The 58,709-nt window shown below is 36.0% G+C and overlaps 8 protein-coding genes and 1 long non-coding RNA gene across 13 annotated transcripts; 3 read left to right on the top strand and 6 right to left on the bottom strand.

The window, feature by feature from the left end:
* The first annotated feature begins 2,042 nt into the window (after nucleotides 1-2,042).
* Nucleotides 2,043-8,011, top strand: LOC113693169 (rRNA-processing protein utp23-like). 4 transcript variants are annotated; one of them, XM_072052961.1, is made up of 8 exons: nucleotides 2,043-2,322; nucleotides 3,649-3,839; nucleotides 3,947-3,982; nucleotides 5,307-5,387; nucleotides 5,596-5,716; nucleotides 6,316-6,612; nucleotides 6,756-6,824; nucleotides 7,581-8,011. In XM_072052961.1, the coding sequence occupies exons 2-8, from the start codon at nucleotides 3,649-3,651 to the stop codon at nucleotides 7,665-7,667; spliced, it is 882 nt and encodes a 293-aa protein (XP_071909062.1). In that variant the 5' UTR covers nucleotides 2,043-2,322; the 3' UTR covers nucleotides 7,668-8,011. The 4 variants fall into 4 exon arrangements, with proteins under 4 accessions (XP_071909062.1, XP_071909063.1, XP_071909061.1 ...); XM_072052962.1 differs by lacking the exon at nucleotides 7,581-8,011 and adding an exon at nucleotides 6,998-7,568 and having other exon boundaries at nucleotides 2,044-2,322; XM_072052960.1 differs by lacking the exon at nucleotides 7,581-8,011 and adding an exon at nucleotides 7,014-7,568 and having other exon boundaries at nucleotides 2,045-2,322.
* Nucleotides 8,012-10,868: 2,857 nt separating this feature from the next.
* Nucleotides 10,869-11,687, top strand: LOC140007983 (uncharacterized). Its single transcript, XR_011815403.1, has 2 exons — nucleotides 10,869-11,216; nucleotides 11,461-11,687. It is a non-coding gene; the product is annotated as an uncharacterized lncRNA (long non-coding RNA).
* Nucleotides 11,688-14,685: 2,998 nt separating this feature from the next.
* LOC113693672 (probable E3 ubiquitin-protein ligase XBOS32) lies at nucleotides 14,686-21,570 on the bottom strand. Of its 2 annotated transcripts, none has more exons than XM_027212267.2 (10): nucleotides 20,424-21,570; nucleotides 20,228-20,287; nucleotides 19,971-20,042; nucleotides 19,676-19,851; nucleotides 19,423-19,583; nucleotides 19,156-19,214; nucleotides 19,030-19,076; nucleotides 17,981-18,121; nucleotides 16,911-17,002; nucleotides 14,686-15,447 (listed from the first exon to the last, which is right to left on the bottom strand). In XM_027212267.2, exons 1-10 carry the CDS (start codon nucleotides 20,616-20,618, stop codon nucleotides 14,924-14,926), a joined length of 1,527 nt encoding a protein of 508 aa, XP_027068068.1. In that variant the 5' UTR covers nucleotides 20,619-21,570; the 3' UTR covers nucleotides 14,686-14,923. The 2 variants fall into 2 exon arrangements, with proteins under 2 accessions (XP_027068068.1, XP_071909060.1); XM_072052959.1 differs by having other exon boundaries at nucleotides 20,228-20,338; nucleotides 20,424-20,890.
* A 1,896-nt stretch (nucleotides 21,571-23,466) lies between these two features.
* On the bottom strand, nucleotides 23,467-24,057 carry LOC113691515 (uncharacterized). The gene has a single exon (XM_027209674.2). It carries the CDS (start codon nucleotides 23,933-23,935, stop codon nucleotides 23,600-23,602), a length of 336 nt encoding a protein of 111 aa, XP_027065475.1. The 5' UTR covers nucleotides 23,936-24,057; the 3' UTR covers nucleotides 23,467-23,599.
* Nucleotides 24,058-34,685: 10,628 nt separating this feature from the next.
* Nucleotides 34,686-36,785, top strand: LOC113692348 (RING-H2 finger protein ATL13). The gene is made up of 2 exons (XM_027210745.2): nucleotides 34,686-34,899; nucleotides 35,047-36,785. Exon 2 carries the CDS (start codon nucleotides 35,060-35,062, stop codon nucleotides 36,557-36,559), a length of 1,500 nt encoding a protein of 499 aa, XP_027066546.1. The 5' UTR covers nucleotides 34,686-34,899; nucleotides 35,047-35,059; the 3' UTR covers nucleotides 36,560-36,785.
* Nucleotides 36,786-40,734: 3,949 nt separating this feature from the next.
* On the bottom strand, nucleotides 40,735-42,881 carry LOC113691992 (cation/calcium exchanger 1-like). The gene has a single exon (XM_027210325.2). It carries the CDS (start codon nucleotides 42,675-42,677, stop codon nucleotides 40,881-40,883), a length of 1,797 nt encoding a protein of 598 aa, XP_027066126.1. The 5' UTR covers nucleotides 42,678-42,881; the 3' UTR covers nucleotides 40,735-40,880.
* A 4,644-nt stretch (nucleotides 42,882-47,525) lies between these two features.
* LOC140007982 (EG45-like domain containing protein) lies at nucleotides 47,526-48,580 on the bottom strand. Its single transcript, XM_072051628.1, has 3 exons — nucleotides 48,441-48,580; nucleotides 47,974-48,247; nucleotides 47,526-47,887 (listed from the first exon to the last, which is right to left on the bottom strand). The coding sequence occupies exons 1-3, from the start codon at nucleotides 48,544-48,546 to the stop codon at nucleotides 47,881-47,883; spliced, it is 387 nt and encodes a 128-aa protein (XP_071907729.1). The 5' UTR covers nucleotides 48,547-48,580; the 3' UTR covers nucleotides 47,526-47,880.
* A 3,493-nt stretch (nucleotides 48,581-52,073) lies between these two features.
* On the bottom strand, nucleotides 52,074-53,070 carry LOC113694317 (EG45-like domain containing protein). Its single transcript, XM_027213232.2, has 3 exons — nucleotides 52,882-53,070; nucleotides 52,344-52,617; nucleotides 52,074-52,244 (listed from the first exon to the last, which is right to left on the bottom strand). Exons 1-3 carry the CDS (start codon nucleotides 52,988-52,990, stop codon nucleotides 52,238-52,240), a joined length of 390 nt encoding a protein of 129 aa, XP_027069033.1. The 5' UTR covers nucleotides 52,991-53,070; the 3' UTR covers nucleotides 52,074-52,237.
* Nucleotides 53,071-54,031: 961 nt separating this feature from the next.
* LOC113692950 (uncharacterized) lies at nucleotides 54,032-54,860 on the bottom strand. Its single transcript, XM_027211549.1, has one exon. It carries the CDS (start codon nucleotides 54,845-54,847, stop codon nucleotides 54,032-54,034), a length of 816 nt encoding a protein of 271 aa, XP_027067350.1. The 5' UTR covers nucleotides 54,848-54,860.
* Nucleotides 54,861-58,709: the final 3,849 nt, after the last annotated feature.

Raw genomic sequence — 58,709 nt, 5'->3', positions numbered from 1 at the left:
ATTCGTTAAGTATTTTCCTCGACCAAACCTCCCAGACAAAAAGTCACAAAGAGCAAATACCCTCCCCCTTTGTTCTTCTTTCTTCTTTGGTCTTCCTGACGGTGGCGACCCATATCTATCTGTCCATAGATAGCAATATTTCTAGGTATCTTTATATATTTCTGTTAGTAGTGTTTATTAAATTTCCCATACTAGTTGCCTGCTTCAGGTTTCATGATTTTTCAAATTCATATTCCACTTTCCTTTTTTCCGGTCTTTCTTTTGTGGTAAATGAAGAATATTTTCATGTTGGTGGGTTGTTTAATGGTGTATACTTTCACTCAGCTTAATAGATGGGAAAATTCTTTAGCTGAATAATCATAATTAGTTGTGCTATTTAATTGCATCTGAATAGTTGTTAAACTAGGACAAAGTTTTAAGCTTTTTCGGTTCATCGGTTTTATTTTTTTCTTTTTTTTTATTCTGGCTCAAGTAGAGGTGAGCAAATTCGGTTCTTATCGAATTCATAACCGATTTCAAATTCAATTCGGTAATTTGAAATCGGATATTTGGTAATTTGGTACAAATTCGGTACGTACCAATTCACCGAATTCTAATATGGTATGAAATAGGTAATGAGATTATGAATTAGGTAATAACCGATTTCGCATTCAAATTCAGTAATTGAAATCGGGTACCGCATTATCGCATTCGAATTACCAAATTGGTATATAAAATTATATAATATATTAGTATTAGTATATACTACTAATGCTTTATTATATTATATAGGTAAATGCTATTAATAATAATTAGTATATGGTATTATCATCATATCATGTACTTATAATACTAATAATATATAATAATGTACAATATATTTATATTATTTTAGTATTTATTAATTGTTATATGACTACAATAATGCATAGTAATACATTACAATATAAGATAACTATAATACTTATTATTTTACACATGAGTAGCATGACTAGAATTAGATAATAATTAATACATATATGTATAATACTAAATATTAAACAATAAACATAATTAGTAATTAGAATTTAGATATTGGTAATTTGATACATCATTCATGTTTGAATTATTGAATATTTAAATGCGTAATTTATAATTTGCAAGTATTAGTGTACTCTAAATTTACATTACATATTCACTAATCTTAAGGCTTTAAGTATAGATAAGACAACTAAGCAGTGTAAGTGAATGTATATGAATTGCGAACCAATGTATTAGTGTATTGACTTTCACAATAACATATGTAAATAAATAAGTTTAATTTTGATTTGAAATAAATTATAAGTTTGTAACTAACATAACTTATCACTAATCATTGTAATTTGTAAGTTTGTAACTAATATTACTTATTATTAATTATTGTAAATTATAAATTCATAAATTATTACTAATCATTGTACAGTCTAAGGTTTATTCTAATTTAAATTAATCACTTTTTATGTGTTCCTTAAATCATAGACTAAGGATTGTAGGTATAAGTGATCAAATAAGTTAAAAGTTCATATTATCTATTTACTTATCTTAAGGTTTTAAGTATAGACAAAATAACTAAGCAGTGTAAGTAAATACATGTGAGTTGCAAATCAAGTAAATAAGTTTTATTTTGATTTGAAATAAATTATAAGTTTGTAACTAATGTAACTTATCATTAATCATTGATTCATTATAATTTGTAAGTTTGTAACTAATATTACTTATTATTAATCATTGTAAATTATAAATTCATTGTAACTACTAACTAAATTAGTTTAAATTAATCACTTTTTATGTGTTTCTTAAATCATATACCAAGGATTTTAGGTATAAGTGATCAAATAAATGCCAATTAAACCACAAAATGATTTGAACAGAAGTAATGTGTTCAATTATAAATAAATTTGGGGATCAAATCAGTAATAATTTTTAAATCATTGAGGAGCATAATGAATGCATTATAATTTAGGAGCCCCAATTTGTAAATTAAAAATTACAAAATCACTTCATTTGGGAAAAGTCGGATTTCATCTTCAGCCAATGAACATTGAAAAGTGAGAAAACAACCATTGCAAATTTGCAATATTGCATAGTGCCGTGACTGCCATCACCTAGGGCTTTCACAGCACTAACACTCCCAAGTCCCAAGTCCCAATTCCCAAATCGAAGCTGCTCTCTGCCTCTCCGGCCTCCGCCAGTCCGCCGCGCTCTACGTCTCCTGTCGGCTGTGTCCTGCCGTGCTGGTTCATCGCTGCCGAGTGTCGAAGACGAAGCACCAAGATCTCACTAGTTCATCGCTGGTTCATCACTGCTCATCTCTGGCTCACTTAGGTAAGTGCTCCTCTGTTTTTGGCTCTGTGTCTCTGGCATTAAAATGGGCCAAGATCGACTAGGAAATTTGTTATCCTGAATTGATAAGGGGACGAAATCTGAGCTTCCAATTGCAAACTCTAACTGTTGTAGTAGTTTAGATTAGGTGTGATATAACATAAGCTTTGTATTTTATACACAAGAAGCTCTCTCCAGTTGTGCAGCCTTTAAAAGTTAAGGCCTTGGGGAAAAATTCCACCTTTTACCCGTTAGAAAAATTAAAAAGGAAAAAACTTGTTAAAATGAAAATTTTACCTCCTTGTCCGTGGAGATTCTCAATCTCTGGTGCACATCTAGTGAAAGTACGGCTCCAGAAGTTGTACCTAGGATTCTGGATATGAATTTTCTGCAATGTGTAAAAGAGAAACATCTAATGGCTTGCGGGGGTTGGTAGTTGCTGAACTATAAAGATTGGTTTTATATATTCTCTTAATTTGCTTCAGGTTTTTTTTTTAAATAATAGATGAATTCGGTCTAAGAGAATTCATTACCGTTTTCGAATTTGAAATCGGGTACCGCATGAATTCGGTAATGCCCAATTCGAAATTGAAAACGGTTTAGATTTCTATAGGTGCAATAACCGAAAAAACCGAATTCAGTGCACCGATTTACCGCATTTGCACCGAATGCTCACCCCTAGGCTCAAGGATTGGTAGTTTTGTTTCTTAGTTGGATTTTTTTGACTTTGAATGGCAATGTACGTAATCCCTTTTGGGCATTGTGTGTTATGCTGTTGTATGTATGTCGATGGATTTAATTCAAGGGAACTAAGACTATTAGCTTAGATTTTGTGTTGGGTAACGTAAATAATGGACATTTTTGTTGTAGAAGTTTAACCTTGAAACACTTTAGATGAATGACTGGCTGCTAAGCAGTTTGAACTCTTCCTCGAGTCAGTCCAGTGAGTGCTGGAGGAAGTGGAATTAGATCCCACGATACACTAAAAGAAACAATGGAGGAATATTAGTTTTTCTTCTAACTCAAACTGCTGCCTGTCAAACACTATAAGAGATTTGCTTGCCATTTTTACTCTTGTTTCTGTGAGTCTTGATTCCACTGCAATGCCTCAACTCGAGTTCTATTGGATACTAATTAAATGGACATACAGGACATTTTCATAAGGAAATGCAGAAGTCAAGTGTTAGGATTTTACCTAACTTTTTTGGTGCATAAGAAAATATACTGCAAATCTTAAGTCAGAAAAATCACAATTTGGGATGGATTTCAATTTTCTTGTTTGTTATCAATGTTCTCATGTTGATTCATTATTTTTCTTCTTGTTGATAGATGAGAGTAAAGAAGCAGAAACGCCATCGAAAAGCTGTCAGATTCTATACAGCTTGCTGTGGTTTCAGGGAGCCTTTTAAAGTTCTGTGTGATGGAACTTTTGTGCACCACCTGCTTCTCAATAAGATCACTCCTGCTGATATTGCGTTGGCTAATGCTTTAGGTGGCCCAGTAAAGATTTTTACTACCAGGTCTAATGGCTTCCTTTTGCTGCACAAAATGTTTAGACAAAATCTTTCAGATGATTTGCATTGTTAGTTTTTAATTTTCTGGTAATACTTTCAAAACTGTGTTCCAGGCCATGGCTTCTTATGTATTTTTTCCCCCTATTAAGGTAAGCGGCTAAAAGAAATTGTAAGCTGAAGAAATTCACAAATTGTTTTCTTGTGAGTTTTGGTTGTAACTAAATTACATCAGAATAGATTATAGTTAGCGAGGGACCTGAAAGGAGATATCTTTAAAACCAAAAAAGGGCTGAGTTTTCATGTGAAATGTAGATGAGATAAAGAGACATGGAGAAGAAGAAAAGGAGAGAGTGAAAACTTCCTTTTGAAGTTTGTAACAACGTATTCTTTGGAGAGTCTAACTTTTGGTAATATGTAGATACCATAGACACTTATAGGATTTGTGCAAAAAACAGTTCTGGTATTAAAGCTGAGGCTTTGTGCTGAAATCTGATTATCAGACAAAATAGAAGTTTGCAGAGTAAAGAAGTACTCTTGATAGTGATGGTACAGAAACTTGAACTTATGGTGATAAAAATGCATCCTGCTGAAGGCAATCATTAGCTTATGGTTTCATTGTACTACTGTGTGAAAATGCATTTAAAGCATCCTTGACACTTGTGCTGTTGCATCTGTGACTTGGGCCATAATAACAACTGCCAAGGGGGTTGCCATAGCATTGTTTTTTTCAGCTAACATTTTCATACACTGTTGGTGTAAAGATTTATTTACACAAGCAGGTTTAGATCATGCCACATAATGTGAATTCAAATTTGAAATTCAAATAATGTACATGTGGCATACATTCAAGGCTGCTAGTGTAAAAAAAAAAAATCACTACAATGTCAGTGCATAGAAAGTTAATCCTTTTTTTTTTTAATGAAAATTCAAGTTAAAGATATCTTGGCACAAAAGTGAAGTTCCATTACCATTTTTGGTATGCATTCTGGTGGCATGAGAAGTGGCAAAATGGTGGGATGATGCAATGGTGGTACAGATTATAGGCATTTGGTTGGTACTCTTGTAGGGCAGTCAATTTGTACAAAATTAAAGGTGGTATATGATATATATTTTCTTCCTCAGGTGGCCTTATGGGATTGTATAGTAGATATGGATCTAGGTGGTGATGAAGTCCATCACTGTGGTGGTAGTGGCCGGATGCCTACAACAAAACAAGTTGTGTCTGTGCAAATAGTGACTTTTATCCTAAGTTTGATTTATTCTTTTCCCTTTCAATGGAAGTTAAATGCAATAATTCTTTCTCAGAGCACTTTGTGAACTAAATATTGGATTATCCTAATCTGCTACACTTGAATGAAAGGATTTCAATGCTAGGTTGTTCTTTTCACATATGGTTCTGTATGATGTGCTAGATGTTTGATGAGCATAACTTGTTTGTTAACTACTCATTTAAGGTTTCACTCCTGGTTTCAGATGTGTTCTTGGCGAGTTGAGAAGCCTTGGTGACTCCTATGCTGAATCTCTTAATGCAGCTCGAAACCTTTTAACCGCAAGGTTTGCTTTTCCTTGCGTACCTCTTACTTCTCTGAGGAGTTTTGGAAGTTTTTTAAATACAGAGTTCTACTGACTTGATTTTCTAATTGGCTCCTGTACAACCAAACATCTGTAAAAAGTGTTTGTACAAAAATGGGTGATCATGTAGCATCATCTTTCTCTTTTTGGTTTGTTTCTGTAAGGAAACATTGATGTACCTTTTATTCAGGTGTGACCATGAGAAACGGAAGAGTGCTGTCAGTTGCATAACTGATGTTATTGGAGAAAACAATTCTGACCATTTCTTTGTGGCTACTCAGGATGCTGAATTGCGGAAGAAATTTCAAAAGGTTTGTTCAATGTTTTCTTCTCCACAACACCATAGCATCTAGTCTCTCTCACTTTATGCTAACTCTGTTGGTTGAACATTAGACAGCTATCTGATTTTTTTTGCATTTTAAAGTCCAAGTATGTGCCTCATGTAGTTGCATATGGTTTTGGTTTGCTTAACTTTCATAGGCAAGGTATAAGGTGTTAATATGATGGGAATGGCAGGCTCCGACTTAGTTTGATAGTTGCCATGAATATAATTAGTTATATTCCCATGAGTAATTGATGAGTTGTCTGACTCTATCATCAAAAATCCCAGTTGCTTGGTATTCCACTTTGCTTAGGTGTTGCATATTCTTTATCAACCTTGTTTGTGACTTCCCAATAAGTGGATAATTTTGGGTCCTAATGTCTGAAAGGGGCTTAACCTTTCAAACTGTGGAGAAGTATCAATATAATGGAGAGTGGAGAAGTATCAAACTGTTGATCACTCTATTTTTAGAATCTAAAATAGACATATTCTCTTTAGAACTTGCATAAGGTAGCAGGCATTTTACCTCTTCAACAAAATTTTATCTATTTCTACCTTTTCATTTTCCTTAATGTCTACTTGATGCAGGTACCAGGTGTTCCTCTTATTTATGGCCTTCGGAATGCCTTATTTCTTGAACAGCCGTCAGCTTTTCAACAGCAGTTTGTTAGATCTGCTGAGGAAGATCGTTCACATATGACTGACTTGGAATACAAGTTGTTGAATGTAAAGAAAAAGAATGTAGCCTTTGAGGAAGCAAAGGATTCTGCTGATGCCAATGAAGACAAGAATGATGGTACACTTACGGTTCAGGCCATCCAAACAAATTTTAGAAAAAAGAGAGATTTAAAGGACACAGTTCAATTCAAGAGAAAGAGAGCTAAGGTAAGAATCCATCATCTGGCTTCCCCTTCATTTTGTGATTGCTGCAAGTACTTTTTGATTGGCACGTGCTTCTCTAATTTTTCAATTTTTTGAATCTCTGTTGAATATATCTTTTCTGAGCTCCCTTCCCTTGTACATTGCAGGGTCCAAACCCACTGTCCTGTAAGAAGAAAAAACCACGTGATAATACAAATAATGCTGCTTCAGTAAAGGTTGGTTTCATTTCTGAATTCTTGACCTGTATTCTCTGCTTGTAATTTTTGGATTGCGTTCAGTATTATTGTGTTTTGCGTTTTTCTGGTTGTACATCTATGCAGTTAATTGTGATTAATAAATGCTCTTCTGGATGTTTCAATGATCCCTTGCTGTTTTTCTTTCTCATGAGATGGAGTTGAGTGCAGGAAAATGGGAATGGAGATACAACCGTGAGAAGCAGGAATAGAAAAAGGAAGAGGTCACGTAAGAGTAAAAATGTTTCAAAAGCCAACGTCTAGTACTTTTGCTTCTCTTCGTTTTTGTTTGCCAGGTTGATTGGTGCTTTTAGTTACAAGTTACATTTGCCGAGTAGGGAAACACCTAACTAGAGAGTATACAGTCTATAAAGGTCAAACTTCAGCTTCCTCACCAGATAAAGTATAATGCAGATTACCATGTCACAGACCCTTCGCTTGCATTTTTCTCCTTTTGGTGGTTGTGGACAGGCCTTTAGGCTTAGAAGAGGGTGGTAGGAGATGATGAGAATTATAGGAAATTTTGGGTTAGTAAACATTCTACTGGTTGATGCCTTCAACTTTGGCATGATGTACCCCTCTTTTGATATTGTTGTAGGTTTCAGTTTGACTTCTTTTCTCCCCTCCTAGTGTAAATTAATTTTGCTTTTAAATCTCCATATACCAAATGTTGTATTTTCATTGTTCGGAAATTCTATTGATGGTGTTTGTTTATTTACCCTACAATGAATGTTGAAGGGGCGCAAGTTGTTTAACAACCCTCCAAGCATTTCTTTTCCCTTTCCTGTCGTTATTACCTATGCCTCCTTGGCCTGGTATGCATAGCCTCATAAAGCTTCAGACATCCTGGTTAAATAAGCAGTGGAGCGACTTGTTGGAGGAAGAATCTTGACTCGAACAGAAAACAGTGGTCCATCAACAGCGGTTGCATGGAAGCACGACTCTCATTGATTGGGTCTGCAATATTCTGTCTTGATTTGCCTGTACTGTGTAGATGATTAGCCAGTTTGCCTTTGAAGTTGTCTAATATTGAACTTGAGCTATAAAGCAGATGTAATTAAAACTGTGTGAGCTGCCCTCGCTAGAGTATTGAAACCTCAGAGTCCTGCAAAAGAACCTCACACCAAAGGAAAGCCATTAATATTATAGCTCAGCAACCATTTCTGGTAGGTGTTTTGGTCACATTTTCATTCCTTGAGTTAGTACCATGATGTGTTAAATTTTGAACCACTAACTCTACGTAGTAAATAGGATCTATCAAGTGTTTGCCAATATCATTTTGCCTGCTGCATATGGCTTTTGATCAAGATGGCATGTATGGGCTAGAGGTCATGTTCAACCTAAACTCATCATTCTTTAACTGCCCTTGGAAGAATTTTTGAAGTTATAAACACTTGAAATGATGGGTGAGATTTCGACAACAGCACAACTTTCGAAAACAGCTTTCAAAAATTTGCAGACCAAAGAGAACCGTTTTGTCCAAGTAGAAGGAAGCTCTTTATTCACAGCCACACACCTACCAGTCCTGTGCTGTGTGGATATTCATATTTGCTCACTGTACCGTGTTCGAGCACGCACACAGCTATTAAAACAGCAGTTTCAGTTTCACCATTGGGGGGCACTGCTTTGGCTTTGCTTGATGGGGATGGCCACATGCAGATACAGACAGGACTAACACCAAGTGAATTCATCCCTCCTCTGTCTTACGTAGGCGGCTATAAATAAAGGGCAGAATATATTATACGAAAGATAAAAGACAGAACAGCACTGACGGATGGATTGACTATGTATTGTCACATCCTCATCTTCAATGTGGTGATGATTACACGAATTGAATGCCCACCACTTAGGGCGGCAAACGAATCGAGCTGGTTGCGAGCGGTTTGAGTCTAGCTTAATTCGAGCTCTATATTGTCGAGTTCGAGTTAGTTCGAGTCGAAATCGAACTCGAATTTGAGTTCAAAATATTAAGTTCGTTAACTCACGAGTCGGCTCGCCAGATCGAGTATATATATATATATATATATTTTTTTTATTTTAAGTATATATATATTTTTTATTTTAAGTATATATATAATTTTTATATTTTTAATTTTAATAGTAAAATTATATATATATTCTTAATATTTTATTATTTATTAAGAAAAAAATATTATATTTTTATTTTTTAAAAAATAAATAATTATTTTTTATTTTTTTTGAACTCGAGTTCGAAATTGTGTGTTAGTCGAGTTCGATCTCGAGTTCGAGTTCAATGAAATTATGTCGAGACTCGGTTCGATTAGGTCAAAATTCGACTCGATTTGGCTTGTTTGCACCCCTACCCACCATCCAAAATAACGAAAAACTTCCAAATATATATATATATATATATATATATATATATATATATACATATACATATATACAACAGGTTTTCTTCAATTTCTTGAAATGTTGAAGAAATGAGCTTGTCAGCAACAATTATAGAAAAAAAAAATGAAACACACTCACACACACAAAAGTTATGGATGACCAATTTTGCAAAATTTGATGAAATGATTGTTGCATAGAAACATCCATTTAAACAATGAGGTTCAAATAGATTCATATTTGTATTACTTTGCGTTTATGTACTGAATTTGCATTAAACAATTATATATAATACACTAGTATTCTATAACATTTGGACCAACTCCTTTGTGTACGTTACTGTTACTGTTGTGGTCTGAGAGTAGCAGTGTCCTTGGCACAGTGGAATAATTGCCTATCCCAAGTCCCAATTCCCAATTTCCAAAACTTCTCTGCAGTTGATAGCTTGAGCTGAGGCAAGAAAATCAATGCAACAGAAACCCTAATGTGAAATAACTTTTTCCCTAGTCTGAATGAGAAAGACAAGACATGGATTTTCAGAAGGAAGAAACTGATTTACAAATTACAATGTCTGATAATCCCACTATGTAGCCCAGCTTTAATTGTAAAGTTGCTCATTAAAGTTTTCCTCACCCTCCAAAATCATCACAATATCTTGCTTGGCAGTGTGTAGTCTGTCCAGCATCAAGAGTGTTCACCAGAGGGTCAGCCGCAGAAACCAGAGAAGAGTCCGTCCTTAGTTGGACTCACCTTCTGATTTCATGACCTTACGTTGTATGGATATGTACATGTCTTGACAAATTATTTCATTATTATGAATATCATTGCCTAAAATCAAGATTTAACTCTCATAATCTCTTTGTTATAAGCTTGCTTGATTAACATATATGTACCCTTTTGGTTGGTATGTTTACAGTACATGATTTTTCCAATCACGCTTTTCAAACTAATTTCTTATGACATGTATACTTCAGAATTACGTAGAGTTAGAATTTTCTAACATATTTATTCTGAAAGTTCCTATCAGAAAGACCAAGGTAAGTTGCTGTAGTGTATCGTAGGAAAGAATTTTGATTACCAGCCGGGCTCGTAACCTCTTGTGCCACTTAACCAAACGCATTACTACTAGGCTACAAACAAGAGGCCTTGATCAACGAATCCTTGTACTGGCAGTTTTGTCTTGCATCTTGTTCACTAGCGCTAGCATAATTTATGTGCAGTCTAATCTCCAATTTTAGGACAATGGCTGCAGAATTGAGCTTTCTAAGCCCTGAAGCGGGCGAGGCGAAGCGAAAGAGACAAAAAAGAAAAGATGGAACTAGGAGGTCTCTTCTCAGGGAATTATTTGTCACCTTTGACTTGGCAACTTTACCCAAAGAAAGGTCACTCGGCTATTAGTTGAACACAGATCGTGATACTTAACTACCCATGTATGCACATAAAAGATTATCAAGTTACAATTTTTGCACGATATTTGAGGGTAAAAGCTTCATAAACTACTGCATTTAATATTTTGTCATACTCCAATTACTCAGATTAGTAATCATCTTACTTGGCAGAAAAGGGAACTGGAAAGCAATAAGTAACATATCCGAACACGGTCAATGGCACATGTATTAACAAAAGATGTGAAAAGGAGCCTTGAATGAGAAAATGAGGGAACTTGGGGAGATGGATAGAGAAAAAGAGAGATCGGGGACTTGGGGGACTTGGGAGACATGAAAAATATATAATGTCGACTGTTTTTCTCTCTTTTTTTCCTCTGCTGTGTGCTTTTATTCTTTGGTTTACTAACTAGTACTACAGCATGCATTTAATTAACGTAAGTGAGAAGGTAAAAGATGTACAAATATGACAGATGCTCTTTAGAGCATGCAGTGATTAGTGTGATCAGTCACATTACTTCCACTGCTATCTCTGCTTTGTACCTTGCCCCTCTTCTCTTCTCACATCACTCGTCTCACTGATCATGCCAAAGAGTATGCTAGGAGAGAGGATAGGCTGAAATATTAATGCACTTTTGTAAGTATTCTCTTACTCTTCTCTTTCTTCACAAGCTGGATCACTTCCATAGTACTCATTCGGGAATGTCAGTACTATTTCTGTTCCATTTTCTCTATATAACCTCCATCCATCTGTTCAGTTGGCATCTTCTCTTTCCGTCTTCTATCTTTTCACCCTTCCCTTCATAATAGACATGCACATTCTTAACTCTTCTAGTTCGTTTATGTCTGTCCCCGTCTTTTCAACCTCTTCCTGCTCACAGGCTGCCTTCGTGAACCCAGAAGCAAATTCCGTCGGTAGCTCGTGCATGAGGGTTTGGAGCCTGAAAGTCTTTCATCATCGGTGGAGAACAAAAAGCTTAGTATAAGATTTCAGCGGTGCTATCTTATCTGAGCTTAATTTTAAATATATTTAAATTTAAATTTGTATGGTCATTTTTCTTGACCTTGCAAGACTTTGTTCGTATTAATTAATTTTTTTATTATTTTATTATTAATTTATTATATTAAATTATGTAATTTATTCCATACAAATCTCCCATCTTTTTTTTCTTTTGTTATTCCTCCTGAGCTTGGTTACAAAAGAAGAAAGTCTTGCTAAGATCATGCAGACTTCAATTGTTTGTATTATAAGAGGGTTCTATCTAGTTGTTCCTTTGGTATGACAGGGAGAGCCTCTCATTCACCCTTCTTCTATTTTTGTGGCTGTTTCTTGTTTTTACAAAATATGGATCTCTTTTTTCTTGCATGGATGTAATGTCTTTCATGCAAGTGCAGTGGAACTAGTTAACTACATTATCTGTTCAGTCTCTGATGTACTCAATCGAGGTTCGACAACTGCAATTTTCTGAGAATTTGCTATCAGATTTTGACTAATCCAACCCGAAGTTTGATCTGTTATTTTAGTACTACAAATCATCTCAGACGTATACAAAATACTGCATATCCACCATTATTCCCTCAATAATTAAATTACACTTCGCAGCCAATGAGAGATTGAGATTTTAACTTGCTTTTGGTTTTACTGAAACAACCATGACAGTTATTCAATCTATGAGGCATGAGGCTTGAGCAAGCAATTCTATTTATTTTTGGGAATTCCGACTATGGTAGGAGAAAAATTAATCAGGATCTTCATAGAGAACGCAAAAGCTTGAAGCCAGGTCATATGTTCTACTAGTCATAAACTACGCAGGATGTTCTAGTTCTATATACCCTATCAACTTCTGAAATGGTCAGTTTGGAGGAAGATCTGCTGAGTTCTGACCAGAAAATCGAAGAGAAGGAAAATTAAAAGTGAACAAAACAAGAGAACAAAAGTCTCGTCACATTCAGCTTTAGCATGCAACAGACGTTTTAGGGCCAAATTCTTTTAATTTTATGAAATCACTTTCCCTTGAGTGAGGGAGGGAGGGGATGGGCTAAACTCGGTTAATCCGATTTTAATGCTTTCTTTCTTTCAATGATTATGTTAAAATCTTGTCAAAGTATCACATTATTACGTTCGATATTGCTCTGATTGAGGAGAGATTTGTGCAAAAACTTTAACAACCCCTCCATTGGATTTTTGCCAAAAAGTTAAGGAAGGGAATAAAACAACGTGGCCAAAGAAACAACCAATCTCATCAACCTCATCCCAATGATGTCACCCTTCACCCCTTTACACAGTTTTCCAATGATGAAGTTCAACTACTCTTGTTTAATGCTAAGATTCGTACATGTTGCACGCTAGCAGCAATACGTCTGGACAAAAATTTTAAGGCATATCTAAGTTCAAACATAACAATTCAAGACACTTGCAACAATTTACGTTACTGATCATGGTCAAGCTTGTTGCATTTTCCTTCGCAAGTCAAGATTCATTTCCTCCATGGCAAAAGAACATTTCCAGTTAGTCTTTATCTTAAACTGTTCACTAAGAAGTGGATAATTGAAGTTATTTTGGTAAGAATAACGGCAAAGAGTGTGCCCGTTTGACTAATTAAGGTGAGAGTGACTGGGGGCATTCACACTGACTAGTCGCTTTCTTTGTATCCTGATATGCTACCTGCACTAGAATTAATCACCCTCTTGCAAGATGCAATGATGTTGGCGACGTCTACGGTGGAAAGTCACTTGTCTGCCCATGGTAGGTAGAAGCAATGCAAATGCAAGGAGGCCAACTGTTTATTAATGCAAGGATACGCTACCTGCCCATTGATGTTTCCCCACATATACACATTCAGCTGCACATAAGCATTGATCCTTTGTCTTTTCCAGTACAATTGTCGTTGGGACAACCTAAAGCCTCAAGCCAGTTCTTTTGCAGTTTAACTCTTTCTGTGTTTTCTTGTGTTGACTTTCTAATTATGTGGCTATTCAACCCAAATAGTTGTAAAGACAATTTGAATTACTGACAAGGCCAAGGCAAAGCAACTCAGGCTTCAGTTTTGAATAGAAAGCGTGTAGTGTGGCCTTATCCAGCTATTAGCTCTGAAAATGGAACTGCATTTACACAATTGTTTGAGCTGAATTTTGCAGCCATCAAGTGGGAGGTGCAGTTGCCACTAGGCCCTTGACCTGGTTGTCACCACCAGTCTTGTTTCCCTCAACCCTTACCTCCCACCAATTTATCACTCTATGTGACGGTCTTAATTAATTTTCTTCGATGGAATTTCTATTCACATCGAGTGTCGCTCCCCCCTTCTCCTAGATTAGATTATAAGAATTCTACAGTTGCGAAAGAAAAAAAAAAAAGTGGGAGGTGCAGTTGCCAGAGTCTAAGAACTTGTTTCAGTTTAGTCATACCTGATGGACAAAGTAAACTAGCTATTGCTCTGACTGGGAAAAAAATAATAATATTATTAATAACGGGGAAAAAAGCAACCCATATTTTACTATTTGAAAGCGAGAATCGGCCTAGGTGATTAAAAGACACAATTGTTTGCATAGATTTGATTCTCATAGTTGCATGGTCGTGACCTATTCCCCTCTTCCCCTAAGAACAAGCCAAACAAAAGTTCATCATGCACATTGCTGTTAATCATCTGGTCGGCCATGTTAAGAGTCTTGTACATAATCAGTGAGAACCGTGAAAATGGATTTAATCATATCATCCTTGAGCCAACTTCTGAGACGAAGGTAGGGCTACTGGGGTGCATAGTTCATCCAGCTCACATTGAATCCAGAGAAGCAATATACTTCCACACTTGGAGAAGCTCCTGCCTATTCGCTGCAAACAGACTGCTTTGAATCCCTGTACAAGCAGTGATTGCTACGATCTCAGTCTTATTTCCTGTCTGCAAGCAAGGGTGGTGGTATTTTGCAGACCAGCTTCAGATATACTGCAGTTGTCTGTATTGAGGTGATTAACATGACTGACCTCATTCTCTACGTGATAAGACCATGTCTTGATAACCAAAATCCTTGCATAATGAGGAGTCTTTTCCATATCAAAAACCTAAAATTTCTTGTTCTGAACGTTTCACCTTTCTCCTTCACGCAACAAGTATCAAATATCTCTTTCTTTCTCATTTCTGGATGAACCGTTACAGGAGATATTCCGTATACAGTATATACAAAACCAGAAAACAAAAGATTGAAAACTATATCCCGGACGAAAAGATGGGTGGCGACATTGAGATACCAACGCTTTCATAAGTGAAAAAAACAATGAAATTCAGCCTGCAATGGTGCAATAAATCGAAAAAATTTGAGCCTGACTTTGTAGAATAAAAATTCCCATCTTCAGAAGGAGGTTTCAGTCGCTATACATTGATTCAAAGAACAGAACCAGCTCCTTCCATCAGTTTGAGAAGTTGAACGCTTCAAGTTCAATCTTGAACACCTAACCAAGTGTTCCCTCACATTACGGTCAACAGTCCTAGGAACCAAAGAAGGACTTGTGTCTGGAGTCCCCATGCAGAGGCCAGGGCTGAGTCTCATTGACGGAAACCTTTGGCAGCTAAGGGAGCGAAAAGAAGAGCCAAGAGGGGTTATTTGGACACAGTAGGAGTCAGGCTTACAAAATGGGGTTTCCAGTGAAGCCATTTCCGGACCATCAGCCGAACAGGTGCAAAATGGAAGGGATAAACTAGTTCTTGGAATTTCTTTCCCAATTGGCTTTAAGTCCTTGAGTTTAACAAATGAAACTATGCCATGCCGGCAGAGGGGGCAAGCAATTGAGCCTGGGGGTCCATGAGCCACTGCTGAGGTGCGATTTGTGGAACATAGATACAAGGCACAGCGAGTGCAGAACTCATGGAAACAACCTGCATGAGAGAAGACCTTTCATGTTCTGACAGGTCGAAGAATAATTTCACGAGGCTATGCTGCAGCTTAAATGTTAGCCTATAAAAAGCTGAAGAAAGTGAAATTTTAACAGTGCTTTGAAGATCCGAATTAAACCAGAACAACTTTGCTTTTGTGGTTAAAACATGAATAACAAAGTGAAAGAAAAATAAAGGTTAGTGCTGAGAAATGCAACGACAAGCCCACCCTCATAGCACAGAAAGAAAAAGAAAGCTTAAATACATCCATTGCCAAACTAAACTCATGCCTTTTCTTTTAAAACTGACTCAAATAATTTTCCATCACGAGAATGAGCAATTATACACCTCTTCTTGAAAACATGAAAACTAGACCTAGTCGACATGAAAGTAAAGCATGTTAAAAATCTCTAGCATGATGCTGACTAAACAACTATATTTCACAGAAATTAGTAATCTAAGGTGCTCCTTTCTGTCTCAGCACAGAATACACTAATAAGCAATAACACCAATCTTATTAATCACCAGCGTCCTGAAATTTTATTTTGGACAAAATGTACTTGGGCTCAAAAACATTAAGCCAAATAATTGCGATAACTACACATCATAATAGATTAGTCACATGTGAAAGTTATTAAGATGGGAATCAGTCGAGTGATCTGATCCTGATGTGTTTAATTGTGCTGAAAGTTTTTTTTTTTTCAATAAAGTGCTAGGTCTCTATTCTGTCTGCCACTCAGTGCTTTTCTAACTAGTCTACCATAGCTTCTAGCGTCTTGAAGATAAGATAGCCTTTGCCACTCAGGAAAAAAAAATTACAACAATAATAACAGCAACTGTTCATATAAAAGCCAAAGTTGGGTTACATCAAATTAAATCTTTTCCACGTATTTATAACAGCCAAAGGTGGGTTACATCATGATTTACAGTCCTAGGTGCTTGCATTGTTCATATCCATGTGATATACTTTCTTGGATTGCAACAACCTCAGTTTGAGTTCATATTTTATTGATAAAATTCCTGTCTCCAGATGCAATACTGTTTTATTTAGCCACTAATTGTCATCATTAGACAAATGGGAACTCATTTTGGTCAACAAGTAATTTGATTATTATCTTCAAACCTGGGTATTATTCAACTTGGGTAGTTTGGTTATTATCTTCACCAGCAACATTGCACAATATATTGATTTAACAAAGAAGATACATCTTCTTGTTTTGGTTATACTACTTTCAAGGTAATCATCCCAGCTTATGTGATTGCGTAAAAGAAAAATAAAACCTCAGCACCCCTCCCGTCCCATCCAAAATCCAGAAAGGAAAAAAATTACATGGGAAAGCGAAAAGAGAGATGAGCAAAAGCCAGTTGCTGTTATGTACACAGAGCATACCCAACTGTCTGTCTTCATATCTAGAAGCATATGAACTCTTTCATGTCAGTAGCATCCAAGTTCTGAAACTACATACCTTCTGCAGCCACTGTGCATCTTCTCTCTAAGCAAACAACACATGGGTCTACACATGTATTATGCGAATCACAGCTTTTCCACCCACATTCTCTGCAAACCAGCCAAAAAAAATGTAAATATCTTAAACTAAAATGCAACTTCTTATCCCATTATGGCACCTTGTGTATATAACACAAATGGTCTAAAGCATGAATATATGAAAGCATAACAAGAAGTGAAAACTTCTAGCTGTTGGTTAGCTTTACAGCCTTATCCAAGTCTGGCACAACTAATTCTGATGCCTCAGAAGCTCTCTCTTGATAACATGCAATTAATCAAAACCACAAGAATTTTCTTGGAACTCAATGTCCAACTCATAACTGTAAAAAAGAGGAACCTAACAACCAGAAAGACGAATAACAGTTCCACTTGAGGAGACTAGGGAAGCATTCAAGTGGGTGGAGAGAGAGAGAGAGAGAGAGAGAGAGAGCAAAAGAGAGTGAATTAGCTAGAGTTGTACCGACTAGTTTATTTGTTTTGGATGCATCAGTTGTTATACTACTAACCAAAAGAGGCAAATAAAGGCAAAATTTAGTTAACAATTTTGTATGAGCAATGGTAAACAAAGAACTTCTTGCTACAAGTATTGGCAAATTTTCAAACTTCATGATCTTGACTAAAATCCACCATCAATATCACCCTGAAAGCCACAAACAACAAAATCTAATGAGAAGAACTTTATTAGCAGTCTCCTAAGTCATTCTAGAAACAGAACAGAAATTTAAATCACAGAATAGGTAATACATCAAGGATCGAGAGCATAAGAGCAAATGTTGCAACATATTTTTTTATGACCAATGATCCATTTGATGCATCAAAATATGTGCCTTGAGAAGGTATATTTGAAAGTATGGAGGCCTGTGCATGTGACATGGTATACTACTGAGCATGGATTGGAATCATAAACCTTAATGAAAGCTCATATATGTAAATCAAGAAAGCACTACCCTTGGCAACAATAGTACAGAGTATGGTGTTGCGCTCAATTAAGTTTGATAATTAAACTATCCTACTAATAGTTCACCTCACCTAGCTATATTGACAATGCTCATAAGAGGCAGACAGATATACGGTGAAGGTTGAAGCCGTGGCTGCCCTTCTGGTCGTCTGCTAAGGATCTCCTCAAGCCATTCTCTATGCCATGAACGAGCAACCATCAAGGGACTCCATCTATGAATAGAAACATACAAGCACCAAAGAAGGGGGTATCATTCACTGGCATTAATCAATGAAAATCTTAGAAGGAATACTTAATCGTGTTAAAGACAATATTCCTAATAATTCCCAAAAGCAGCATCCGGATAATTGTATCACCACCGTACATACTTATAGATAATCACCCAAATCAAGCACTAGAAGTCCATGTCAAGTATGTTATGAGCTCTTTATCAGAGAGCACATTGGAGACATGAATGTTCAAGTCAATGCTATCACTATTTTATTCTTACCAAGATTATTGTGTACACTAACATCTGCTAATCAGATAACTTTTCAGGAAGCAAATTAGTAGCGCAGGCAAGTCACTGGCAACAAAAACTTGGAAAAATAGTAGGAATAGTAAAAGATAAATTTGATAATGGTGCACACACTGAATTCATTTAGCAAGATTTGGTTCAGAGCACATTTTTGAAGGAATGCGACAAGCAAGCAATATTAAGAGGCTCATTCTTTACTATGGCAAGTCAGAAATACAGTAGCCACCTATAGATGATTTCCATGGAACAGTAGTTTCCTACTGCTCGGAGAACATTAACTTGCAGTGTGATCCTAAATAGCTAGTGACTTTACTCTGAAACATGGCCCGTTAAGAATTTTTTTTTTCTGAGTAATTTCTCCTTTGCAGTCATAAGGAGTTTGACATATTTAGCTGCCTGACCAGGATAACTAGCAAATGATATAAGCAGATTCTTGAAGAAGATTCAATCATTTATTGTTCTAATAAAACCACAAGTCCAATTAAGAAATCGATACTTTTGTGCCATGTTAAATTTCGCTCTTGACTAAGTTTTCCCAAAGGACAATCAGGTAACAGACTGGTAAAAGCAGCCGACATAATTAATGAGCCAAATCATACATACCCATTTGCATTTTCTGTTGTGAGACTGGCCCCCCTTGCAATCAAAAGCTGAAACCAAACAAACAAGAATGATCCAATTAAACTTACTGACTATAAAAGAAGCTCCCAGGCATCATCAGAAAATTACCTGACAACATTGTGCATTGCCTCCACATGCAGCATAATGAAGTGGCGTGCTTCCTGCACCTGCAGATTTAAATTCAACCTAAAGTATCCCAGATTTGATAGTTTCGTCATGATAATTGAAATGACAAAATCACAGCTATGTCAAAACCTACCAAAGCATGACAAGCCAAGACTTCTATATGTGTCTATTCTAAATAAAGCACGGAGATCATGGGCCAGAATCCATTAGAAACTTGGAAAGATAAAGAAAACCAAAACTTTGTCACACCTATTAAATCAATTGTAGTTCCATCCTCCACAGTAATATCACTTACAGAAGCCCCCAAGTCCAAAAGCAGTTGAACAGCTTCAGAATGCCCATTTAATGCAGCCATATGAAGAGCAGTGATGCCTCCATCAGCTGGTTTATTGATAACTTGACAAAGTGCACTGTTGCAATAACAGGCATGGCAATTATCAGCATAAAGAAAGTAAGAACTGGATTGCATACTTCACAAACAATTACTTGATATGGCCATTACTCTTCATCAAATCCTGATACTGAGTCTTCGTTCTTCACTCGTTTTCTGAGGATACTGCAGAAATTAGGAACACTAGGAATATAATCAGCAAGGAGAAGCCGGATGGATTGAGAATGTCCATTCAAAGCAGCCAGGTGAAGAGCAGTACCCCCATTCAAATAATCGGCTTTGTGAATCTACAAACCAATACAAATATAAGTTTGATAATCTTTTTTCTTTCCTGTACAGAAAGTTCAAACTATGGATTACGACAAATAAATGTATACAAAAAGATTCAAGGAAAACGTTACCATACATTAGCTTTAAAAATAATCAAAGTCTGAACAACCTCCCAATGACCATACCGACAAGCTTGCATCAAAGCAGTCTGTTCAACAGATAGATAAACATCAATTTTTGGTGTCATCTTTCAGTTTAGGGTGATTGAAAATGTGAACACTACCTTACGGCCTAATATCAGAAACTATTGATCTTGTAGTTACTGTCTAAATTGTACAACCATAGAAAATATCACGAAAGCAGAAAAATATGTTTTTAGAACTAGGGTCCTACCTGGCCACGGTAGTTCCTTAGATTAATATCAACTCCAGATTCAATCAGGAGAGATACAATCTAAAAGACAAAGAAAAATCAATTAATTATCATCGCATAGGATTGAAGCACCTGCTCAGTAACATCAAGAAATTCAGTGGAAAGTCACATTGAATTTTGGATATATATTTACAAGAAAAAACTAAAACTGATATACCTCATGGTGGCCTTGAGCTGCAGAATAATGGAGGGGCGAATTACGAACACCAAAGGTTGAATACCTCGCCAGGCGGGGATTGTAATCCAGTAAAGCCTTAGCTTCCTGAAGATCACCATCTCTTGCTGCAGAAACCAGTCTCTCTCCAGATGCAGAGCATCCAAAAGAGTTTCCCACAAGGCTGAAAAATCTCATAATCCTCAAACTTGACCTTAATTCCTCAAAGTGATCTCATAACAATCAAATGATCCCCCAACACGGATTTAAATTTTGCTTGTGACAGCTCAAAGTCCCAAACGATCATAACAATCATGTATGACTACTTGAGGATGCAACAACCTTAATCTTCTCTTTGCAAATCAGATTCCTCGTTTTCTACCAAATTAATGACAACCCAACAACCAAATTTTACTCTCAGAAACATCCATAAAACATCTGTTACTAACCCCTCATCAAGAAGACCATGTGTCTCTTCTATAGAAACATAAATGCCCTTTCAATACCACCAACTCTTGTGGCTTTCCAACTTGATCATTATATAAGCATCTACGTATAATTTTGTTTGTGTGTGGTACACAATTGATGGAGACAGACTTTCTATACAAATGAAAAGACCTTTTCAACTCCAACAAACCCAAAAAGTAAAACAAAACAGACCATATTAATATTATAAACAAAATAAAATATTTGATCAAGAAAGTTCTGATTTTTACCAAATGATTACAAGCTTCTTCACAATTTTCCCCTGAAGATGACAAAAGTTGGACAACCCTCTTGACAATTCTTCTATACAAGTCTGATTTCGCAACCACCACCTCAAAAATTTCCCCGCAAATTTACAGAACTAGAAAAGCCCACCCCCAAAATTTCCTGAAAAGCAAGAATGTCCAAAACCCAGGTCCAAATTCTTCAGGGAAATTGTTATAATGAAGGATAAACGGGTAGAGCCCAGATCACAGTGTGTTTAGAGAAAGCTCAAAAAGAAAAAAATTTCCCATTTTTGGAAACTCTATGTAAAAATGGAGCTTCCACTAAAAAAGATCGTCCGTTTCAGGAATAAATACAAGTAGTTAGACACAATGAAAATGATCCAGCAAAAAAGGCTCTCTTCTTTTTTTTGCTGAACAAAAATATATCCAAATGAGGTGGATATAAAGCTGAAAATTCGGTGTTTTATAAGTTTGTGCTGTGAAAAGGAGGATAAAACGTGGAAGGAAAAGAATATACAGTTATTAATAAATAGCCAAAAGGGATTACAAAATTATTTGAGGAGATTAAAAGAGGAAGAATGTGGGGGGTGGGGGCAGCGGGGTTCTCGCAATCGCAAACCTCAAACAAATTGGATCAAAATTAAACCAAGAATCATAAGCCTGCAGGAAAAGCGTGGATTTCATGATTGGCTGTTATTGTTGTTGTTGTTATTAATAGGAGTCAAGTTTGCTTGTTGGCTTTCCTTCTTTAATTTCTTCCATTTCAACATCTACTTTGTGTATCTGTATTTATCTCTTGCTCCTCCTCTCTGTGTCTTTATTTGCTGGCCTCTTTCATTTCCTTTTCCTTTTAAATTTCTTTCCTTTTCATTCCGGGGGACCTGAGTTGGTCCATTGGCTTGAGTTGATTTGGTTTGATGCACTTGAATATTTACTCGAGCGGAAGCCTTTTTTTTTTTTTTTTGGGGGTACGAAAGATAAGGAAGCCATTAATTTGGTAGTGGTCCACGTACAAATTTGGGTTGGAAATTGGGTTATGTGACCAGACCAGTTAGTGGATAACTGGATAATGGACAGAAGTCTTTTGGTTAAGGGTTAATTACATTTATCTCCCTGAGGTTTGACCATATTACTAATCAATCCCTGTAATTTGTCCAAATAACGGTCTCACCTTTTGAATAATCAAACATTTAACAAAAACCCCCTTAATGCCGAAAATGCCCTTTTTGAGGCTATATTGCATTTAAAAAAAAGAACATATTTTTATTTATTAACCTTCAAGTAATCCAAAAAAATAGAAAAAAGTTTGTGCTTATTATTTTATAAAAATCATATCTTTGCTTCCATAAATAGTTTTGAATCAATAATTATTTTAAATCTTAAAAATGAATATTAAAAATTAGATAAATTGAAAGAAAAATAAAAAAGAAGCAATTATTTTAAATCCTTAAGTATGGTTAGAATTTGTGGTTCAAGGCATGTTGCGGAGAGCACAAGGCATGTTTTCCTCAATTTGAACTATACTTCAGGAATTAAAATAATTTCTTCTTTTTTTATTTTTCTTTCAATTTATCTAATTTTTAATATTCATTTTTAAGATTTAAAATAATTATTGATTCAAAACTATTTATGGAAGCAAAGATATGGTTTTTATAAAATAATAAGCAAAAACTTTTTCTATTTTTTTGGATTGCTTCAGGGTTAATAAAATAAAAATATGTTCTTTTTTTAATGCAACATGGCCTCAATAAGGGCATTTTCGGCATTAAGGGGATTTTTGTTAAATGTTTGATCATTCAAAGGGTGAGACCGTTATTTGGACAAATTACAGGGATTGATTAGTAATATGGTCAAACCTCAGGAAGATAAATGTAATTAACCCTTTGGTTAATTGTCAAATATACAACTCTGGATTTCCATTGTTATTCCAGATGGTACCATAATACTTAGGGGGTGCTTGGTTTGAGGGTATGGGATTCAAGATTTGGAATGATATCCATTTTAAGTGCTTGGATAATAGGTATGGGATTGAAGATTTTGGAATGAATTCTAAAAAGTTGGGAACTCTCCATTCCTGAGTGATTTGGTGGGTTTTGTTAATTCCTATATTTGATTCCAAGATAGTTTTTATAAAACATTTTTTTATCCACTCACCCCTTCACCCTCATCCCGTCATCCTCCCTCTTGTCTTCCCCATCACCTCCCACCACTTGTCTCCTCATCCATGGCATCTAAAAATTTTTCTTGTTGCCATCACTTAACATCTCAAAAACTTTCACCTTCCTTCTCACTAGTATCACTCCTTCCTCGCCCTCTTTTTTTTTCTTCAATCAAATTAAAGTTTCAATTTTGTGACTTCGAATCAAATGAAATTCGATCGAGACCTACAACAAAAAAGTGGCGGCAGAAGTAAAAAAGCTCGAGACAAATACAAGTAACATGATGGTGACGGCGGACGCAGAAGATTTAGAAGCCGAGCTTGGTGCGGCGCCAGTGGCGGCGCTTGGCGTTGTAGCGGATGGTGTTGTCAGTGCGCATGCGGATCCAATAAGGGATGGGCCTGTTCTGTCTCTGCTTCTTCACCAGCTTCTTCTTTATCATGAAGGTCTTGTGGGACGGGATCTTCGGTTGCTGGAAGTTGAAGGAGAGCTCCGGTGGGAGGATGGGTTGGCTTCGGAATAGCTGCAGATAGGCTGAAAGCAAGGCGGCTGATAACTGGCGGTTGCTGCTAAAGGCCCGTGTGAATGGACCCAACAAAAGAAAAAGATAGGGCAAAAATGCAATAATAATTTTGATACCCATTCCACTAAAAATTGTACCAAGCAGTAGTGATTTCAACGATACCACGAGCTTATACCCATACTGATTTTTTATAATTCATTCCATATCCAATTCCAATTCCGGAGCATGAACCAAGCACCCCTTAGTAATACGATTGAAGGAAAGCGAAGAAAAGGAAAGTAGAGGATTCTAGTGAAAAAAAAAGGAAAGGAAAATAGAAAAAATTGGAATCCATCCATCTTGCTTGGATTAAGGAAAAAAAGGAAGGAAACTATCATGCATTAATTATGTTTTTATCCATAAATTAAAATTTCAATTTACAAACACATAATAGATTTTTTAGAAAATTTTAAAATTTTTATTAATCTTGATGTCCTTTCCTTCCGTTTCAGCCCACTTTTGGAGGAAAGAAGACTGATAAGAAATGATAACTATATTTTGTCCATTCCTTTAAATTAATTTTTCCAGTTGGTTTCTCCCGTTAGAGAAACCCTAACACAACACCTATTGCTTGGATTTGAACCTAGACAAGACATGACTAATAAGTGGCCAAATTTGACCTCAAGATTTTGAGGTCCTCGATTCTAATTCCCCAGCATTCTCCAAACTTCTTAAATCTGATCTCTTCTTGTTAAAAAAATTCAAAAAAATGTGGCCAAATTTGATCTGAAACTTTTTTTTTTTTTATTTAACTTCACAATCTACTCCGCTCCTATACTATAGGAGAGGGGGAGTCCAGCTGAACTTGTATTGGGTTGGCCGAATTTGATCTGATCATTTGTGGTAAAATGTACTAATAGTTTTTATATCCCAAGTGACACTTTGACACCCTGTCAAAAGTAAATCATGCCACTTATTAAGTGGGATTGGTGACCTATAATTAGTAATAAACTTTTTCATAATTATAATACGAAAGAGTTTACAAAAGCCAAGAATGTACAATTTTTTATTTCCATGTTTTGCGTAGATTTGTGGCTTTTGCTCAAATCAATGTTTTATCTATCGAAAATTCTATTCCGATCAGTAGATAATCCAATCATTCTACCTCTAACCCTTGACGGAGGATACGATTTATTTATTTGTTGAAATGTTAGGATATAACTCTCCTAGTGCAAAGAGGGAAAAAAAAAAAAAAAGAATTTTATGTTGTTGTGAAAGATGAATTGGTTGAGTGCAAACTGTGTGGAAGTGCATGCATGTGCCTTTTTATTATTCTTATTGGTTTTTTCAAATGAATAGGCATGAATTCAAGGCCTTTTCACTCGAATCAGAATATACTTCTTTTTGTACGTAAAGAAAAGCAACCAAAACTAAGGTTATGGACCACTGTAATACAAACTTCGAATTGTTTAAAGAGAACGAAAGGAAACAGACACCTTAAAATGGTAGGAAACGTAACATGAAACCTAGCTTGCTTGATATTTAGGTAAGCGTTGATAAATGAGCTTAAATTTAGAGGCAACATAATGCATACTATCACTTAAACTGGTGCATCATCCATCCAACCGTGATAGTGTATACACTAATAGTATTTAAAAAATTTACTCTTTTTAAAATGTGTACTCGGGACAATCATTAGTATACTTATAAATTACGCATAATGTGAATGCAAGTTTACATTTGAAAACTTTTTCAAACTAATTTCACTTTTATAAATAAAAAAAAAAATTAACACCGGAAACCTTTCTTAGCAAGTGCAGGGGACACTCATTAGCCAAACCTTTTAGCAATAAAACATAATCATAGTCAGTTAAAACTATGCTAGATCAAAAGTGTCTTTATACAGCGAAAATACTAATATATACGCTTGCGAAAATGTACATGAATGGACGCGTAATTAATGTCTTTAACGTTTTTTCGTTATTTTTTTTCTTGTCGTTCTTGTGTGCTTCTTTATTCCTTGTTGAGTAAAATCTCCCTTATTGTACTGTATATTATCAAAAAGAGGAGCCAACAATGCTGATTCACATTTCCCCCCAAAAAGAAAAATTGTTCTGTCTTTTGTCATTGACAACCGTCAAACTGGCCTTCTTAATTTAAAGAAATGATTAGCCCTAATCATGTGCATCTTCAATTTTCTTTCCCTTTTTATTTTTCCGTGAAAGGAAAGGAGTAACAATTAGTATTATTATATGCTAACCTAACAGCCTTGCCCGTCGGCCAGGTGTTATCTAGTTAAACCATGCGATTGTCCAGGCTGACAGTGGAGAGCACTGTGGAATCTTTGGCGATTATTTGTACGTACTATTATTGTTAACAATCAATGTGCTTTTCTCATCTAATTAATAGTAATACTTTTCTTCCATTTGCATACACCAAAGTACTCACGCTAGCTAGTAGTGGGATTTCACAAGATCCGACAAGCTTCTTAATTTAATCGTATTGAATAAACTAAAGGTGAAAGATTTTGAGTGAGAGTCTTTTCGCCAATTGTAAACCATAAATAAAATGAAAAATGATTAGTTGATAGGGTTGGCAAAGGCAAGTCTTGAGAAGATGCCGACCATACCTCTTGTATTGGGAACCATGTCGTGTGTTTTTAGTTTGTGCGTACGGGACAAGGAAATGAAATTGAACATGTGAAAAATGGTTTAGCCAAGCAGGCTAAGGGCTTTGTATGAGGATAATGCTTTTCGATACGGATATAAGTTAACTGAGCAAGCAAGGGAAGATCTTGTTAGGAGGTAAGTTGATTTATTTGATGACTGCGTAGTAGTCAGGTTGAACTAAGCATCAGGATATTTTCCTGACATATATGATCGATTTGCTCTGACAAGCCTGCTATAACATGGGCTGATGAGACACTGAATGAAACCATCAATGGTTAATCACCAAGTGAAAAGCATCAAATAACAAAAACCCCTTGTTTATTAGCATTATGAAAAAAGAAGGCCTTGGATGGTGGTAGCCCATCAGCTTTCCTGCTTTAGAGATCCGAAAATTGTAGGCACACTGTCCATTCTGAGGAACTGCTCCAAGTAATGAAGTATTATTACTCCTCCATTTTCAACTTCGTACTCCGGCAGGCAGGCGTTCCATCCATGCTCTCAAAAGTTGACTCAGGAACATGGCTGCAGCCAGGTCTTGTTGCCTACATCCAAGCCCCAGCACGAATCAAGCCAACTAGATGATGATCTTAAATTTTGCTCCATCAAGTCTAGGCCGCACTAGGAAATTAGCCTCAAAACCTTAGTAATTTTGGACAAAAAGCGCAAGGTACGAGTATAGTAGAAAAGAAAAGCAGGGGAAGTGTATGTACCATCGAAAAGCCTTTAAGTTAAAGCCAAGTGCTTTCAATCTCCTTTTAGACTTATCTCTCTTTTATTATTAGTATGATAATTTCCTGCTGGTCCGTTCTATCAGATATAGAGTATGTGGGAAGATGGTTGGTTAGTGCCCTTGGATTTGGCTGCTTGCCCTGCTTCGTCATGGATCGAGCATGGGATGATTGTTGCCAATTGGGCCAATTTCTCCACATAAACTTGAGATGATGCTACAAATTTCAGAAATATTTAATTTTTAGTATAAACCAAATTAAAATCCACCTCCTCCGGAAGGAGGATAAGTTAACTTATTTGGCTGTGGATGCTTGCAATAATCCTTGTTTTGTTAAGTGGTTGTGGAATCCTTTTCTAATCAAGCATGGAATAGTTATTGCGAGTTTCACTTGGACCTTAATCGGTCGATTTCTTTTTTTAAATAACGAAGATCAATAGTAATTATCCGCTTATTTGCTCGACTTGCTTCCTAAATTTTGTAGGGTAGAAGTTTAAAAATTTTAGCACATGATCTCCATTATTTGAAAGGGTAATTCATGTGAAATTTTTTTTTTTTAATAATGAATCCAATTCTTCCTACTCCCGAGCCTCCCCACCCTGTCTTAAGTTTCTCTGGTAACCGACTCTAGATAAGTTCGAAACGAGCTTGGACCTTTTTCACAAAGTAAAAAAAAAAAAAAAAAAAATTCTGCAAGTGGAACTCATTGGGCTGATGATGTTTGTTCGACATCACCTTGAGCCCAGACCAGCATAAACCAACCCAACCCAAGCTGTTTAAGATGCTAAAAGGTACTGGATTTACTTCTGCTTCAATCGGAAAGGAAAAGTTGAATGTAAGCAGAGTTTTTTGGTCTGACCCCAGTCCCAATCCATGGCGTGCAGAATTTTTTTTTTTTTTTATTTGTTAGGTTATGCAGAATGGGAGGAAGTGTATTATGCTTACAAAATTGCTGGACTACATGAAATATAATTTCTTGAAATAGAAAAGCATTGTGCTACTCGAATTGATCAATTCTAGTTATGAAAATTACAAAAAAAAAAAAAAAAATCAAAATATGGGATAAGCGAATGTTAAAAAAGATTTGTTTACAAACAAATGATGATCACTTCATTACGATGTTTTACCAAAGATTTGCAGGTGAGTTCAATCTAATTTACCCTCCAAGTTTGTTTGGTTACCCTAAATTCCAATACAACTATTTGGGATTCATTTGCCCATTCTACAATATCAGCTATACAGGTGGTTTATCAGCCAGCTATTAAAATCAGAGTGCAAATGAGTCCTTAAGTGTAGTTGTTAGGATACAACATTACAACTTAAGGGGGATAAATGATCCTGAAACCACGTACTAGCTAAAGCCCGTCTTGGATGCGGTAGTATTTACAACGCCTAGCGAATTGGTCTTCTGTTCATTTAAAATTGGCAAATCTTGCGATGTCTGGTCTATTGAAATTTTCCTCGCTCTATATTATTATGTCCCTATGTCTTCTCCCTTTTGGTCATTACAACTATGACTCTTTGACGTATCATACTGTGTAAATCAATAAGAAAAATTCACCAGAAAATGAATAATTAATAAAGTAGAATTGGCTACATCATTGACTATGGACTTGACACTAAATGCAGCTGGCCAGCATGGGCATGGCGTTTAAATCCTAAACAAAATATCTACTCCGGTTTATATTTGAGAACTACGTCAAAAAAAAAAAAAATCTTTCAAGAATTATAATCTAGCCCTAGCCCTGAAAAGTGATTCTCAAAACAAAAAAAACAAAAAAAAAGAGAAAGGATCTTTTTCGGTAGTGCTTCTAGTATGAAGCTGGATTAGCCTGTTCTATTAGGTGCTAATTCAAGGTTTGATATCTGTTGATTTTAAAAATGGAGAAAGGGAAAAGTGTTCCACCTACCCTAGTGAAGAACTACTAAAATCAAGATTTTTTTTATGTCTTATCTTCCTACATTGGGTTATATTGGATTAGGCAAATTAACCAATTGAAGAACATGTTTAATTATGTGTTTGAGTAAAGGGACACTCATAATTATTTCGGAAAATAATAAAGTTTTTTTTTTTTAATCACTAAGTTCAGAAGAGGTTTCTCCATGGTAAGTAAAGTTATCCTCGTTATCATTTCCAACTATTTTCATCTGCTCCCAAAAGGACCTAAAAGGCTTGTTCAACAATGATGAACTCATTCTCTCACACAACACCATCCATGGATTCCATTTTCCAGAGTTGTTAGCTTGACAAAATCAAACCCCGCCAAAACCTTGGACATTTGGTTCAATTATTGTAGAAGGTTAGGCACAGAAGACTAAATATCCAGAGGCAGTTAGCGTACTTCATTCTTGTCAAAAATATAGGGATCCGGTGAAGACCATTTCATGATTGTGAAAGCCTCAGGATCTGCTCAAAACTAATTGATTGGCACCCTTAAGATCCAAACCATGTGGAAATGTTCGTAAAGTTAAAACATAAAAATTATTTTGGGAGTCGTAGTTCGTATTGGACTTACCGAGATCTGCAAATGTTGACAAACAAGTGTATATTTATTTTCCAACTTAGTTGTGGTAAGGTGGGGACGTTGAACAATAAATTTGCATGCACATGCACATGGAGTTTTCTGTGGTTCAATTTGCAAAAGGAAAGGTGTACATCCACTTCATATCTGTTACTAATACAATTTTATTTTAGCTTTTTGGTAGGATTAATTCATGGGCCATCCAAACTTTTTCTTAAGACCCTTTTGACGATATAATCACATGGGATACAGGGTTGTTAAAGAACAAGTGAGTTGGATTAGTTATGGCTAATCTTTTCTCAGAGCCTATTCATGACTCTGATCAAGTGTCATAGTCTCATGGTATGAGAGGTTTATAGACGGATATAGTGAACAAACATATTGACTTGATCAAGATTTCTGAACCAAAAAAAAAAAAAAGATATTTATGACTGTTAGCCATATAAATGCAGATATAAAGTTGTTCATACACACGTCATTTCATCAGTTCATACAAATGTAAAAATAAATCTTAATTCTATGCATTTGTTGTATAAATTGATGGTTTTTAATTGTCAGGGTAGTAAATGTGCTCTTCCTTTAATCGGATCACATTAAATTGAAGAAATGTAGGTTTCAATTGTTGCTGCAACATAATATCTATGTATATATGTCTACACTCTTTGGTTTGGTTTGTCTGATAAGTATAGTTCAAATAAAAAATTCTTTCTCTAGAATTGAGTGCTCCACTTGATTATATGTGATTCTAGCAAGGGGCTATTTTGTGCCAAGACAACAAAGTTTTTGATGTGCTCTTCGGATTCTTTGTTGTTTTCGTCTATACTTGTTGACTTTATCCCATATTCTCGACAATATTAAAGAGACTTCATAAATATTCCACCACCCCCCCCCCCCCAAAAAAAGAGAAAACCAAAACCAAAAAAATGGAAAAGGAAAAAGATGTAGAAGAAAATAGGGATTGTCAAACAAAATTTTGATTTTAAACATTTTAGGTACAAACATGCTCAATTCAAGAACTTAATTAAAAAAAAAAAGACAAAGGGCCAAAATGAAAAACAAAGAAAACTTGAACCAGCATGCGTTAAGTGCCAACAAATGAACGAGTAACCAAAATACAAAAGACTCACAATTAAGACAAAATCTACATTGTCCTCTTATCAACTCAAACAATGACATCTATCATTTTCTCATGGTTGGAACACAGAAAATTTACCAGAAAGAAAAGAAAAGGTTTCGTGGAAAGAGGGGCAATTCAGATTAGATAGAAAGCCATAACGGGCACCACACAGGAGGTCAATGTGCGGATAAAATCAATACATTTGTGACTGTAGATAGAGAAGCCTACGCAGTGACAAATTTGCTTACATGAAATGAGGTGTGATTCTGACCAGAAAACAACCGAAAAAAGTATGAGAAAAAAAGTGGGAAGTCCCTCTGTCGACGTTAGGAATTGCCCAAAGATGCATAGGGTTAGATTTGAAGTGAGGTGGCCCCCTGTCATGGTATGGTACTATGGTCAACTCGTCAGCAGATCTCCTCCCCAGTTGTTCTAGTACAAATCAAATTATCGCTGCGAAATTTTGTTTGTTCTGTCTGGATGAGGTTCATATGTACAGATTATTACAACTATTTGTTTTGTTATAGTAGAAATTAGAATATTCTTCTAACAATAGTCTGATTGATTCACTAACTCATAGTTCTTTTAAGAAATGAAATGAAAATACAAAAAAAGCTTTAGGCTGAGTTTATCAGTGTCTTGCACAGTTGCATGCCTATGCCCTTGGTTACGTTAGTGTAGTAGGATGCAGCTTATTGTTTCAATCTCTTACCATCACCCTTCATTCCTCATACCATATTACCATGGCAATGTGAAAAAGCCCAATCATGACGATGACACCAAATTGCAGAAATTTGTTGAATGAAAAATATTTGGAGTACGTGTGGTCTTAGCTCAATGGAAATCTTTTTTTTTTTCCTTAAAAAAAAAAAGAAAAGACCTGTCGTTTAATTCGAGTTTAGATTGGTATTGGCTATAAACTTCAAGTATACATTTTTTTTCAAAAAAAAAAATGTACATTCTTGGACACCCTGTCAGTCAACCTAGAGATCAACACCTACAAGATGGACAATCTAATTGTGTGGTCTAATTAATTAAAATTCATATACTACTAACAACTACTAATATTTAACTACTGTTGGATTTCAAATTAACTACTGTTGGAAGAAGAAGCTATGAGTATACACTAGTTGTTGTTGGGATTGCTTATCCGTAGGCTGTAGTATTAAACCAGGCATGGAGACTTCTAATTCATTTTGAGCAATGTGCCATGCACGATTGCATTTTTTGTCTGTTAGCAGAAAACCCCGTAGTATCAAAGTCTTTCTTAGTGACTTTTTCCTTGCTGTTTAGGATTGGTAGTCATCCAATTAATGGAAGAAATTTAGGTGGCTCACGTCACATAAGGACAATTCAAGTAATTCATCTCGACACGTCTAAAAGCCAAGAAATCTGAAGGTGTTGTTTATCAAAACTTAGGTTAGAGGAAATTTTTGAATCTGAAAAGGGCTTGTGCTCCCCTGAATATTTATCTTCTTGATTTGGTTTCCATAATATTTTTCTGGGGTCTTCCTGTCCCATCATTAGTTTGTTCATAGAAATAGTGATAGATGTAGACTGGGTCTTAAAATCTATACCGAAAGCAACCTAATTCCTCTTCTACTCACAATAAACTCACCAACCACTATTGGAAGAAATGACAAAAATAAGTAAAGAAATAAAACCTAAATAAAGAAAAAGTGAAAAAAAGACCATTGCTAAGTAGGAATCTATAGCCCGAATGCAGCCCAAAATGGGATTGTCCGGTTTTATGGTGCCACTTGGAGAAATGGCCTTTAATAAGATAGAAATGCTTGAAATTTATTTTGCTTATTAAAAGATAGGCTTTATCCAAAATTTGGCGGAGTTTGTGTATATTAATTCTTCTAGAAGTTTACTAATCCAAGTCAAAGTTATTGTGTCCCTTTTTATGGTACTAAGGAAAATCAAAAAGTATGGTAACGAAAGTAGTTAGAAGCTGAGCAAAAATTTATAAGCTTCCTCCCAATAATTTGGTTTGGTTGATGTACAAACTGCAGAAGCATTGAGATTATATTTCATTGTTAACAGTTGCCAAGAAACAAAGTTATGTACCTTGACTTGTAATTAAGCTTCCACGCATGACACTTTGAGTATTAAGCTCGTTACTGCTAAAGTACTATCGGCCACCTAATTCTTGGGACCATATTGGTCCAGTGTCCTTCATATACCGTCCAGTCAAGGATATCATTTATGTTGTTTCTAAATTCATGAAGCATATGGAAAAAAAAAAAGGGGCGGGGGGATGCAACAATTGCTGTGTAAGTAGTTCTTGCTTGCCTTCGTGAAGAGGAATTCATGGATACTGTTGTTGTAATTGACGCAAATTTCTGTGCATGCTCATTAATGGCCCCAATAATTTTCAACATCAATGGAATTGGTCTAATCTTGAAGTGCAAAATACTACATGGACAGAATTGGGGTAATCAACTCCGCATTCTCCGTCCAAGGGATGATGACAAATGTTCAGTTTTCTGTACCATCAAGGAGTTAGGAGGGTGAGCTTCGTGCCACTCTCTGGTGTGAGCCCCTACGACTTGGTATATGGAGACTAGACATTTTAGTTCATACTTAGAAACAAAAGAAAATTAACTTCGTAGAGCTTATTACCTATTTGAACTTCTCAAGCTAAAAGCCCTTTTTGAGGGCACAAGTCAGACTAAACTGTTCCAAGAATGCAAGATTTTTTAGGAATTTGTGTTATCGATAAATGTTCAACTTTATCTATGTACTTAGTACTAATGACAACTAGAAAAAGTTAGAAGTACCAAACTTTCGAGTCTGATCAAGGAATTATTGTCTAATCAATTACTAACAGTTTTCTTTTGTCTAAACTACATTTGCCTTGTCCTTCAAAAGCTCTGCATCTTATCAGGGATTACAAAATAAATCATCAAAATCTGCAAATATAGTATTGCTTTTTTACACTTTATTTTACTGAAATCAGGATTTTGCAGTATTTGTGATTGATATGTTTTACTTGTTATTACATTTGCCTAATATCCTTTATATGCGTTTCAAATTTAAATCATCTCGCATTTCATGGTTGCTAGTAGTATAACTTTATTTATATTATTGTGGAATGCTGGTTCACTAAAGCCAAAAGATTGGCGGATCATTGTGGAGACATCAAGCGGACGATTCTTCTTCTATTTGGGTTTTTGGTTCCATGGCTGACTGCTCTTTAGGCAGCACAAAAAGTTGGGCACAAAGCTAAGACTAGTAGAAAAGTGAAGATTAGTGTCACTTCCAAGACAATGGGCTCCAGTAAAGGCATTGACTTTGTGATTTCGTTAATTATTTCCTTGCACTACCTCTTAATTACATGTACACTATGCCTAATTGCTATGGTTCCCCTTTTTACTCTGCCTAGCTGGCTAGCCATGGTTTTGACTTTGAGCTTCCAACGTTTGTCCTAATGAAGCTCTAATTCTCGGACTTGCACGTAAAGAAAAGATTTAGAATTGGAATAGAAGCATTGAGGCCAGAATGTGATCAGAAACGGGATGGAAGATGACAAGACAAGTTGATTAAACTATTACTAACACGAAATGGAAAAGGACTGTTTGAGTTCACAACATTGGTGTAATTGTTTATTTACAGAGAGTCCTTGATTTTCTTAATTAGGTGACTTAAATGTGCATTGGAGTTGATGTAGTCTTGCAACTTTCAAGTCAACCAAATAGGCTTAGCATTTGATGAAATCGCAGAAGGGACACCTGTTATCTCTCTAATCTTTAACTGAATTTTTTACTACTCACTAGTATATGACTGAGAAAATGACTGTTTTTTTTTTTCTAGTCGTATTGGATCCAATTGTGTTAATGCTTGCTCTGCTGTGTGATTTATTGCACAATTTAAAAGCTTACCTTCTCTGCATGACATTTACTACGACCACTTCCTCAACCAATTCTCTCTCACTACTCCCCATCTCTAAATTTGACTTTGCAGATCCTTTTCCAGTTAAATTTACTGGGAAGTTCCTGAAAGTCTATTTCAGGAGGCCTTCTTATATCACACTACACTTCTTCAAACACGTCTTTGCTTGTAAGGTTTGAACACTTAGCCGAGTTTCTTCATTTAGCTTAAGTTTGGAACCACTTTTCTGTCAGATGGAATTTTAGTGTATCACATGATTCAAGTTTTAAAGTTCCAATCTTGATGCTTTTTCACCCAAATTTCTCTGTGAAAATGAATAGAATTCTCCTGGATATGAAGGGAAAGAGGTTCAGTCCTCCACCAGAGCAGCTATATTATGTTCTTGAGCCACCTCCATCACCATCGCCTCCGCCACCGCCACCACCATCTTCTCTTTCTAGTGTCCATAACGGTGGTTTCAATTTGAACAACAAGGTAAGCCCAAGCATACTGCTGATCATAATAATTCTTGCCATTATCTTCTTTGTTTCTGGCTTGCTTCATCTCCTAGTTAGATATCTCCTGAGACCTCCAACGAGGGATCCTGATGAAATGGACAATGTAACTGCCCTTCAAGGCCAGTTGCAGCAACTTTTCCACCTTCACGATGCTGGTGTTGATCAGTCCTTTATTGATACCCTCCCTATATTCAACTACAAAGCCATTATAGGTGTGAAAAGTCCCTTTGATTGTGCTGTTTGTTTATCTGAATTTGAAGCTGAAGATAAGCTCCGATTGCTACCAAAATGTAGCCACGCTTTCCACATGGAGTGTATCGACACTTGGTTGTTGTCTCACTCCACTTGCCCTCTTTGTAGAGCTAGTCTGATTCCCGATTTCTCATCCAACCGCCATTGTTCTCCAATAGTCCTGGTTCTTGAATCTGGAAGTGAGAGTTCCAGAGAGATTGTACCAGATTTAGGCACTACTAATTCAGTTGCAAGAGTGAGTTCACACTTGAGTTCCCGTTGTGAGGATGAATTCAGGCTGCCTAATTCAGGGGCTCTGCAGAAATCTTGTGAAATTCAAGCTAGGGAGGATGATAATCAGCAGGTTCTCGTGGGTTCAGGGGAAAAGGTTGTTCCCGTGAAGCTTGGGAAGTTTAGGAATGTAGACGGAGATGGAGAAGGTAGTAGCACTAATAATGCTGATGCAAGAAGGTGCTTTTCCATGGGATCTTTTGCGTACGTAATGGATGAGAACTCATCCTTGCAAGTTCGAATTATGACTCCAGCAAAAAAACAATCTAGCAAGAAACCAGCTTTGCCGTTGACGCCAGGTCACAGGCCTGCAATGTCTGAATGTGGTTGTGATTCAAGAAGAGAATTCATTGGTTTTGAAGCATTTAGGAGTGCTGAAATGCAAGATACTAGTAATGCTAATTCAGCTAGTTTGTGCAATAATGGAATTCATAACAAGGCTGTGGGGAGTAGCAGAAGAGAGAGCTTTTCATTTTCGAAAATTTGGCTAAGGGGGAAAAAGGATAAGGGGAATTCAGCCACAGAACAATCATCAAGAAGGGCATTTTCATTCAGATTCCCAGGGCAGGGCAATGTGATTAATGAAGAGGATTTGAAGCCTAATAAGAATGGTGGTAGGAGGACTATTTCAGAGATTGATATTGGTAGGTGGGAAAATGGTGGGAGTGACGTCGTTCGTGATATTGAAACTCAGAGCTGCAATAGTTTGGATTCTATGTCTGTAAATCCACCTTCTTTTGCAAGAAGAACTCTTCTATGGCTAATGGGGAGGCAAAACAAGGTGGTTCATACACCATTTTCTGGCAATCTTTAGGTAGTGCAATTTTTTTTTGGTTTTTCCATTTGGAATGTTTCCTAGATTAAGTTTCTCTTTGAAGGGAGAGCGTTGACAAAATGAGAAAATAGAGAACGAGAAGCCTAAAGAAAGGGAAAAGTGAAAGAATTTTTCCATTGTACATGGCTGCCATTTGCGTTTGACCAGAAAATATTTGAAGCAGTTGATTGATCAGTATTCTTTCGCAGAATTGATCAATTCTGAACTTTTTGGCCCCCTTTTAGCGTCATAACTTTTACAATTATTTGCCGGTTGCCCAGATTTTCAACTTGATATTGCTATCACATTTTTTTTTTTTTTATGTTAGTGCTCATTTCCCAGCAATAATTGCCAATTCTCATTTCCTAGCTTCTTTGTTTCTGCAGATGATTGGGAATGATTACAGCCCATTGTTACATTTTTTTTTTTTTCATCACTATCTTTTGCAGTGAAAATTTACACATTTATTAGTAGCTTGAAAAGCTGAAACCGCCACCGCCATAGTAATTTTCATTAAGATTCTTGCTCTTAATTCGGTGTATGCATGCCAGGTCCTTTATTTATTTCTTTCTTTAAAAGATGAAAGGAATTTTTGTAGAACGTTGCTTTTTTTTTTTTAATTAAATTCCTACAGTCACCCTAAAGAATAGAAGCTTGTAAATCAGACAATTTGAATGCCACGCCACGACTCGTGGTATATTTCTTGCATTTTCCGCGATAGCATAAGAAAGTAGATGTCAAAATAAATATATCATCACATATTCCACAATAGAATAAGAAAGCAGTATCAAAACAACACTTTCACTACATATATTCTAAAATAAAATATTCATTGCATATGCAGAAAAATTTACGGAAAACCTGAAAACCACCTCCCTCCGTCAAATAAATAATGATAGTTACATTTTTGGTGGTTTATCCCGAAATGAAAAATTTATCGATTACTAACTATCAGCCATGCTTACGCCCTCAAGTCTGGTCATGTTTAACCTATAGGATGCAGGGACTATGAAGTATGAGCTTAAAGCTTGGTCAATTGTCAAGATTAATGAGCTTAAAGTAGCCAGATCAGATATTCTAGTCGGTATTGTGAGATTCAAGTTAGAAGAACTAACTCGATTATTGCTTTCCCATTCCAGATCAACTCGGTTATTATTTTATATGAGTGTAGGGACTATTTCTCTCAAGTAATGTGTTCTTGTGGTTATAAATTTAATCTAATGATGTCCATACAGCTAAACTCGTACTAAGGTCTGTGAGTGGGCTGGAACTATTAACGGACAGATGGGTTCATGTGCATATAAGACGTTTAAATAATTTGGGTGTACCAAACTATGTTTATAATCCTCCAAAAGATGTTTATGTGCCTGTATAATGCCTGTCAAATGGGATTCAACTAGTCAAACTACATTCATAAAAAATTCACTATTTTTTTTTTTTTTTGGTAGATATCATATGTATTCCTCTTGAAAAATTTTATACCCAACGTAATAGAGTCGAGTCTGAAATTGTAGTTCAATTGGTCAAAACACCACCCTATCAAGACGGAAGCTGCGAGTTCATGCTCCGCCAGTCCCCACGGATCCAATATGAAATGGGTCGGGGCATAAGTTCATTCTGAAATCAAAAAGGGGAGGAGGCGTTAAGTTCTATTTCTTTATTTTTGGTAGGACTTAGTACCATCTTTTTCATGCTCGATTCCATTGATATTAGGTATTCAAGTTCGAATTCAAATTTGTCAAGTACCTTGTTTTAGAGCTTGATCTCGATTCAGTACTGCTCTAGCTCGACTTCAAGTTGAATTAAGTCTTCTTATTAAATAAAAAAGTAACATGTTTAGTACTCAACACAATCCTTTGGTCTTCTAAACGGGTGTGGAACAAGATTGGGGTTAAATTAGACATATACCCCCACAAAAAGATGAGATTTTTAATATCTCCTAATCACAAATTCCGTTTCTAACCGAATATGGTCCATCCGGATACATTTTTTGAAACCACCATTTATTCACGAGACTAAATCAATCCAATCACTATTTTGATATAGATGTACTGAAAAGTACAAAACATATCGTTGATGTAGGATAGAAAGTTTCATTTTCTACCAATTTATCCCCAAAAAAATGTTGAATTATCTTCTCATATACCTCGCCAAAGAGCAAAGGCACTAGATAAACTTCAAAGTCTTAATGAGTAGTTGGATGATGCAATCAATGAACCAAAGAGAATTCAAATTCAAATTCACCTAGTAAATTCTCCCATGTTTTTCTCTCTCTTTTTTTTCTTTATTATGAAAGAAACTTGTCTCATCTTCGTCATTACACTAGAGGCATGATGTAGCAACTGGTCAAATACATATGTCAAGAAATTGTTTGCATTGATTGAGTGGCATTTTGATGTGCAGATGGGGCTATAGAGTTTGGACAATAAAAGATCAAATGGACTTGGAACATATTAATGGCTGATGTTATTACTGTCACGGGAACGGTTGCGGGCCGTTGTCTGTTTTTATGTGTAACCTAACGCCACCTCATGATAGTGTCCTATGATTATAGATGGATTCATGGGCATTGAGATTTCTGGAAATGGATCGATATGGTTTATATACTTTTACTGTATATATTTTCTTAAAGAATTAAGTTTAAATTTTCTTATGTGAAATAACAAATCATGGTATTTTTGGAGAAAAACAACTTGGGGTAGTATTGACATATGAAAAAGTCCGTATTCTAAAAATTCTTCTACTTTTAAATATTTTAAAATATTTTCTAAAATATGCTATAAAAACTCTGTTACAGTAAAATTTTTCAAAAATATCGCCAAAAACAATTAATCCAAACGGAGCCAAAATTTTCAGAAAAGAAAAAAAATATAAAATATATTGTAACGGGAATAGGGATACAAGTGATGGGCATAACTAGGCGTGCATATAACAGATGTCTAAATTTAAATTCAATTAATTGTAGGCTATATATCATGTTCCACACTCTTGTAAGTTCAATTAGGCAGTACAGGTCACTATGAAATCATTTTGTACCTTTTGGTTTAGCTTTGCAATTATCAAATTATGACAATTTAGCTTCTTTATTTTTTGGGATAAAAAAAAGAGCAATCCCATTAACCTTCAAACATATCAGTCATTAATGTGAAAATCTTGAAATTCTTGATTCAACTCTAAAGCATTTCCCTTTTCCCCTCCTTTCTTGCAAAGTGTAAAGTCTGCCTTGAACGCACCCAAAAACAAATATAATACAAAAAGACGTTGAAAATAGTTTTACGCTTCATTGGGATGGTTAAAATATGCTTCGCTGCCTCGTACTAAAATGTTGCCACACACAGGATGTGCAAACGAGTTAATCCACGGTCCTCCCATGCGCGCACTGTTATGATGACAAACAATACACTAAATAACGCGAGAGCATTCCTGGTCAGTTGTATTTTGTTTTCTTCCACATAAATAATGTTATCATTACTGGTACAGTGTCAAATTGTGAGGCATTTAATTTGTGCCATTTAATGACACATGACTAGACTGGGATTGGGTGTGGAGTTATAGGAGTAACTAGGGATTGAAAGAAACTCGAAGAGTGATGGGTCTAAGAGGTGGTCTTCGTGGGTGCGCTCGAGTCAAGGTTGATCAAGTAACTCCCGAGATTGTTCGATCAAAACTCGAGTTTAAATTCATATTAATTAAATTTGAGTTCGAGTTCGAACAGTTCAAATTACTTGACGAATCGATTTCGAATTTAACATATAAAGTTCAAAAGCTCGTCAAACTTAATTGAATTTCATATACACATATATGGTTTTTTAATTTTTTATCTATTAATATAAATTATCTATTTTGTCCCTTATTAAAAATTATATAAAATATAAATTTATATTTCTTAAACTTAATTAGGTTCGATTGGGATCGAATTAAGCTCCATTGGCTTAAACTCAAGCTCGAATTCGAGCTTGACTTTCAAGAGCTTGATGAGCTCGAGCTTTGAGTCCAAGTTTTTTAATTCAAATTGAGTTCGAGTAGTGTATTATTTGAATTTGATTCAACTCGATTGCACCCCTAATTTTGACGTCTTTCTCCAATACTCCAAATAAATATTAGTATTTTTTAAAAAGTAAATTTTATATACACTAACAATATATACACTATCACTATTGGATGCACGACACATATATACAATTTAAATTCAAATTAATTATTATGCATTCAATCCATACAGTGTATAAAACATCAATTGTTTCCCACAGCTTTAAGTCTTTGCTTCTATTTACGTAATTGGGCGGGCCCCCTTACAGCTTTGTGGACAATTTCTTACAAATCAGTCTCCTCGTTGTTCGACAGATCCTGATGTAACTCGAAATTCTACAAAGCCAACGCCGTTGGCCATTTTCAAGAAAAGAAAACACAAATATATTGCCAAGAGTCCAATGCCCAAAAATCGGTCAAGCCTCATATTCCTGTTTGTTAAGACCACCAGGACCCATATTAAGCCCACCATCAAGAACCCAAATGTCACATACACTGAAGGATCCTTGGTCAGTACAAGTGAAGATGGAAACACGTTCCAGGATGAGAGCGTAAGCGACAGACCCAATCCCACGATAATGTTAAAAATTGGCCCTGCATAGCAGCCTGAAATTGCCGTCTGAGCTCCAGCTGGACCGCCTCTTTTGGCCATTGTTACATTTGACACCAAGTCCCCTAGGGAATTGCCCCATGCCAGAACAGTCAATCCCATGATAGAATGGCTTATTCCTAGTATAATTCCCAGTGAAACTAGTAGGGAAATCAATTCTTGTGCCAAAATATAAGTCCAAATGATGCTCAATAAAAATGCTTCTGCTAGCCAGAGGAATTGATACTTTCTTGGTGGATTAGACTCATCGCTGGTACAAAATAGCAGCAGGGCAGAGGCAATTCCTAGTGATGCAGAAATTATACAAACCGGAAGCCATGATTTTTGACAATGGAAGTTCCATATTACTGCCAATAGGACAGGGGCTAATGCAGTTGACATAAGTGCAATTGGCTTGGACCATCTCTCCTCAGAAATTATTGGAATTGTTAATTTCCTAGGCAAGTCAAGAGGCAATTCTAGTATGAACAAAGTTTTCCAGAAGCAGCACCTTACTGTATCTTTGTGTTTAAGAATTTGCAAATTATCCTCGTCATAGTTATTCAAGATTGGAGAATCATCATCTGCAAATCCCAGCAAAGGCGTCTGAAGTTCTGTTGATACTTCTTGGCCGTTTTCCACAAAGCTCCTGGTCAATGGCAACCGCCAACTTTCAGTTTTCGCGGCAGATTCTGCTTCTTTTTCCCCCTTTGCAAGAATTTCTGATGCAAAAATGGAACCAACATATATAAAATACAGAGCAAGGAAAGAAAGAGCACCCCACAAGTTGATCTTGCCCATGATTATAATCAGCAGAAGGCAACAGAGGCAGAAAAGCAAGAAAGAAACATTCCTTGTAAAGCTTGAAGAACTAATTTTTCTGCCTTGATGGCTGATTGAAATGCTTATGATTCCAACCACCACACTGGTTACAAAAAATGCACCGCCCAATATGCTATTCAGGCCAATATCCTCAGTATTTCCATCTCCCATGAAAGAAATTATGCTAGAAAAAACGTCTGGTGCGCCATTTCCAAGAGAGAGAAGAGTTACACCAGCAATTGTCGGGGAAAGCCTCAAACATCTTGATAAGCCCTCCAGTGAGGTACAAAAGTAACTGCTAGCAGTATCACCAAGAAGGTAGAAAAGCAATACCAGCCAAATAGCAAGCAAAGTATAGCCAAGACGGGGGCTAAACGTGCAATGGAACAGTTCCAGATAGGAAATGTAGCCTAGTGGTTGGCATCCCTGGTGGGATTTTACATATAAGCACCGCTCGGACCTGCTATTGTACTTATGAAGACCTTTACAACCACTGTCTTCATTCAACAAGATGTGGTAGTTCTTGAATAAAGGGCTTTTTGCCCTGACGAAGTTGTTTAGGAAATTTGAGTTCGAAGATTTGAGATTGATACTAATGCATAAAATAAGAACAAGGAAGCTTATGTTGAGAAAAACAATGAGACACTTGGCTTTGTGCATGAAGAGGAATAATCCCATAGTTTAGCAACCATAGGGAGAGAGAAACTAGAAAGAAATAGAGAGTTCTCGGTGGGGGAGAAAATTAATTAAGTTTGGTGTTGAAAGAATCAAGCATCTTAACAACTTCCTCGCATAGCGGAAAGATTGAAAAATTAATATCATAAGGGATTTCTTGAGGAATAAAGAAGGACTTAAAGAATCACTATATAACTATCGATGCACAGGTTTATGAGTCGAGGATAGTCTTATTAATAATTCGTGTCCGTGCCAAAGACACTTTAGTCCTAGGCAGCTAAGGTTACCGTTTTTCAGATGGTGCTTCCCCGGTTGGTACAATGGACAAGTAACATGCTATATAGCTCTAGCTAGCCAATACTCACTTTCCCCAGTTATGCCCAAAGTTAAGTTGGCCGACGGGTGGAGATGGGGAGATGTGCTACAATCATACAAAATGTCAAAAATAATAATGCGGATGGCTCCAAACTTTTGGATGAGGAGAGCAAATTGTTGATTTCCTGATACTATAAACTGAAAATGGGCTTGAATGGATAGACTTCCTTCCACGTACGTCATACTTCAAAAATGTTATACATATCGAGGGAAGTTTTCCGCGTCATTATTAAAAAGCTTACATTATTAAGGGAAATATTTTGCTCGAATTCATGGTGATTATATTAGAAGATTCTTTGTAAATTGATTTACTAATAAAAATTAATTCTCTCTTCCCTCTCACTCCAAAAAAACTCTCTAGTTAAAATTTTCTCCAACTCTCTCGTGGAAGAGAGGTTAGATTTCTTTGATCTTTCCCCATGGGAGTAGCTTTCTCTTATTTAGGAATTTCTAGTGAGAGATTTTTCTCTTTCAGGATTACCTAGCAAGAGTTTTCTTCTTTACTAAACTTTCTAGTGAGAGTAAGGATTCCTAATGAGAGTTTTAGGTAGTTTTTTTTTTATTTTCTTTTATAAGATTTGAATTTCTTTTTTCAAAATTTTTATTTTGATTATCAGATCTGAAATTTCTTGGGTTTATTCTATAGATCTCACTATAATATTTGGACTATTCTATGGATCTTAATATAATATTTGGATAGAGATTTGGCAATTAAAAACATGTACAGATGTTCTGAGGTTGCAGTTATTTTATCTCATTTAAAAAAAATTTTTTTGTTAAAATATTTTTTTTGGAGCTTTACAGTGTAACCTATATCTATTCTTTAGATCTATACTATCCTACTATCCTTTTTTTAGATGTGTTCTTTGGTATCTGTGTATATGTTTGATTATATAACTTTTGTCATTAATACATATTTTGATCAAATTACAATGTAAATATTAATAAGGATTTTCTTTGACCACGAGATATACATTATAAGAGTTTTGTCTTGTTATAAGATCTGGCAATAGTCTATGTCTTGTTTTGTCTATTTGCAAGAGTTGAATTATCAAAAATTTAAAATTCACCATAGGTAAAATGCAATTTCAAGTAGCATAATTTATGATTAATTTTTGAAGAACATATTAAATAAAAACTACTTACTTTTTTTTGAGATCATATATACTTTATACGAATGAAGTAACTTGACTTGTTTTTAGCTTTCTAATAAAATGAAGGCAAATATTTAAGTTCTTATATATAAAAAAAAGGAGGACTATGTATACATGCATTTTTTTTTTCCTAGAAGGCTGTCTGTTAGAATATTTATATGACTTATATGATCACATATAATATTATCAAAATATTTATATGACTTATAATATTATCGCATATAATATTTATATGACTTATATGATCACATATAATATTATCAAAATAATATTTTGTTAATTAAATATATTCATTGTGTTTCATCTGATGATTATAATGATTATTGAGTTATATCTTATCATTTAATGTAATAGATTAAGTATGATTTACGCGACGAGGGTCTATCTTTAACGAGAGTGAGGTGAGGGAAGGAAGGCTAGACTGCATATTTAAGATTGATTGTGGATAGTGAAGATCTTGCTTTTATGTAACACAGAGAGAGTTAGGTGAAGGAAGGTTTTATGTAATATAAAAAGAGTTAGGCGAGGGAATGGTAGCCTGCATAATTCAAGATTGTGCATAATGACGATCCTGCTTTTGTGTAACATGTGGTAGACATGTGGTATCAAAATGTAGGTAGAAAACATGTGGTATCAGAACATACATTAAAGTTTATAATTTGTAAAACAATTATGTAAAGCAATTATGTCATAGTCTATGGAGTTTGAGATAAATTTACTAGAAATCAATAATTCATTAATATACATGAAGATATGTATAAATCCGCTATTCAGAATTGAGAGTACGTTGAATTTGGTTGCGACTTGTTTCGGTTGTGATTTATATGTGATTAGTAGGGATGGCAACGGGGCGGGGTTGGGGCGCTGCCTACAAACCCTCCCCCCGCCCCCGGCTCCCCCGGCCCCGTCTCCATCCCGCCCCGCTTCTTTCGCGGGTGCCCTCGCGGAGCTAATAAAAATTTGTTATATAATTTTATTATGATTAAATTTTAGCAAATAATTAAGTACTAAAATATCAACACATCATCAAATTATTATTCATTGTAATTTTACAATTGAAACTTTTAAAAACAATAAAATAAAAATTATTTGAATACAATCCAACATGACGAAATAAATATAACTAAAGTAGTCAAGTTTTCACGTTTGGCACAAATACAATCACTAATTCATTATTGTGCTTGTGCTTTTTTTAAGAAAAAAATGTTATTGTATTAAGTGTAATTAGAGATTTAGTATAAATATATTAGTAAATTTAGTATAACCAATTAATAATTTGTATTAGTACACATATATAATTATTAGTATAATTAATAATATCAATTATATTATATATACTAATAGACATTATATAATACATATAACTAATAATATCATTATTATAAATTTGTAATTAATTAAATTATATATTATATATATAGTTATTTACATATATATTTTACATATTTATTTTTTAAAGCGGGTGGCGGGATGGGGGATGGGTAGGGGTACACTCCCCCGTCCCCCCGTCCCATTTCTAAGCGGGGGCGAAAAAATTCCCCTCGTCCCCGCCCCAACCCCCTCCCCATTAGCTCCCCGCGGGGTGGGTGCCCCCATTGCTATCCCTAGTGATTAGTTATCGTCACTTTGGTCTTACCTGTATGACGACTCCGTTTATGTGACGTGGCTTCACCAAAGTTGATATCCAAGCCAGAAATAGAATCAGAAGATGTAAATGTGATGAATAGAACTAGAGTATTTAGTTATAGACTGGATTCCTTGTTGCCCTTGGCTACGATCCGGACTTAGGAGTTGATTTTGGCATTTATTTAACAAGTGTTGTGAGGCCTTGTAGATGATTTTGCTGCCCATATGGATATGACTTCACCGTCGCTTTTACGTTAGACAGACGTGGCTTTTGTTTCCCCATTGCTGGTTTGTACTTAAGACACGTGGCTTTTTGCAATCGTTTCGTTGAACAATCACATCAAAGCAGGTTTAGCACGGAATGTTTGTTTTGGGCTTATCACGCTGTCACCAATTTATTTTAGAGCAAATTAGTTGCATGGCCATCAAACTTTTACAATCATCCAGTTTTGATCATTGAATTCACATCAAAAGCCTGATTCTGCCCACTCAACTATTTAAAATTTAGATTTCAAGTCATTCCATTAGATTTAATCATTAAATATGACAGATCTGAGTGCTCACACGATTCACGAGACAAAGAAAGAAGGCATAGTTATCTGACGGAATGATTTGAAATATAAATTTTAGATCAGAGTTTTAATAATTTAGTGGTCAAAATTCAACGATTCCAAAAGTTTAGTGGCTATCCTGATAATTTGTTCTTTATTTTAATATTTATGCTCATGGTAACCCTTTTATGTTTGGAGTTCAAACGCCTAAAATCTACATTTAGGACATGTTTAAAAAAATTGTGCCATGAATATATGTGTAAATGAGCCTAGTAATGATGATAGTTACATGCATATTAATAAGTAACGATCTGACCTGAAGAAAAACTTCAATTGCCATGCCTTGATCTCATCATTTATCAAAGCAAAACAGAAAAAGAAATTTTGAGAAAAAGGATTCATGATGGCAATAAATTAACAGCAAAGAATAAATGTCGATTCAACTACTTACAGAGAGTTGAATAATTTCAGAGCAACACACACACACACGTATACACTCTCACAGCCTCTCATTTATTTATGTTCACTCCTTTCGCACTTTTCGATCCATTCCTCCCCCTTCGCCCATGTACCTGGATCTGCAGTACTCTAATGTTTTAATTCGATTAAAAATTGTAAGCTAGTACGATAATGCTTATAAATAAATGTCGACAAGAAAACAATAATGTCATGTAGCCTGCGGAAACATTGAAACAATAATAAATCTTAGTGACTGTCAGAGAAATTTTCTGACAAAAGTTTTTGGAATTCGTTGGTAGAAAAGAGCTTGGATGTACCTCAAATACTTAAACTAAGATAGCCTGCACGAACAAATTAAGGACTCCATTATTCTGAGCATCTGGTTTTGAATGCAGCCTCGCTTGAAACTAAAAACACCGAAATTTAAAAGTGTCATTTTCCATTATCAACACAACACTCAGAGGAAGTTACCGAGCTTGTCGGATGCAAATAATTGGATGTCTTCACTCGTGTGTTCCATCGTTGTAATATTTTGATGTAACCTGTTTTATATTTACGAGTTGAATATTATTTGTATATTTTATTTTAAATCTATCACTTAAGAAAAAAATATTATTTGTAACTACATTTTCTCCCCGCTGTAGTGAGAATAGTACAGGCAACAGAGCGGCAGCGAACACCGTACGAAGCACAAAACCCGATTATATATTCCTATATCATTGGCACAACAACCATGAATGATGAGTTCACTGAATAAATCTGATCATATTTTCCCATAACATGAGCTATGGGCAGGTATGAGTACTGACTTGCTTATTTGGGAACGTGGAAATTTGCTTGGAACATACAAGTGGTGATTAATTGAATGCTAAATTGCTAATACTAGGAGCCACATATCATCTCCAGACTTTAAAGAAGAAGAAAAAAAAAAAAAAGGACAGAAGAATTAATCATCCATTCCCCCAAGATGAGGAACTGCAGCTACTTGGAACATGATCATCCCTTGCGCCTTTGTATCCTTTAAAGAAGTTCCAGTGGACTTCAGACCCTGAGATTAGCAAGACGAAAGATTGAAACCCGTACCAATAATAACGCAGTGTTAGGAATTTCGTGAGAAAATAGTAATGCACATACTGGTCGTATTCAATCAAGATTTTGCCAGCATTAGTGTCCGCGATTATGGCAAAGGCATCCTGGCTGAGATCAAAGGTGCCTCGACAGTTGCGACAGAAATCAACTATCTCAACTTCAACACTCTGGCCAGTGCAAGGGCGTGGGGTGCCGAGGTTCGTCCCATCAGTGCAAGTTATTCTGTATCTTGTCCTACAGGCAGCACCATCCTGCCATATATCGGCGCTGGCTGCGGCAATCAGCCCTGTAGGGGTATTGGTTCCAAAACATGCTGAGGCTGCAAATTAAACAAAATCCTATCAAGAACTCAGTGTTGTAGCACAAAATACATCACACAAGTGGAACTCTGAAATTGGAAAAATATTAGTGGAAGATGTGTCTAATGTTGATCTAATATTCCTAGCTACGCTTCTGCTTGTGAAATAAAGGGAATTTGATCTAACTATTATTGTGCGAAAGACGGAACTTACGGTCATATTGTGCGTAGAAAGTAGCGGTGCCATCATCCGCATGTGCAGTCAAAACGAGGGTCACCAAAATGCCTACAAGCACCATATTATTGGGCAATGCTGCCATTTGTCTCCTCTTTCAAGCACGTAATTCTGTTGCTTGAATTGGTAATTTGGTGATGAAACTCAATTGGTTTTCCACACATTTATAGGGAGCAGTCTCGTGTATACTTCCAGCCCCGGCCGACCAAAACAGTGTGTGCAATTAATGAAGCTGAAAACTAGTGGAAGATATATTCCAAAATTATGTTCTTATGAAGAGGGTATAATTATATTTATTAATGCAAGATCCCGTATAATAAATAAATAAATAATGTAGCCTCAACTACTAGTAAACAATGCTCAGTCCCCGACTGATTCTATTTTGTGTTTAATATTTGATTTAGTTACTTAATTATGAAAACTAAATATAACATAAATATGTATTCTTTGTTTCCAAAGACACTCGTTGTTAAGAAGCAAATCTCATAGAAATCCGGACTTCCAAATTTTGTTTTTCATCTATATATGTAACACAGAAGAATTTTGCAGATTAATAATAACAAAATATTGATAATAGTTCTTAATTAAGTGTCCTCAGTTCTTTTTTTTTCTTTTTCAATTTTTCCCAATCAACATTGAGATTGTTGCATGGCATATAGCTTATTTTTATTTTTTCCATGTATTAGATGTTAGTTAGATAGTGGCTAAAGTTAATGATTCAGAATTTAAAGATCTTGGGTTCAATTCTCCATTTTCCCCTCCAGCTTCTTACACCTCACCCCTTCTCTACTTATAAAAAGATTATTTGTAGTAAAAAGCTAGCCGGACAGCAAAATGTACATATTAGAGCTGCTTTTCTTTTAGTTAAAAGAATGGAAAGATTCCTGAACAATATAACCACAGTGAATCATGAGAACTAAATGGCGCCTTGAGTTCGAGTTACTTATTGTGGTAAGCACAAATCTTCCAAATTAACGTTCTTGAAACAGCTTATGTATGTATAACAAAGAAATGGTGCATGGCAATCATCTTTGTTTGAACGAAGTTGTAATCATCTTAATCATGACTGCCGTACATAGGCAATCTGAGTTTGCAATGAAAAGACACTTGTAACTTCGTGATGGTTGAAATCGTCGAAAATTGTACTAGCAAACATCAATCAATACAAGCGAAGCAGGCTGAACCAAGATAATTAGTTCAAGACAAGAGTATGCACCCATATTAATTACTGACAAAAAGCATAAAAGGTATCATCAATTATGTGATTAAAAAAATAGCTTCGTTGGAGGAAGATTGTGCATCCGGCCCGAACGGAGGAGTAATAAGCTGATTAGTTTCAAGTTTCAAGTTGCACATTGTTCTTCTTGTTCCAATAAAACAAAAACAGAGAGACTGTATATAGTGACGGTTCTCTGTGTACATTGCAAAATAACAGATTATGCGTTAGAGATCAAGTAGATTGTTTTGAACCTCAGAATTCTCGAATTTACTTCCTCTCTGTATGAACTTTGGCTTTAGTTCCTTTTTTGGGTACATCAAAGAAGTAGCCAATAAAGTTCTTGTTATCCACCAGTACATGATTTTTTTTTTTAAAAAAGGAAATGTATTCTTTGTATTAACTCATGATGGGATTGTTTAATCATACTCCTATGAAGTGAAGTTAATCGATCCAAGAAATTTTAAGAATTGGCAAAAGGGCTAATGATAGCACAATCACTAGCATGCCTAAGCTAAGTCATGAAGTTTGGTTGTCAAGACCAAACACTAAATTTACATGAGATTTACATGCATATCTATAGAGATATCTAATGGTCATAGCCTAGGCATTTTTAAGATATAAATTCGAACTACTTTAGTAGATCTACTTGTTGCCTGGTACATTCACAAGTGAATAATAAATTAATTGGGTCGTTTGCTCGACCTGCAGTAGTTTTGAAAAAACACGTACTCAAAAAAAAAAAAATGTCCTCGAAAAAATTTTGACAAAAAAAAAATTACTGGGATTGAAATTAAGGATGCTCTTTTTTTTAAAAAAAAAATAATTTCCAGTTCAAAGTTTACATAAGTTAAGAGTCATGGAAAACTCTAAACCGTTGATTGAAGAGTGACACATGACTCCTTACAGCTTAACCCTAGTACTACCCACACCATTGCAAAGAAATTAATGGGCACTTTTTACTTGGCAAATAAGTATTTAAAATTGAGAAAAATGAATATATTGATTTTGGGAGGGGATAACGCCACACCCTATCAATTAATTTAGATAAAAACTCTAAAAGTTAGCATTAAATTTTTAGTGGTTAATAGTATTACTTGCAACATCTTGCAATTCTAAATTTACACTCCAAAATTACTCCAACACTTGGTCTTGTGGCGATTAAATCTCGGAGAAAGTGATATTGTTTAAACAAGGATCAATCAATATAGTGAAAATTCTGGGGATATAGTGGCAAAAGCCAGGCGCTGGTATGCACCTTTAATTGCGTAAACTGCAACTTTCTTGCTCAATTACTTTGATAAGTAATGAGAATTAAGATCGTGGTGATTCAAACGCCATAGTGAAGACGCTTTTTCTTGAACTTGCAACAGAAATGGTCGAGGAGGAGAAATTTGCCAGCAAGTGCATTATCAAATTTTGACGGTATCTCATCAATTAAGTACTGCAGGCTGTCTATTTTGACTTTTGGCACCAAACTTTACTTGAAGAAGAACATGGTCAAATTAATCGGCAAAACATTCTGCACTCGATTTTTGCAGGAAAAAGGAGACCAACATGACTGAATATTTTCTGCCAATTTTTCTTTCTTCTCTTTTTCCTCCCCATTTAAGGATTTCAACAAAAGGAAAACTTATGCGTTATGTTATATTCTATTTAGTCCTTAATCTTTAATTTCACCGTTTATTGTCCCTTCATAGATGTTTTGAGTCAATTGAGTCCTTATTTGTAAATAGTTCACTTCGTTATTACACCCAAATGATCCTAAATATACTTTGACCCAAACTTCTGTTCTGCTATTGAATATTTTCCTTTTCAAAAAAAAAAAATTTATACGACTAAATAATGTATAACAACGCAATGAGCAACGTATAGGTCATCAAATTTTTATCACTATAATGTATTAGTTTTGAGCACTTTCATAAAGTTTAATTTCTCGAGTATTAATTATTTGAAAAAAGTGAAAGGTTCAATCCAATAGTGGTTTTTCATTTTTGACTGTATTGTGGTAGCAAATTAATTAGTGGAATAAACTGAGGACTTAATAGAAATTTTCAAAAGCTTTAGCATTTACTGAATCTTTTGGAATACTTTAGGAGTTTCAAAAGTAAATTTCACAAAATGAAAGAAACTAATGGGGGCCAAGTAAACTATCGGACTTGGGGGGAAAAGCTCCTTTTCTTCCCTCTCATTGAGCTTCAGTCTATGGTCCTGAAAATTGCAAATGTTTCATCATACAAAATGAATGAAACAAGCAAGTGTAACTAGAAGACGACGCTTAAAATTAGTCATAAAATTTCACTCCAAAGTAAAAGAAGAAGAAGAAGAAGAATCAGAAAATGGTAACTCAAGAAAAAGAAAAAGTTAAAATCCAAATGAAACAAGCTAATGCACCATTAAAGTTTCAGAGGCTTTCACCAGATGTAATCTTATTTACTCATAAGTTCATGCTACATAGTAGTAGCTCATACATAGATTTTGTAGCGTACATATTCCCATGGGAAATCTACTTATTTCTGGACATCATTTTCGGCCTTCTGAAAGCTTTTAAAATTCAACTTCAAACCCTGAAAAATACGAAGAAAGTTGGAAATCAATTAGTACTTCAAGTCTAAGCAATTCCGCTAGATGAAGCAAAAATTTTTGTCAAGACATAATAGGCTTACTGGTGATATTCAATGTTAACTTTTCCAGCATTTGGATCAGCAATGATAGCAAACGCTTCTTGGGAGAGATCAATTGTTCCTCTACAGCCGGGTGGACAGTAATCAACTATTTTAACCACAACACTGCCCCTGCATGGTTGAAGGACACCTAGGTTTGTACGTCCAGTGCATGTCACTCTGTAGTTTCTCCCACAGGCAGCCCTATTGCCCCAGATTGCATCACTTGCAGCTGCAATCATCACCCCATTGTTTTGGAAGCCATAACAAGAAGAGGCTGGTTTACAAGGCAACAAAAGTACAACATTTGTGAGAAGAGAAGGTCGTAATACTTTTGTCTGGCTGATATCACATGTTGCACTTTAAATTATACTGGTGATAGTACTAAAGAACGAAAATGCAGAGAGATTAAAGAAAACGATAAAATAACTAGGAATCATGCAAGACGTATACAAATATATTTTAACTAGTTATCTCTCGAATTAAATGACAGATTTGCAAAATCTTGTGCAGTGCATGATAGTACTGAAGAGAAACTTACGAACATAAGGTGGTGTATAGAAAGTTGCAGTCCCCGTAGCTGCATAGGAAACAGAAACAAGGCTTGCCGCCATGGCAATCATCATCAGAACTCGCATTGTGGCTCCCATTCTTTTTTTTTTTTTTTTGGCTCTCTCCTAAAGGATTTAAACTCTTCAAGGTTTCGCTTTGAGTTTGAACTTTCTTCAAGAGCTTGCTTGATGAGAAAACTGGGCAATGCCTCTGCCTTTTATAGGCGAAATGTTGAAGACATGGGATGTTGCCCATGTTTATGAGGACCTCAACCGAATAAATTCATTATTCAAGCCCCGCCAGGTTTTACTTTTCTTGATTCAAATCGTATTACTTGGTATAAACAATGAATTTTTGCTTTGATGGTCGGCGATAATTTATCTCCTGTAGCCGTAGGAATAGGGTCAATTTGTTGGCAAACAAAACTAAATCAATTAAGTTTAGAAATTATTAGTGAAAAAAAAAGGTTAGAACTTACAATCACTAGTTGGATTTTTTTCCCTTATTATAGTCAAAGTGTAAGAGTCTTTTTTATTTTAATGTAAGTGAAAGGATTTAAATCCGAATCTCTCATTTACAATCTCGTCCTCAATTCACCCAACTATCCATCTCCTAAACTGTAATAGTATGCTTACCTGCATAGTTGTCCGTTATAGTAGTTACTCTGGCTCCCGAGAACTTTCTTTTGCAGTTTACACAGAGAAGGTTTCAATTTTTTCTTACTAATTATACTGAGATTATACCTCTTTCAATATACTTTGGAGTTAAAAATGTTCTCTCTAATATGATTTATCATTCAAGAATTAGTGTCAAAGCTCAGAATTTGAGCTCCCCACGATTATAATTACTTTCGCCCTAACTTTGACCGTGTCCCATTATTTTTCCTTCTTGTCTTCCATTCTGGATAGCGGAGAGAGATATTGTGGTAGAATTTTCTCCTGTCGAAGCATTTTCTGAGACGAAAAAATGACCAGACAATTTTTCCTGTGCCGTGACGCAAGGGGTATGGTACACTTTAAATAGAGGGCAAATTATCCAAATGACCCTTTAACTCTTTGTCTAAGTAAAATTAAGTCCCTCATCTATTTTTTGACGACTTTAAACCCTTGAACTTGTAAAAGTGGGAAATCGTGGCCCTTTTACCCAGTTTCTCCGGTTTTGCAACCGGAGGACCAATTCACACGAATACAAGTGTGCTTCTTCAAAGGGCATTTTTGTCCGCATGTTCTAAACAAAAAGGGCAGTGGATAAGACGCAGAAACCCTCTCCTCCACCTTCTTGCAATACGAATCGGGCACAATCTTAACAATGCCCTCGTCACCAAAATCTCCACGAATCGCGGAGCCCAGCTCTTCTTTCACGGCTCGAGAAACAGCGGCGTCGACGGATTCCCCGGGCTTCATTTTCTCAGACAGAGGCCTGCAGCGGTGGCGAATGACGCCGTTGGACAATTCTTGGTGGGATTCGAGGAGGACTCGATTATGTTTGTCGATAACCCTGACAACGACGACTTGGAGGGATCGAATGGGAGGAGAGGAATCGGCGAGCAAGGTTTCGCCCTCGGAGAGCTTGAGCCAGAGATTGTGGACGTTTTTGGTGCCGGGCTTGACACCCCAGGAAGCGAAGGAGTCGGAAGGCAAGCGGGGCTTGAGCCAATCGGAGAGGGATTGAGGGGTAGGGAAGCTGGGGTTGCTGGGGGATTTGGAAGAAGGGAGGGACATGTCGGGGATTCTGAGAAACCTGCGAGGGTTGAGCGGGAAAGAGATTTTGGGGAGGGGGATGAAAGCGGTGGTGGGGGATTTGGGAGAAGAGACGAGAAGGAAGAGGGAGAAGGCGGTGAAGATGAAGTCTGGGAGTGAAGTGATGGGTTTTTTGGGGAGATGATGAGGAGATTGGGGTTGAAGGTGGTGCGGCTGAGGTAAAGATGGTGGTGGTGGTGACTGATGTGAAGACATGTGAATGAATTTTTCAATTCCGGCGGGAGAGAAGACGAGTCGACGGAAGACATGTTTGGCTTCTCTTTTTGTTTTCTCTTTTCTTCGTTTCTCAAGACGAAAGGATATTTGAGGATGATTTCAGAGAGTCGACTGTGGTCAATAGAAGTTCAGAAATGCTGGGGAGCATTATCACCGTTCAACTTCCTTCAACTTGACAGTGAAGAGTTTACTAGTCTGTTGTCTGATAGCTGGAATTTACAGGAGTTGTGCCTTTTTGTTTAGAACATGCGGACAAAAATACCCTTTGAAGAAGCACACTTATATTCGTGTGAATTGGTTCTCCGGTTGCAAAACCGGAGAAACTGGGTAAAAGGGTCACGATTTCCCACTTTTACAAGTTCAAGGGTTTAAAGTCGTCAAAAAATAGATGAGGGGCTTAATTTTACTTAGACAAAGAGTTAAAGGGCCATTTGGATAATTTGCCCTTAAATAGACCGCAATTGATGAGGTTTTAAGCGTCTCATGCACGGCATTGCTCTTTCCATTTTCTGTGGCTAAATTTAGAAAAATATGTAGTACTAGGGGAGGAGTGCCCGCGCATCACGCGGGTGTTTGGTGCCTGTGATTGAAGAAAGTTTTTTGGTTAGGCAAATAATAATACATTGCGAGAATAGTACGTTGCGATAAATAATTAGAAGCAGGTATGATTATAAGACAAACAACATAAGAGTCTTCCAATATTAGAATCAGGAAGTTCCCGAAAACAAATAATTAGATGCAGCAAGTTCCCAAAGGGTGTACGGACAAATATTTATGATAAGTACAACAACATTAGTAATACCTTCACCAATTTACCATGAACTAATGCTTGGCCCATTATTGGCCAAAACAACCCCCCTCGCTATGACATCTGCAGATATATAAAATACAACCAAGTTCTAACAGGAATACCAACCATATAATGAATTCAAATTTAAAATGCAAGTCATGGAAAAACCGCCATCAAACTCTCAAAATTACCATATTAGAGTCATGTCTACAAACAAGAAGTACTGATAGGGTATAATTTGTTAGTAATTTTATTATTAATTTCCCCTTCTATCCCGGACAAATATTGTGTTAATTGCTGATATTTACTCATATTTGGTATCTGGACCCAATTCCAGGAGTGGAGCAGATAACTACAAAAAGAGGGACTTTTGGATGCAAATTTGGGAGACTCCAGCAGGAAGCCTCAATTGGCTGGGACCACAAGAGCTACAAGAGCTAGTAAAGGCAACGTACAAAGCCTTAGGAACAAGAAGTAATTCAGCAGCTTGTGGCCAATTGGTGGGGACCGCGCAGAGGCTCAAAACAAGGAGATGAATTCGGCAGCTTGTGGCCAATTGGTGGGGACCACTGGATATCTTTCTTTTGGCTTTAAATAGGGAACAAACGTACAGAAGACGGGTGGCTTTTATTTTGATCTCTAGTTTTAGTCTTTTAGGGTAGTTTTAGTTCTTCTTTCTTTTGACTGGCCTCTGACACACGCCAGGTGTTCGACAAAATTCCCCAACGGGAAAAACATCCTTTATTCCTTACTTGTTAGTAAAAAGAACAATGCCTTGGAAATTTATTAATTCGTGTGGTGATTTAATTATGCGGCGTGGCTAAGTCTTCCATCTAGTCAAGGGTCAACTCGACGGCGCAGTTCCGAAAATCTGTGAGATCTAATTAGTTTTCACGTGTTCCTTTATCTATTAATATTTGCATGTTGCCTGATTTAATTTTCATGGGATTATTTTATTAATTGGATGTACAGGGCCCGATGTTCAATGTGATATATTAATCTCGTGCCAATTTAATCAATTAAATCCGTAATTGTTTGATTGATTAATATTAGTGGCAACTGGTGTGTTTACACATTAGGGGAACGTGCGATCTAATTTAAATAACCCTCGTAGCGTGTTATTGATTAGGGTTAGGTTTTTCTAGTTATTAATGCAATTGGAAAATTAATTCCTATGGTCGTACCTAGGAGTATTTGCTGATTAGGGGTAATTAACGGTCGTACCTTGGTTATCAATAATTTAAGGAAAAATTGGTCGTCGGACTATAACTAGCCTATTAATAAATTAAGTGAACCTCTGCTGCATCAATGATCAGATAAATGGACTGTGCTTGAGTAGTTGTATCCTTGGCTAGAATTTATTTATTCCTGATTAAATTCCTGCTATATTTGTGCTAGTGATTTATTCATTTTTAATTAAATTGTCTGATTATTTTTAGTTTCATTCCGGTAAAATCCCCCCTTATCAATTGGACTTTAAAAAGAGACAAATATCTCCAGTCCCTGAGGAGACGACCCTACTTGCCACTGTCTACTATTTAGTAACTTTTGTCAATTAATTAATTCTGGTATATCGGATTAAGCAAACTCTTCGGGAACAGGGTGAATCAAGTAACCCATTGCACACCTAGAGTCCCTGCTCCAGTACCTAGGATTAATTATTGACTGCTCTTAGTGGTAGTTAGGTTCTATATTTATTATTATTATTACACAGGTTGACGACCTGTCAAGTACCATATTGGAGTCAGCTGACTCACAAATCCAATTAATATTGTACCAAGCAACATTTTGCGAACGAAAGTTTATAGTTACCTTGCCCTTCCTCTTTGTGTCCACTTCTGTATCCAAAAGCATAATATCCTCATAGTCGTCATCCATGTCAACATCTATTACTTCAGGAAAAATTACCTACAAAGAATCCATTCACCACCATTAAGACATTTACAACAATATTTAAATAAAATGAATGGAAACCACGGTTGTAAAAATTAAAATTTGCATTAGAAAGCAAAAAAAGCAAGAAAAGGTGCTAAAAATTACTACCAAAGACCAGATGAAATGAAGAGCAACTGTCACCGAACAGAAATCCAGTTAATATGCAATGAATACCACCCTTTCCTTAATAAATTTTCTTCCCTGAGCAGAAAAGAGGCTGAAAAGGAGCTACCAAACCACTTTGATGCAGAAAATGTTTGATCAGTGAAAAATGTCAAAGCAAATAGTTCCATTTCCGCTGCAACATGACTTGAGATAAAATAATTTCTTCATAGCAAACATAGAAAAAACCCTGAACTGCAAAAGTGGTGAACTAAGAACTTCACTGTCTAATAACTGATTAACTCTTGAACTACAAAGGAAAAAGGAAAACCTGAAGTTTATCAATTGTTAAACTTCAGCTGTTGAACCCCATAAATTCGATACTACCAAAAAGCAAAATAACCTAAAGAATGCAGAAGATGACCTTGCACCAACCACACCTTTCATGAACTCCTAATGGCAATCAAAATTATGAAAAAAGTTCCCAGAATCATGAATAAATTAGAGTTCAAACTCACAATCACTATACCCTCCAACATTGCTATGAGTCTGTGATCATACCTTTGAGGCACCATACGAGGCTTCGAAAATTGAAATGGGATTATGCTTATTCAAAGTTCTGCAAAAGTTTCCATTTTCCTAAATTCCTAAAACAATTATTCCCAAGTACCAAGCAGCAGAAATGCAACTTAAATTCGAAACAAAAATGGGCATCTTTACTCTTTCTTCACCAATTGAAAACCAAAAAAATGCAAATCACATTCGACAAATTAATTAAAACTCTTACACAGAAAAGAAAAAGGCCGAATACCAATCATGCTAGAATTTGCGATCAATCCAAAGTCTAAAAAGAACAGACAAATGATTGGTAATTTCAGAGTAGAGTTCATACACCAGTGGCTCATCTAGCTAACAGAAGTCGGACCTAAGCAATTGAATCCAAGAAGAGGAAACGTCATAGCAGGTCACTGTAAAGGGAGGCGACGGGAAACTGAAGCTGAAAGGGGGTAACGG

The sequence above is a fragment of the Coffea arabica genome, chromosome 6c (genome assembly GCF_036785885.1).
Source record: "Coffea arabica cultivar ET-39 chromosome 6c, Coffea Arabica ET-39 HiFi, whole genome shotgun sequence".
Classification (NCBI taxonomy): Eukaryota; Viridiplantae; Streptophyta; class Magnoliopsida; order Gentianales; family Rubiaceae; genus Coffea; species Coffea arabica.
This window is presented reverse-complemented; position numbering and strand designations above follow the sequence as displayed.

Coding starts and splice junctions, on each gene's coding strand:
- LOC113691992 (XM_027210325.2), bottom strand. CDS start 42,677: ATGGGATTATTCCTCTTCATGCACAAAGCCAAGTGTCTCATTGTTTTT.
- LOC113691515 (XM_027209674.2), bottom strand. CDS start 23,935: ATGGGTATCAAAATTATTATTGCATTTTTGCCCTATCTTTTTCTTTTG.
- LOC113694317 (XM_027213232.2), bottom strand. CDS start 52,990: ATGGGAGCCACAATGCGAGTTCTGATGATGATTGCCATGGCGGCAAGC. Junction 52,618..52,881: donor CTATACACCACCTTATGTTC/GTAAGTTTCTCT, acceptor CTTGTAAACCAG/CCTCTTCTTGTTATGGCTTC.
- LOC113693672 (XM_027212267.2), bottom strand. CDS start 20,618: ATGAGATTTTTCAGCCTTGTGGGAAACTCTTTTGGATGCTCTGCATCT. Junction 20,043..20,227: donor TAAGGAACTACCGTGGCCAG/GTAGGACCCTAG, acceptor TCTGTTGAACAG/ACTGCTTTGATGCAAGCTTG. Junction 18,122..19,029: donor ACAACAGAAAATGCAAATGG/GTATGTATGATT, acceptor TTCTATTCATAG/ATGGAGTCCCTTGATGGTTG.
- LOC113692950 (XM_027211549.1), bottom strand. CDS start 54,847: ATGTCTTCACATCAGTCACCACCACCACCATCTTTACCTCAGCCGCAC.
- LOC140007982 (XM_072051628.1), bottom strand. CDS start 48,546: ATGGCAGCATTGCCCAATAATATGGTGCTTGTAGGCATTTTGGTGACC. Junction 48,248..48,440: donor TTTCTACGCACAATATGACC/GTAAGTTCCGTC, acceptor TTTAATTTGCAG/CCTCAGCATGTTTTGGAACC.
- LOC113693169 (XM_072052960.1), top strand. CDS start 3,649: ATGAGAGTAAAGAAGCAGAAACGCCATCGAAAAGCTGTCAGATTCTAT. Junction 3,983..5,306: donor TATTTTTTCCCCCTATTAAG/GTAAGCGGCTAA, acceptor TCCTGGTTTCAG/ATGTGTTCTTGGCGAGTTGA. Junction 5,717..6,315: donor TGCGGAAGAAATTTCAAAAG/GTTTGTTCAATG, acceptor TACTTGATGCAG/GTACCAGGTGTTCCTCTTAT.
- LOC113692348 (XM_027210745.2), top strand. CDS start 35,060: ATGAAGGGAAAGAGGTTCAGTCCTCCACCAGAGCAGCTATATTATGTT.